This window comes from Ascaphus truei, chromosome 10, assembly GCF_040206685.1.
Source record: "Ascaphus truei isolate aAscTru1 chromosome 10, aAscTru1.hap1, whole genome shotgun sequence".
Lineage (NCBI taxonomy): Eukaryota > Metazoa > Chordata > Amphibia > Anura > Ascaphidae > Ascaphus > Ascaphus truei.
Genome location: NC_134492.1, coordinates 20,265,197 through 20,337,285, shown reverse-complemented (window position 1 = coordinate 20,337,285; position 72,089 = coordinate 20,265,197). Strand labels below are relative to the sequence as shown.

The following is a 72,089-nucleotide window of genomic DNA, read 5'->3' as shown; positions in this document are numbered from 1 at the left end:
GTAAGGTATATATTTTTGAATATTTTGTGTATTGTCATTAGTTTATCTTTCTGGGGGTGGATCCCAGAGTGTGAACCTGATCCCATGAGACATGGAATGAGTTGTGTTACTATATATAACTATGTCATAAGTTCCCTAACTTCTGAACATTCACCCGTGCGTGATTGACCTAACTGATATGAAAGCTGCAGGGCTAGTCTGTATATATTACCCTTTTGTAATGAAGTAAACCCTTATCTTTACATTAGACATTTCCGAGACACTGATACCGGATTTATGGTCACCGTCCTCACTGGGTCCTCAGCTGGCTACAGTATAACTACGCCAGGGGTGGCCAACTCCAGCCCTCAAGGGCCACAAACAGGTCAGGTTTTCAGGATATCCCTGCTTCAGCACAGGTGGCTCAATCAGTGGCTCAGAGACTGAGCCACTGATTGAGCCACCTGTGCTGAAGCAGGGATATCCTGAAAACCTGACCTGTTGGTGGCCTTTGAGGACTGGAGCTGGCCACCCCTGAATGACATCATGTTTTAAAGCCACGTTAAATTGGATTGTTTTCTTCACCCACATTACTTAGAAGTCATTAATATACGGCTCCGCAGACATAAAACTTCAGAAATATGTTGCTGTTAAATTTGTACCCCATTTTGCCAGCCAGAACCGCTTAAGATGAGGACAGCACTGCATTCGTTAACCCTATAGCTGCCAGGGTAGCGAGCAAAATATAGTTAACAGCCATTGCTGGCCCCTCATGCTGCAAAGGGGTTAAATGGCTGTCATTGTAAATGCATGCGACGGGATAAGGGGATTATGCGTGTTGGTGTAAATGTATCCGTCATACACCGAGAAGGGAGGAGTAATGTAAGCATTCAATAATATTTGGGCCACATTACTCAGAATGACAGAGCAGGTACCAAAATGCTAAGTAAGCATCAACTGGTTGGGTAATGCAGCAGTGCTGACTTCTGCCAGTAGGTGGCAGGACAAGGGTGCATTTTCCCAGAGTTCTTAAAAGTAACTGTATCAATTTCTGTTAGGCACTGTGAGTTTGTTTACTGGCTGTGCACTTTTTTTTGACCCAAGCTGTGCTGGAAAGCTGTGTAATGCAGCAGGCATAAATATATAGGGGTCCATGTTAAAATGGATAAGAAGCAAAAGGTGTGTGCTCATTTGCATATAATTTCCCAGAATCCCTAGCTGCAGTGAAAGCACTGTATGCTAGGCGATGATGGGGACAGGCAGCGTTGCAGACCTGTCTGAGACATGGGAGTGTGCTCACAAGTGCTATTTATGTTTGCTGCCTACCACGGCAAACCAGGATTTGTAAAAATCTCCTTACTGCAAGTGAGCAATCAGAGCCAGCTGGCAGCAGGTAAAAGAAGTTACAGAGGCCTTGTGCGCTCCCCCAGCATTTGGTTTAAATGCATTGGTGAAGAGCGCGGGGCCTCTGTAGCTACTGCGCCCCCCCTAGAAAATCCCGCACCCCCCAGTTTGCGCACCCCTGGCCTACAGTATGAATCTTACCATACAAAAATGTCTATTTAGTAGATACAGCAGGACTTACAAGACCCAAAACATGTAGTTTACCTGCTAAATAGGTACAGTTGAGGGATATGTAAAGGCAGAACACTTCAGGGAATGAGTATCTATGAGATTGTTGAGAAAGAAAAATTATAATATGTAGATCAGGGCTAGCCAACTGCAGTCCTCAAGATAAACCAACAGGTCAGGTTTTCAGGATATCCTTGCTTCAGCACAGGTGGATCAATCCGTGGCTCAGTCTTTGACTGAGCCATGGATTGATCCACCTGTGCTGAAGCAGGGAGCCACTGATTGAACCACCTGTGCATAAGCAGGGCTATCCTGAAAACCTGACCTGTTGGTCACCCTTGAGTACTGGAGTTGGCCACCCATGGTGTAGATACAGGAATGTGCTAAGGACACGTGCTAAGGACAAACTTCTGACAGAATAGAAGTAACATTTCTCTGTTACCAGCTTAGAACTAAATGCTTTTATCAGAGCTGGGATCAGATACTCGGCTCTGTTATTATAAGACCCGTCCCTTGAATTTCTCTAGTGACTGACACACAGTTGTGGTATTAAAGATACATTGCATCTGTTATAAAACCTCTTTGCTTTTTTTTTTTTTTAACTACTATTTGCCCATGGTGGTGCTTCTGAAGAAAAAAAGCAATGGAATAAATAACCGATTGCATAATATTTACAGTACGAATACTTTTACCAACTTGGCTTGTCCTTCTGTGAAGCATTGAACCCTTAACCCCTTTCAGTTAGAAATTAAATGCAGGGGCTCTTCTCCTCCTTGGCCAATACCCTCCATGGGATGGTGGTGGTATTTATTGGGAGTTAATTTGCGTCCCCGAAGTTGAAATAGTCTCTGATAATAAATACAGGCATACCCCGCATTAACGTACGCAATGGGATCGGAGCATGTATGTAAAGCGAAAATGTACTTAAAGTGAAGCACTACCTTTCCCCACTTATCGATGCATGTTCTGTACTGATATCGTCATATACGTGCATAACTGATGTAAATAACGCATGTGTAACAGGCTCTATAGTCTCCCCGCTTGCACACAGCTTCGGTACAGGTAGGGAGCCGGTATTGCTGTTCAGGACGTGCAGACAGGCGCATGCGTGAGCTGCCGTTTTCCTATTAAGCGATATGTACTTACTCGCGAGTGTACTTAAAGTGAGTGTCCTTAAACCGGGGTATGCCTGTATGTGGTTAAGTTCTTAATATTCGCCATATACTCATGTAAACACAGAGCTCTGCTGCTAAAGCCTTCCAGTCCCCTTTGCACCACTTAGCTATACAGTCCATAGGTTACAGAGAGGAAGAGAACAAGTTTGTGCTGTTCCAGAAGCAGAAGCTGCGCCCAAATACATAGTGTCTTCCTCTCAACCATTGATACAAAGCTGCCCTGTTCTGTGTCACTAAACAGAGGCCTGGACCTGTAGGGGGAGGGGCGGCGTGATTTAAGGGCCGAGGGGCCCCTCCCTTAAAGAACTGAACGGGGGGAAGGGGGGCGTCGGAAGGATATTTAAGGAGGGAGGATATTACTTCCCTTTTTCTGCAGATCCACCCCCAGTGAAGTTCCCATCCACATGCCTTGGATTTGTTGTTTGAAGGGGTGAGAGATGGAAAAGGGGACGGGGGAATTGCTCAGTATAATTGTTGCAGTTTAGGGGATTGTATGGCGGGAGAGGGAACGTCCTTTCCGTATGGTATGATTATGTGCCATGTGACCTGGGCAGCTAGTGGCGATGTGAGTCCAAGCCCAGGGTATCCTGGGTATATTGTTACATGATAACGGAGCAATCTGGCTGGGTCCCTAGTTTCTGTCAATTGTTGTGTTTAATGTGTTGATTTGCTATCAATAAAGCTGTGACCGGTTTGTGTTCCCAGAAAGTCACATGCAGTTGTTATTGGGACTCGGGGGAGGGGTCTGGCTCGAGGCATGGAAATCATGCAAAATCCCCCTAATGAATGCCCTTATTCTCTCCTGTCTTGACTATTGTAATATACTACTAACAGGTCTTCCGGCCTCACAGCTTCCTGTAAGGAATCCGCTCCTGGCTTTGATTATAGCTTTTGCAGACTTCTGCAGTTGCAAAAGCTTCCTCTGGCAATCAATGGCACATGTGCTGCCTCTTATTGCAGCTTCTGCCCTGTGCTCCATCATTGGAGGAATACTCACACACCCTCCTCCTGTGATTGGATCTCCGCCCTTTATATCCTGGGCTTTGGCACTGAAACAGTGCCGAGCATAAATTCCTACCCTGGACGTTACTGTCTCTGCCGCAAGCCACCCTGGCTTGTATCCTGGTGTACTAACCTTTCTGGTTCTTGCCCCTAGTTCCTGAGGCCTGCTGCTAGTTCCATGCGGGGGCCCGTTACTGACTTCTCTGCTGAAGCGTTGTTTCCTGAGGCCGCCTGCTAGTTCCATGCGGGGGCCCGTTCCTGATTTCTCTGCTGAAGCGTTGTTTCCTGAGGCTGCCTGCTAGTTCCATGCGGGGCCCGTTCCTGACTTCTACGCTGAAGCATTGTTCCTGAGGCCGCCTGCTAGTTCCATGCGGGGGCCCGTTCCTGACTTCTGTGCTGAAGCGTTGGTTTCCCGACGCTGCCCTGCGGTGTACTTCGGCCAGCCTGCTGTCTCCCCCTGCTGAGACCGGCGTCATGGGCCGAGGCCGTTCCTCACGAAGAGGCCACTCCCGCGCTCACGCTCCTAAGCTGAAGCAGGGAACTCCTGACTACCTGTTGCCGAACTCCTGCTTGAATAACGACGATGCTGCCTTCTCCAATCCTGACCCTGCTACGTACGACTACGAACTGCGCACTCCGGATCAGTCTGCGCGGACTAAGGTCGGTGATTATATAACCCCACCTCAGCCCCGTGGTCCGGTCCCGGTTTGTGGCGAGCACAATCGTAACACTTCCTCCCCCGTAATCTACACAGAAAGCTAAAGCTCCAATCATTTCTCTTTCTCACAGAAACGTGTCTGCTCAGCCTGGGCCGCCAACAAGGGGGGTAGCTCAGGGACACCTGTCCTGGGCCCGGCGGCAGGGAGAGGGAGGCAAGGACAATTGTCCCAGCGCTCCTTGCCTGTCTGCGGCCCAAGATAATGTCCAAGGAACACGTGAAACGCGCCCCGGGAAGTGGAGAGACCTCTCCTAACCGCGGTTAGCTGACGAGCTTGATTTTTATCATATGTCAGAGAGTGTAATACTTACTTCTTATCCATTCCCTGTACAATTAACTGCACTTCACTATTGGATCCCTTGCACGACTTGTGTTTTATATTTCCTATTCATTACATGGGATGTCGACTCTGGCAGGCGTGCAAAGTCGCGCACACAACGGAACGTAATTCTGGTTAAGCCGTAGGCAGCTGCACCCTCCCTCAGGTGTAGGTTCTAAGCAGAAAAGGACTCCGGCAGTTGGTGACTTGTCTTCCTGTCTTCGCACTTCATGGTACACCCACAGAGGCACCCACCAACCATCGTGGTTAGGCACTGCCATCCACTGTCTTCCCCTACTGTCTCCCAACATATCACTGAGATTGTAGGTTCGTTGGGGCAGGGATACTTTCCTATCTTGTTCTTGTATTTTTTTAATGCACTTATTGTATTTACTTCCCTGTATTCCTATGTCTATTTTGTAAAGCGCCGAGTACACTGTTGGAGCGGCCTAAATTTAAAAAATGAAGATGCATCACAAAACAAAAACGTCTCAACTGGCATGGAAGGGTGGCGGTAACCATGTCTGTAACCAAGCTACAGACCAAGCAATATCCTACGTGTGTTCCTACATTTGTTTAGTATTTACCTCAATGTGCATCAATGAACTGAGCTCCTTCTCCCCATGGTTATACCTGAGGTGGTGTGATGCACTTGGTCAGTGTAAGAACTGGATTCCCAAACAGGTCCTTCCAACTGCCCTGTGTTTTCCCCCCTTCAAACTGTCCGATGTCCAGAGACTAACCAGCTGCAGATCTGTGCTCTGCGTGTCATCTCTCTAACGGGAATTCTGGATCTGATGCTCATTCATATTCAAAACCTCTGCCAAAGATTGCTATCACAAGCATGTTCTGTATACAGGCATGGGCCACACAGAGCAGAACGAAATGGATCTGCATTTATTTACTAATAAAGAAAGCACATTTCTGGCACAAATTAGTTATGTTAATGAGCCATTGAGCATGACAGGAAACGTCAGTGTCCACGCTAAGTGACTTTTTATATTCGTACTCAGCTGCTATCAGCGTTATGTTTTTTTGGTTGCACACAAAGGTAAGTACAACGTTTATCTAGCGGGGGAACAGGCCAGAAGAAAGGGTTGTCACCCCGAAACCTTGCCCCCCTTTTTAACACCCTTTTCTTTCACGTATGTGTCATTTCCCTGTATGACAGTGTTCTTACAGACATTGTTTGACATGATGGTGACCCTGCATCACACAGATCATGCACTCGTGAGGGCGAACCGCTCACGGCCACGCCTCCACCACGCCTCCCTGTCTCCGCTTTGCAGTTTCCCTGGTATCATCAAGATGCTGCTCGGCGGCAGCGTGAGGGGGACATCACCGGATCACGCTGCCGCTCAGCGGCATCTGGTATAATCGAGCCCTCACAGAGTTTGTGTACATACGTTGTGTGTACAGTATATACTTAGTCCGTATTTATGTCTAACATGTGTTTTCGTTACGTCACTAAAAGATTATATTTTTCAGTAATTACTTTGTCTTTATTACTTTATAAGCATTAATGAAGCGAGTGCGGGGGACCCTTTAGTATATATAGGATTTCATTAAGGGTCTTGTGTTCCCATCACACCATCCTTGTATTTGTTCTCATGGACCCCCCACAGCGAGATGGCAGCAGGCACGGTCTCCAACAGGAGAATGAAGGATGGTGATGGATCGCACAGCCACGAAGATCCAATTCCCAATGGGACCGCCGGAGAGTATAAGACAAAAATGCACACTCCAATTATGCAATAGGTCTGGTTAATTGCAGGTGGGTACAGCAACAGGACAACACGAACGCACCTACGCGTTTCGTGCACAGGGCACTTTATCAAGGTGACAAAATAACACATTGCTGCTTAATTTATACTCACCTGAGTTGTCCTCCGCACTACCGGTAGTGTGGAGGACAACTCAGGTGAGTATAAATTAAGCTGTGCGATCCATCACCATCCTTCATTCTCCTGTTTACCTGCCTGGATGGGCTGCACGCCCTGGATGTCTGGATGTCCTGTCAAGCACCAAGGTAAAGGGCCGCAGTGCCCTACCATATATATATATGCATACCTGTGCTTTTGCATTGTAAAATAATTCATTTGGTTGGGTGTATACAGTGTTTAAGCTGTGGAGGTCAGTGGACCCCACTAGATACTTAGCCCTTCCTAGTATACGCTTACATTACTCAAGGACTCCCCACTGTCATCCTGATTATTAACATATCTTGTGGAGGAATTCTCTCTGATTTTGGATGCATCACATCTCTTCTACCTTACGGTCTCCAACAGGTTTGAGTCTGAATCTTGCTACATCTGTAGGCTGTGATAACATTTATGGTCTGTGACGATGGAGAGGATTTGGCCCGGGATTAAAGGGGTTACACCCCATTTGGCCACCCTCTAACCTCACCAGGGAGACAAGGGGTTAACTGGGCTGAGGCCCAGATATGTGATTTAACCCTTGTCATAACCTGAAAATGTATATTCCCTGTTCCCCCATGTTTTACTGTTAATCAGTGTCTGCAACACACACACACACACTGGGATCCATCCGGGAGCACAAGGGTTAATAGTGGTATAGTGATTATAGCCCTTTGTGTAATTTTCCCGCCTTTTCAGGCACCATTTTGCAGGTTCCCATAGGTCGCCATTAGGGCTCAATGCTTTTTAATGGTGAATCTGGCTGTGAAGTCCGGTTCCTGAGAAGACCAGCAGATGGCGTCCAAGAGGGAGAGCGGCGGTTTCCCATTGAAAGTCTATGGGCTCATTGACTTCAATGGAGAAACCCTCGAAAGAGCTTTCCAGGAACGAGTTGGCTGCCTTCCAAACCGCTTAACCGCAAAGCGGATACATTTTCAATAGGAGAGCTTTGATCACTTACAAGTCAAGTTCAACGACAAGTGGCGTGGGAATAAACTGTTCTGGGGGCCCTAGAAATAAAATTATTTCTGTCCCTAGTTCCTAGACCTCCCCCCACTCGACCACAACCGGGTCCCCGTATCCTGGACCCCCGATAAGGGTCGAACCGAGAAGAGCGGGTCGCGCCACAGGCTTCAATGGCGGCGGCAGAAACAACTCCGAAAAATGACTAAGTGTGAAATGCTGTAATTTAGGAATCCATATCTATGGTTCCGGAGGGACCAGAGGATCAAGGCTTGGGGTATCTGTAGTCACTGCTCCGGCATCACTGCAGAACCATCCTTGACCCTCTTGGACCAACCCAACGGAGTATGGACCCCCTTGAAAGTTCGGGACTTTTACCATTGATTCTAATGGGGGAAAAGCCGCATGGTGAAAAAATGACTAAGTGTAAAATGTTGAAATGTGTAAGTCCATATCTCCGGTTCTGGAATGCCCAGAGGGATGGGATTTAGGTGGCATGTAGCCAAGGTTCCGGCTTTAATGCATGCCCATTCCCAGCCCCCTCAGACCAACCAGATGGAGTATGGACGAAAGTAAAGATTTGTGGATTTTCTCATAGACTTCAATGGCGGCGGTTCCCCATTGAAAGTCTATGGTAGAAAACTCCATTGACTACATCGGCGGAGTTGCTCCATTGAAACCCATGGTGGCGGAGCCCATTGTTTTCAATGGGGATTTAGTGAAAAGCTGAGATTTCTTTTTAGCGGAGATTTTTGTATTAAAATTAAAAATGATTTAAGGTGCATTTGTGTAACTCCGGTTCCGAAGGTCGTAGCACGTCGCTTTTTGGACTATATGGTGTCCCCGTTCCGACATTGAGAACTGGGAAGTTTGGACCTGCTGGACCCAGCGGAACCGGATATTTTAATACGTTTATGTTTTAGGTTTAATACTGTGTTTCAAGGTATGGGTAAAACCCAGAGGAAATTCCAGGATAGCAGATGGCCCTAGAGGCGACCCAATGTTTAGAATGAACAAAACAAAGAAAATAACCCCTCCAAAAGCGCTAACCTACACTAAACTAAGTGCTAACAATATTGTGCTAAAACAATGATAAGTGCTGGTGCAACATCGAATTATTATCAAAGTGACTTACACAATGCTGTGAGAAAAAAAAAAAAAAAGCAGCTAGGTGACAATAATGACAGGTATTTCCAAACCTGATATACACAGTGAACAAACAAATATAAAGTCCCCAGCGCTAAAGTCCAAGATACCGTGATCTTTAAGGCAGTCTCTAGTCTTTAAGGTGGTAGTTGGGCTCTGATATAGATGCTCCAGATGGGATGATGTCCTTGATGTAGATGGATACACCGTCTGAAATAACAGATAAACAGACACACCTGATTGCGCAGTGTGTTACAGCAATCAGAGCCCTATCTGAGATGTGAAAGAATCCTACTCACATAATAAACGCCAATATATTCAGTGGAGAGGATCTGTGCTTGCTCCCCTTTTAATCCGCTCCTCACACGAACCCCACGTGGAGACAGCTTACTGGGGACAGCTTACAGGGTACACCCTCTATCCTCAATGGCGTCGGGGATGCGTCCGTTACGACACCTCCACCAATGTGAGACAGGAATACGTACAAGATAGTGTAGTATGAACAGACCTTTATTTCTAAAAACACTATAAAACGTGATAAAATACACTCACATGGTGCAATAACAGATGGTATTGCTCAATATGCCGTCCGCAGCTTGCATTTCCTGATACCACACCGGAGAGAATCACTGCACACAGACACGCTGTCGACTTGGCGTGTGACGTCAGTGCTATAGGAAGCTCTCCCTGCGGCAGGACTACAATGGCTGGGATGGTTCAAAAGACTAAGCTCCTCCTCCCTACGCGTTTCGTGACACGTGGTCACTTCGTCAGGGGATGGTGGAGCTTAGTGTGTGATGCCTTATATGCAAACCCAGATGGAGAGATACTCCTACTGGGGGTGGGGCTTAGCTGCAATGTCGGTCAAGGGGGATCAGCACTGTCACTAACAGCGCGATCGGGGTTAATGCTGTTGTTCCTGAAGATCCTGACACCTTTCTACCTGCTGTGTAGATCAATGCTTTTTACCTTTTGACCTGCTGTAAGTAGGCATTGCTATAGAGCCAAGACATACATGTTTTATCCAGATTGAAAAGAACTTATTACACTATTGTATGCATTTATTTTTTATTTTTCATGGTGTATCCCTGCTATCTTCGCTCCCTTCCCATCCCGGACAAGCTGCTTCAGCACAGACCAGAAAGACATTGTGATAAGCGTATCCCCGGTATATTCAGGGGTTAATGGGAGTCGTCCCCGTCCCCCCAGTATACGATCGACACTATGGTCTGCCTTTCTTTTGCATGTCTCTGATCCACTCACATCTACTGACGTCTGAGCTGAGGTGCTGATTTCTTATGCTGTAAACCTGGGCTGAGAATGGTCAGGCCAAGTTTCCATTTTTCATCACACAGTATAGTGGTATAGCTCCCATCATATCTAAGACGCTGATCAAACATTGGGGCATTCTCCAAAGAGATCCAATCCTTAAGAGCATCCTACCCAGTAAACCTAAAATAGTGTTTAAAAGAGCAAAGAATTTGAAATCCTCCTTATCACCTAGCTGTCCGTTAGATGGCCTGAGAGATCACCATGTTACATGGTTAAATGATCTTAAAGGCTACTATACATGCCAAAGTTGCATCGGTTGTAAACACAGTAAAAAAACAAAGACTTTTAAATCTAATGTGACAGGAAAAAACTTTAACATAAAAACCTTCATCAATTGTAAAACCAACTTCTGTGTCTATTTGCTGGAATGCCCATGCGGACTCCAATATGTGGGCCGCACTGGGAGACCCCTCAAACGAAGGTTCGCTGAACACGTTTACAACATTAAGAGGGGTCTCGAGACACATAGTGTCTCAAACCATTTCAGACTACATCATCATCAGAGTCCAGAAGGTTTAGTATGTATAGGGATTGATAATCCCAAAAGCAGTTGGCGTGGGGGGGACAGGCTCAATACAGTCTCCAAAAGAGAAAGTTATTGGATTTACACACTTAAGACCTTGACCCCCCTAGGCCTTAACATTGATTTTGACCTTGCAGCCTTTTTGAAGGACTCTTAATTTATCCTAGTTAAGTAGAGTGGGATATTTTATGTAAAACATTCAGGGATTGCATATTGAATTTATTAATTTTATTAATATGTGATTTATACCATGGTAATACATGGCTGTTTATATGTAAGTATGATTGTTTTATTATTTTTATTTGTTCTTAATTTATTCATTGTATTGTTCCCATTTATTGCACATTATGTGGGTATATATGTTTAATATTGGCAAGGCATTAACCCCGATCGCGCTGTTAGTGACAGAGCTGATCCCCCTTGACCGACATTGCAGCTAAGCCCCACCCCCAGTAGGAGTATCTCTCCATCTGGGTTTGCATATAAGGCATCACACACTAAGCTCCACCATCCCCTGACGAAGTGACCACGTGTCACGAAACGCGTAGGGAGGAGGAGCTTAGTCTTTTGAACCATCCCAGCCATTGTAGTCCTGCTGCAGGGAGAGCTTCCTATAGCACTGACGTCACACGCCAAGTCGACAACGTGTCTGTGTGCAGTGATTCTCTCCGGTGTGGTATCAGGAAATGCAAGCTGTGGACGGCATATTGAGCAATACCATCTGTTATTGCACCATGTGAGTGTATTTTATCACGTTTTATAGTGTTTTTAGAAATAAAGGTCTGTTCATACTACACTATCTTGTACGTATTTCTGTCTCACATTGGTGGAGGTGTCGTAACGGACGCATCCCCGACGCCATTGAGGATAGAGGGTGTACCCTGTAAGCTGTCCCCAGTAAGCTGTCTCCACGTGGGGTTCGTGTGAGGAGCGGATTAGAAGGGGAGCAAGCACAGATCCTCTCCACTGAATATATTGGCGTTTATTATGTGAGTAGGATTCTTTCACATCTCAGATAGGGCTCTGATTGCTGTAACACACTGCGCAATCAGGTGTGTCTGTTTATCTGTTATTTCAGACGGTGTATCCATCTACATCAAGGACATCATCCCATCTGGAGCATCTATATCAGAGCCCAACTACCACCTTAAAGACTAGAGACTGCCTTAAAGATCACGGTATCTTGGACTTTAGCGCTGACCCAATGTTTAGGACTTAAGTATTGTTCAAAGGGTTTTGTCACCCTCCCTGTTTACCTGAGGGCGGAAAAGGCTCAAACCAGAGCAGTCTTTAAGTGTCCCATTTCACACCTTTCAACAAAGGTTTTCCTGCCAGCACTCCAAATGGATAGACTGGCTGGCATTCCTGATGCAAATATGGGGCTTCAGAAATGAGACCCTGCGTTCTACTGCGCATGTGCTAACTAGCAGGGGGGCATGGGTCAGAATGCTTTCCCACGTTAGTGAGTGGCTGGAGGTAATTGAAAGCCAATCACCTGTGCTTAAGGTTAAGGATAGGGCCACAAAAGATATATAATCTGTGGTCAACCCCTTATCCAGTGTTGTTCATGTTCTTCAAGTGTTCAGTCTGTTCTATACCATCTTGATTGCTGAGAGAAACGCTATGCACTGTCTTCCTGCCAGAGGTCTTTTCATGTCTTTGGTGTCTTGATGACTATGAAGAGTGCTGTATGAACTGCCAGTCCAGATATGTCTGCTTCATCATTTCCATTTTAAGTAAGTGTCTATATTTTGCCTGTTATTTGTACATTATTGTGTGTTCACCTTTATCAAGGAATAAATTATATTTTATCATATCTAAGTCTCGTCCCAGTTCAGACCCAGTTATAAATATATATCATCTGTTATATATATTTATGTGTGACTTATACAGCCTGCCATAATCTCACCGTGACATGGTCCAACAGGAGTACTTCATAGATTAAATTACAGTGCACAGAGCTGCTATAACCTCATATGTTTCCTAACCCCAGTATATTATCATTTTATATAAAGCAGACATTAAAATGGTATAAAAAGCAAAGGAAAATAACGGTAAAAATAAACCAGTTATTCCCAACATACGCCTACATGGGACGGGTAAACTTTATAACAGCAACCATATTATTATTATTAACCATATTTACCAAGCAGTGCTATTCCATGAGACACCTTCTAGCACCGGAAAACCCCTTACAACCCATTCAAGCAACGTTTAGTAAGTATGGGCTATGTGTGTGTGTGTGTGTGTGTGTGTGTGTGTGTGTGTGTGTGTGTGTGTGTGTGTGTGTGTGTGTGTGTGTGTGTGTGTGTGTGTGTGTGTGTGTGTGTGTGTGTGTGTGTGTGTGTGTGTGTGTGTGTGTGTGTGTGTGTCATTTCCCAGAATCCCTTGCTGCAGTGGAAACACTGTATGCTGGGTGAAAGATGTTTCAAGAAAATTCATTGGAAACTAATAATGGAAAAAAAAATATTTTGAAACTACCAATGTTCACATTTGTTTATTTTCTTTGTGGCAAGTAAACCTATTTCCAGCTGGAGGATTATCTTTGCTACAATTTAACACATTGTTCCTGGATTTAGAGGGTACTGGGGCATTTTCAAAGCCCAAAGCGTGACTTCATTTTTCTTTCAATGTTGTTTCTGTTGCGAATAAGGCCTCGGCCAGGCTCCCTGCTGGCGTGCTGAGGCGCGCTGAGGCGCAGGGAAAGCGGGTGCTTTCCCTGGCCTTGCGGTTGCTTACCGCACGCGCTGTCCGCGGGCCGTCAGGGGGCGGACACGTCACTGGCTGGGGGCGGGCCAGTGACGTCACGGAGCTGGTTCGCCCTCATTGGGCGAACCGCTCACGTGACCGGCCTGTCGCGCCGGCAAGCGGGGGAATTTTAAATTCCCCTAAGACCCGCGCTTCCGCGCGCTTGCAGAAGCGTAGGTGAGCCCCTACTAAAACCGCTCTAATTGCGGCTGTAGGGGCTCAATGCTGAGCGGGAGCGCGCTTCCGCCAGCAAGCAAGGAACATGGCCGAGGCCTAAGGATGACTCTGTCTGATCTAAAATGTTATAAAAGCAATGTCATTTTTGCAAAAATCTGCAGACCCGTAGCAAACCTCACAGCCCACTCAAATTAGATGAAATTAACTGTTTGTCACAGTCTCCCAGCTGCAAAATAGGGGCAAAAAGGTTCATCAAAGAAAAACAAACATTCTCATTTAAACTCATTTTTGCCTTTGATAAACTGGGGTGTATAATTATTGCCCCGTTTTGCAGCCGGTTAGACTTGATAAATAACTTTACTGAGCCAGCATCATAAATAACTCAAATAGGGTGAGATCCTGTTCCATCTCAACTCCCAGAGACAAGAGTAGTGGGAGCAGGTCACGTGATTGGGCTACACCAAGACCGAACTTTCTTGTCTGTGGGTCTAATTTAGGACCGTATAGTATGGTGTATACCCAACAGCGGACACAGGTTGGCCACTTTAATCTCTTCATCGGCGGAGGGGACTGCAGCTTATTGCGTGACAATGTTTTGCTGTCCCCTCTGGTAACAAAGGGGTTAAGAACCTAAGAAAATGTTATTTTAAACTAGTAGTCAACACGAAAAAAAAAACCCCCAAAAAACAACACTGGAATCTTTCAGAGTTAAATGTGAGATCCAGACAATTATGAAACAGAAAAGCAATTTGTAAACGAGAAGTATTTCTGGCATTTGGGAAATGGGAAGACTGCACAATTTAATGCAGTCTGCTTGCTACAGATCTTCCTGTGTTTTTATTAGCACTTGTGAGAATTTACAGTGAGTTTATAAATGGGCGGAACTCTTTATTCCCAGTAAGGCTCAGCACAGGGGAGAACTTGGCAACGCCTGGATTCCCAGTTCTGAGAAAATCAAAATAAAACTCTTCCCTTCTAGAAATCTCTTACTGCCAAGAACAAGATGATATCAAGAATAGAAAAAAAGGGCTTGAAATAGTGTGCAGAAATGAGTTTTTTTATTCTGCCTATAAATAACTTAAGTAGAGTATGTTCCCTAAGCTGTAAATGTGGATAAGAGTAAAGTCGTGCTAAAGCTTAGGACCCTTTGGTGGATCTGGGCCCCAGAGTATTAATCACTGTCTCAGGAGGTGCACGGGTTTGAAACGCAGCTGACATTCTGTACAAACTCTGCTGGAAGGTGTATACAAATGATCTTGTTTGATTTAAGCCGGTGACTTGTGTATGGTGGAGCAGCCAGAAGTAGCGAGAGCAAATTGCTCAAATGCGTGTGCCTGCTCATAATGCTTGGGATAGATACAAGGTCCTTTAGGCCATACTCAATGGCTCTTATTTAACATGCTCTGAAGATATATTTCCCAGGCCGGAGAGGAGTTCAGCTCTATTCAAAGAAATGGCACTAGTCTTCTCCAGAGCAGGGAAGACGTCTTCAGACTCACTCATTCGGAGGTCACTCTCAACATCAGGAGCAGCTCTAAGTTTTTTGGGGCCCTAAGAAGACCAAGCACTCCAGCCATGGGCACTTGTTGAGCAAGGGGGGGCGGGCACCCAATATGTTAATTGAGATGGGGGATGGTCACAGTATTGGAAGGGTGCAGGCGTGTGGGGGTCCAAAGCAACCACTTAATCTGCTTATAGGGTAGAGCCACCATGCTCAACATACTTAGTATTAACGGTCTCAGAAAATCCTTCTCGATTGAAATATGGTTTACAAACCCACTGATCTCATTCAGTTGGGGCCTTAAACCATGGCAGCCATATACAAGCAGTACTTGTAACTTAACTCCAAGTCATCATGCTAGCCCAGTTCTCTAGGACTGTAGTCCCAAAGTGACAGTCACTCACTAAAGCACATTTGTCTGTGACAGCCAATGGTGAAAGTGTGATAATACTATGCACAGAACACTACTAGTTTTGTTTTCACAAACGTACAACTTTTAAAAAAAAGGAGTTGTTTAAAAAAAAATTTTTACAGACTAAATACTTCTTTCAAAATGTAGCCCAAGTAGGTCTGTGTTTAGTCAAAGTAGATTCCTTTTTCGATACAAAGAACTACTTTTGCGGAACCAATTCAACCACCGCTAAGAGTAAAAGACTTACAGAAGCCCCCGTACGGTTTTTATCAACATTGCCTTTTTTAAAACACAAACCCTCAGACATACTATTTTGATGGTGAATAGAAGCAAACATAGCAGTTTGTAACATCTGTAACAGACAGACCAGGGCACGCAGGCATCTTAAACAGACAGTACTAACTTGTGTTCATCCCAATCATTGTACTGGGCAACGATATTGGTGTTGGTTAACTTGCATATGATTACAAATCCCCAGTGCAGTGTCACATTAACACAAGATAGGTATTTCCTTGTGGATTGCATTAGACAAGCAAGCAACGATGCACACAAGTTCATAGACGTTTTTCCACCCGTTTTTCATGTATTTGTTCATGAGCCTAAGGGGCTAATACATCAAAACGTCTGTTTACAGCGGTGAGATAAACGATCCCTCGTCTCTAGATAACTGTTTGAACAAATAAAAAGACAAAAAATAAAAAAACCCACACAAATAATTATTTCAACTTTATTTCTACAGAAAAAAAGGCGGCTGTACAAAAATAGAGTTTTATTGCATAAAAAAACCAAACAGTAAATAAGGTTAAGATTACCAATAGGAACAATACAAAAAAAAAAAAATCATACTTGACAATATCTTTATTTGTTTTTAAAGACTGAAACATGTAGTGAGGTTTAACCACTTCAGTGCCAGAGAGGCCTTGAATGGGTTAAACCCAGGGGTGGGCAACGCTAGTCTTCCAGGGCCACCAACAGGTCCGGTTGGCTCAATCAGTGGCTCAGTCAAAGACGGAGCCACTGATTGAGCCACCAGTGCTGAAATAAGGACTGATTGAGCCACCTGTGCTGAAGCAGGGATATCCTGTAAACCTGACCTGTTGGTGGCCCTTGAGGACTGGCATCGCTCACCCCTGGTTTAACCCCTTTGCCTCGGTGGCATCAGAGGTGCTAAGGGAGACTGGCTCTTTGCCAGTATAGACTTTAAATTATCAATAATAATAAAAATAATAATAATAATATCACAATACATACAAGAGATTAAGAGAGAACACTAAGTAATAAATAGTTTTCTTTAAAGGCGGGGAGGGGGGGGAATTTAAAAAATCCATACAAAAAAAACCCCACAAATAAATAAATAAGTTAAATGTAATAAATAGGCTGATATGAATGTCGCAAAGAGCGAGGCATTGTGGCTATTACGGGGTTAAAGCAGCCATTCTCGGGAAGTGAAGAAGTCTGTGGTGGTGCGGTGTAGTGGTTAAAGTGAATGCACAAGTTTGGGGGGTTGGCGCCCATCCTCCGTCACCTATTCCGTCTCATTGTGTAAGTTAGGGCAAGTTACTTTGCCTCCCTATGCCTCAGCTGACTGTGCCATTGTCCAGTGGAATCTTCCGTGCAGGCCAGGAATGTTCTCCGGAGGTTCCGCTCACAGCATCAATACACGTTTATTTCTCTTTGTACCTGACTTGGATGATCCCTTATGGACCATTCACTTAAATGGGTCGGAAGATGTCTTCCTGCCCTGCATTGCACCCGCAACACCGCTAAGTAGTGGGGGCCCATAGGGGCGCGCGCCAGCAGCCGGTAAAGAGCTGCAATGCTATTGGGAGGTGACCATGGGTCAGCTACAGAGCATGAGTTAGGAACTGTAATTAAAACTACTAATGGGAGGGGGGAAAGCGGGGGAGGAAAGGGGAAGGGGGGAGAAAGGGGGGGGGAGAAAGGGGGGGGGGAAAGGGGGGGGGGAGAAAGGGGAAAGGGGGGGGGTGAGAGAGTGAGAGAAGGGGGGAGAGAGAGGAGGAGAAGGGGGGGAGAGGTGGGGGATAGAGAGGGGTAGAAAGGGGGGGGGGAGAAAGGGGTAAATTGCTGCTTTAAGGGAGGAGTGGCTCAGTGAGTAAAGACACTGACGGCAAACAACAACCACTGGCAGATTCCCCATTAGGCCTGGGGTCGGCAACATTTTGGGGGTCCGCCCCCATATACTTTTGCCTTGCTCTCGGGCCTCTCGGGACCTGCAACCCTCCTCCTTCTGAACCGCTGCGTCATTCATCACCACCGTGACGTCACACTGCCATGGCAATGCGATGCCGTGCGACGCCCGCGCGTCATTTGACACTGCGGTTCAGAAGGCAGGAGGGGTGGGGGGAGGGGGGGAACACGGAGGCGACCACAACAACTAAGTGCCTAGGGGCGGCGGAAAATCCGCCGCTGACAACAACACTGAGTTTAAAGCAGCGGAACCTGGTTCAATTCCCGGTGTTGGCTCCTTGTAACCTCGGGCCAGTCACTTTATCTCCAAAATCGTACATTGTAAACTCTATCGGGCAGGGCAGTCTCTGTAACATTCCTGTGTGCTGCACACCGCGCGCGCTGCACTGTAACATTCCTGTATGCTGCACACCGCGCGCTGCACTGTAACATTCCTGTGTGCTGCACACCGCGCGCTGCACTGTAACATTCCTGTGTGCTGCACACCGCGCGCTGCACTGTAACATTCCTGTGTGCTGCACACCGCGCGTACTGCATTGTAACATTCCTGTGTGCTGCACACCGCGCGCACCGCACTGTAACATTCCTGTGTGCTGCACACCGCGCGCACCGCACTGTAACATTCCTGTATGCTGCACACCGCGCGCTGCACTGTAACATTCCTGTGTGCTGCACACCGCGCGCGCTGCACTGTAACATTCCTGTGTGCTGCACACCGCGCGCGCTGCACTGTAACATTCCTGTGTGCTGCACACCGCGCGCGCTGCACTGTAACATTCCTGTGTGCTGCACACCGCGCGCGCTGCACTGTAACATTCCTGTGTGCTGCACACCGCGCGCGCTGCACTGTAACATTCCTGTGTGCTGCACACCGCGCGCGCTGCTCTGTAACATTCCTGTGTGCTGCACACCGCGCGCGCTGCACTGTAACATTCCTGTGTGCTGCACACCGCGCGCGCTGCACTGTAACATTCATGTGTGCTGCACACCGCGCGCGCTGCACTGTAACATTCCTGTGTGCTGCACACCGCGCGTGCTGCACTGTAACATTCCAGTGTGCTGCACACCGCGCGCGCTGCACTGTAACATTCCTGTGTGCTGCACACCGCGCGCGCTGCACTGTAACATTCCTGTGTGCTGCACACCGCGCGCGCTGCACTGTAACATTCCTGTGTGCTGCACACCGCGCGCGCTGCACTGTAACTGTAATATTAGCTCATGCGCATGTACGGGTTCCTCAAAACTGGATCTCCTTAGCGGTTCTCAGTCTATAGATCCATTTACTGAAGCACACCTAAAGATTTATCAATAATTAAATCAGTTAAGGTTCCTATTGAAGACTGTAACAAGCTGAAATAAAGCAATTGCTACTACATTTTACTACTTGCTATAATAAGAACAGCATCTGTAAATACACTTGATTTTTTTTCCGTTTTCCATGTAATGTAAAAGATTTAATTAATAGTAATAATAATAATCCCATCACACTTTGGAGGGGTCGCTAGGCTCAGATAAGAAGTATCAGAGCTCGATCCAGTGTTCACTACCATTCAATGGCAGTTATTGCTGGATCGAGCTCCGATACCAGAGCTAAGTGGATCCCCGCGTTTGTTTTCTCATATACAATGCTTTTGGTGAGCCCGAGGTACTTTTGTTGGTGTGCAACACATTTTGAGAGGCATTGTCATAAGGGAAAATAAAACCTTACTTTGCATGTCTTTACGTCTGCAATGTCCCAAACCCATTTCCCTAAAAGCCACAGCAACAACCAACAGTCAAAAGCTGTGAGTGTGGCGAAAGCCACTGATACTTTATCTGTTCCATGAGATAAACGTGCCAAGGGTTGACATTTTGCTAATGTGGTTTCCAATGCTGTTCCCTAATTTGTTATATGGGGGAAAAATGAAGTGGTTGGTATGGCTACTTTAACCCCTCCTCTGCCCGAGTGGACCGGAAAACATCCCAAGAATGCCATCTGTAACATGAAGAAAATAAATAAAGTAAAACAACCGATGGTAACTCAAACCCACTATTGTCTTTTTTTATAGCCTGTTGTGCTAAATAAGTGGAACATGAGGGAATAATTGAATTAAGTTATAGAATAACTTGTCCAGTGGTCTGTAGTGTTTTGTTCCATGTACTGTAGTTTATTCCATAGGCTGCATACTGTAGGTTAGTGTATTTCTCTCTGCTCTTTATGTCCTAGGTGATCTGCAGATATCTGAAGAGTCTTGTCAATTATTCAAGGGTCCAAGAAATGTATGGTAAAAAGTACAAGCACCATCATGTATTGTGTTCTTAACTGCATGCTCTCTGAGAGCTGCAATTCTACTGCTGCAACACTATGGGGCTGAAGGTTGTGTGTAAAGTGCTTACTGTAATTATCCAATATAGGTCACTTGCAGATCCTTGTCATTAAAATGAAGAAGCACAAGGTCCAAATGTCCAGCGTTTATCAGAGATGCTTCCTGCAGTATATTTCCTTAATATTATCGCAGAGTAGATATTGTTTCCTTGTGTGTACATTTATTAACTCCTCTTGCCTTTTTCTATAAAAGTCTTACGCCCTTACATATACTATACATCAGTTGTATTCAGGTCATCAGATACTGATTATTCTCTACGGAATTCTGTTCCCAATCATCAGATACTGATAAGCTGCAATGTGTCATCACAGCTAAGTTGGAGCCTCAAGCTGTGACATTAGAGTAATGTCACTGTACACTTTGGGGGGTGCTTCCACCATGTATCCGTGTGTCCTCCAAAACCTAGATACAGGTCCTACATAACCTGCCTTTCCACATAGCTAAACACCCACATTGCTTTCATTTCACATGCCAACTAGGCTCTTTGGAGAACAGTACTGGTGCAGGGAAAACTCTCCATATCCAATGACTGTCAAATATTGGGAGCAGGATGATGTCTAGCTTAGAATTGCTATAACAGTTGCATCACATCTAACAAGACACTAGCTAAGCCAGAGACACAGCATTCAAATCTAAAAGATCCACTCCCTCTGGTTCCTTCCTTATATAACCAGAGGGAGTCAAGATAATTATAAAGCCGGCACTTTCTCTAACAACAACGTAAACCACTGCAACTGTGTAAATGCCAAAATATGCTCCCAAGAGCTTGTGCGCACCACAATTGCAGCTCTCAAGTCTTCCCACTGCTGTGTATCTTATTTCAGATGGGAAAAGGTCAACCAGTTCACAATAAACCAACTTTTATTTTTTACACTGATCTTGGTGAAATAAGGAAGGCTCATTGATTGTGTAGCTAAGTTCTTCTGCAAAGGCTTGAACATCACTACAATTACTTTAAATGTCTCAAAACCAATTTTTCCCACATCTTTGGTAACTGGAGTAGATTACCTAAAAGTAGAGACCTTTAGATATCTCTTTCCCCCTTCCGTTATTACCGAAATGCAGCCTGCAATGTGGCAGCAGTTGAGGTTTTGTGAGCCAGGCACTTAGATTTTGCATATTATAGATTGTAACGCCAACGTCTCTTACCACATTGACTGACTCACTACCATGACCTCTGTTACTTAATGTGCTCTATCATGGCCCTAATTAATCATTCTAAAGTTAGCAAACAACTTCATTTGCGGGAAGGATAACTAGATCAGCTGTGAATCGAGCTACTGTATTGCAAACTGGTTTTTAAGTGGGGCGACTGTTCAGAAGTGACATGCCACTTGGTCATTGCAGCATGCTATATTGTAACAGTATTATCACATAGAAAGTCCGTGACATTATATTGCAATGTCTCACGTTACTATTTGGTCTCATAGCACTGGTCACATCTGTACAGCAAGTCTGCCAGAAAAAGTCCCCAATATCTGGTCCTTAATCTTACATGAATCTTTCAGTCCAGCCACCTGAACAAAGCTTCAGTGGACCAAGGAACAGAAGAATAAATAACAAGCACTGAGAATATAAAAAGTTAACCCCCTAAGAGTGGTACAGAAAATATTAGTAGAGCTCTCCTCACAAATCTTTTAGCATGCAACGTTTAATGACACATCGTTTCAGCGCCAAAAAGGACTTTCATCAGGTGATGACCGGAAACGTCTGATGTTTCATTAAAAGTTGCATGATGAAAGATTTGTGAGTAGAGCCCTACTAAGTTTTTCTATACCACCCCTAGGGGGGTTCACTTTTTACATTTTGATGACTATACATGAGTGTTGGCCACCCCAGTGTTTTACCCCAAGGTTGCTTGCATTGCTCCAGTCTATTTTTCTTTTGTGGCATTAACGCATATGCCTGATGCACTGACAACTGTGATATTTCTGATTCTGACGTGCACAGGAAATGAAACATATTTTTTTGTAAACTATGAACAGGAAGGGGAACATTTAATTGTCTGTGGTAAAAACAGCTCGACTCTTCCCAGCATCCCATACTCACTATAACCCTGCTCTGATGCTGCCTTGGTTGTGCTGTCCCTAGTAATAGTCTTAGATATGAATAGCTGCCACAATCAATGTGCAAGCTGCAGAGAAGGATATATGATGCTCCAGGAAAGGCCAGCTCCATGTAACCTTAACATGTTTCTTTACCTCCTGCGCCTCCGGTATAAAACAATACATTATGAGCTTTTTGACACAAGGATTCATTGTACCCATAATCTACTATGTGACAGCGCTGTGTACATTTGAAGCACTCTACGAAAATAACTCATTCATAATATAATTCCATATTTTGTTCTCCTTAGGAAATGTTCAATATTCTCTTTAACACAACAGGAGTCCCTATTTCCCTGATGTGGCAATTCCATGATGTGGTTGCATCTCTGTGCTATACAACGCAACGCCCGCATGTACTGTCTCCTTATAAGTATTAAAGCTCTCATTGAAAAATACCTACACGATCACAGTACAAAGCAGGCTCTGGGATCCAATGGGAGCGAAAGCTCTACTTTTTGACCCGTTTTACAACCTGCATTTGTGCCATGATCTTCAAATCCGTTTCAGTATTTCACAGGATGAAAGAGCAGTATTGCACCCTCAATGGCAAAAAAGATCCCAGAGAATCCTCATGCTCTGCCAAACATGACATTTTGTAGACTTGGCCTGGTATCAGTATGGTAATTTCAGTTGCGGTGAATCTTCAGAAGGACCATAGATCTGATCAGTCAATCGCTTCCACCCTCCTCCCCCCATCTATGTTTTGCCCTGCGCTCCAGGCACCTACTGCCCCCTTGAATAATGCCATGTACCACCTGTGGCATCCACCCATGGTCACCAGACTGCTGCACCTCCTCAGCCTTCATGCCTCTTGGTCTGTGCCAGCAGCCATAAGCCAGCATCACCTGCTTGTTTCTCTTGGCTGGGAGCAAGGATCAGCCCACACAGTCGCACTCAGCTGCAGACAACTTCTCTACTGTCCGCCAGATATTCTGTATGTCCAAAAAGGAGACAGACTCATATTGTGTAGGGCGGCAGCAGGGGTGACTGCTGACCTGTTCCCGAGGGCCAGGAGTGATAACCTTCTGTTTAAGCAGGGTGGAGAGGGTGACGTCGTAATTGTTGCGGGACCGCTGGCAGGCTCCACTGCAGTACTTAAATAGGACAATCTCGTTTGAGTTATATCCCAGCGCCAAGTCTCTGACTTTAACGGGCAGACTGCGCAGGCGGCAGCCGCTCACACCTCGACGGACTGAGGACTTCTTGTTTTTCTTGTTTTTCGCAGGGTCTACAGGAGAGCGCTCTGACCGAAGCAGAAGATCGTCTTCATCGCTGTGTCCATCAGCAGTTGTGTTCTCTGCTGTATAAAGTAACCATAATTTTTAATGAGCATTACATTGTGTTCTCTTTTATTCCTATGTATTACAGGGGTGCACAAAGTGGGGGGTGCGTTCTGTGGAGGGGGGGGGGGCACGGCAGTTAGAGGCTCTATGCTTCCCCGAAGGCATTTAAATGAAATGCCTTGGAACCGTGCCAGGCCTCTGTAAATTCCTTTACTTTGGTGTCGGGTGACGCGCGGGGTCATGCGGCATCGCGTTGTTATGGCAATGTGACATCACATGACCCCGCGGCGTCATTTGACGCTGGACCGGAGCCGGGGGATGGGGGGTGGGGGGGCGCGAGCAGGAGGAGAGAGCAGGCAGGGGGCGCTGGGGGAAGAGTTTGCACACCCCTGTATTAACATATAGGTAGGGAAGGAGAGAAGAATCCTTTTAAAGTGCACTCCTAAATATACAATCCTCTTATTATTGATAAGATCACACCCTAGTATACAGGAGGTGTGCAATGGTACATACAAAACACCAGACAATCACTTAAAATCATATACATAACATAGATACATATTAATTATACAGTATCAGTGAAGGGTACTGGTTACAGTGATTAAAAGGTGTTTTTTAATAGTAAATGAACAAATAAAACAAAAAAGATAACAATGGTGAGGTTACTGGTGTAGGCTATATTCGTTAGAGTTCGGTATCAAACAGGTAAAGAGTCAGAAGACAAATCTTGTGTAGTCCCTTCTGAAACCTTAAGTGAAGGGAGTAGCTACTATTTACGTAGTCTGACTAACTTAGTCAGGTATATAGCAAAATAGAAAACATTCTACACTGTAGCTTCCCTTTGAATTCACAGTCAATTGGTCCACTCACGATATATGGACATAGTACCAAGGAAAAAACTTATATAGGAAGTGTGAATCATTAGCAACACCAGTCCATAAATAGCGGAGTGTATAGAGGGGATTATAAATCCATCAAAGTAGCTTCATGCAAACTGCATAGCAGCAAGTGTCTTCAATTGCATGAGGAATACACATGAGTATATAAGTAAGCATAAATGCTAATAAGTGGATTGGGTAGTTCATTTGCACCCCTGAGGAAGTTCGGCATCCGAACGAAACGCGTAGGGTGGTCCCTGAATACTTTGGAGCATCGCAAGTGCTGCTGTGAGGCACCACCGTCTGCTGCCGTACAAACACAGGAGAACCTGCTGCCAGCTGATCACTGACCGGGAGCTGTTGCTGCTAGACCCATAGTGGTCAAAATTGCTTTTGCTCTATTTCCAGCATGGGTGTTGAATGGGCTCACTGCTCTTACTTATCTTTATCATTACATGGTTTTACACCATTATACCTTTTCCTCCTTCCATGTTCGGGAGAGTTCTTGTCTGAGCCAACTTTGATCCGGATATTATATACAACGCTTGAAAACCTTTTCCACCACGTGAGTGAGCACTCACTAATTCTAATATTTACATTTGACATTTGTTACTCACATCTGCACTATGTATGTTTTTTTCTGTTTTTATGCTTGAGGGGAGTTTGCGCTTTGGAGTGTTTTCTATTTTGATATATACCGGACTAAATTAGTCAGACCACCTAAATAGTAGCCACTCCCTTCACTTAAGGGTTCAGATGGGACTACACAAGATTTGTCTTCTGACTGTTTACCTGTAGCTATGTTATGTGTATGATTCTATGTGATTGTCTGGCGTTTTGTATTTACCATTGCATACCTCTGTATACCAGGGTGTGATCTTATCAATCATTAGAGGATTATATATTTAGGAGTGCACTTAAAAAGGATTCTTCTTCTCTTCTTCTCTACCTATATGTTATTATCAGCTTCTATGTAAACTCAATCCTTAGGTGGCACCCATTAGCCCCTTATCAGTTAGAGCGATTTTGTTCTTTATATTATCTTGATTTCCTACGTATTACTCTGGTCTCCTTTTTTTCCCGGGCTTTGCTTCCTCCGCTGTAACGTATACCTCACTCATCTCTTGTTTCTCCAAAGTCCTAAATTCTACCTAGCCTGCCTCCTTTCTGTTTCTTCACCGCACTCTTATTTCTTGTTTACCTGGTTTCAATGCTCTGTCGAGGTTTCCTCCCGCCGTTCACTAACAGTAAATCTCAGCTCTTGTTTCCCAGGCTCTTTGCTGTGCTCACACTGCCTCCTCGCTGTCCTACATCTCAGTATTTAACTTCATTTCAGTATGTTGGTGTATTTGTACTGCACTCCATCCCTACATCTTTGAATCTCAACATTTCGCACTCATATTTCCGCCCCAATCCCCCAGTCACCTCTTATAACCACCAAAGCTCTGCTTTCATCACCTGCTAAAATTTGAACTCACCATAATGAGATCTCCAAGTGGACCTGAGGGTTAAGTCTATGCTGTCCTCTGGTATCAGGTCCAGGCTACCTGTGCTAGCCGTCCCCATACTGTCAGACTCTGGCTCTGGGCTAGTTTGTCCCTCCATTCTCAAATCTGGAGCAGGGGACCCGGTTATCATCACTGACAGCAGCAGCAGTGACACGAGAACAGTCCAGAGTGTTACCTGAAGTAGAGAGTGGAAAATATAATGCATATTTACATCATTAATACAATACTGAGCTGCTTCTTCACACTACTGTAGATTATTTCAGCCTCTGGTAACAAGCCAATTGAATTTGAGTACAGGAGGTATAGGGAGATAAATTGACGTGCCCAAGGTCTTTTATTTCACAAGGCTACACCACACCAAACAACACTCTCAGAGCAGGTTGGAAGGAAGCTACTGGCTTTCACAATATACCCAGACCTTTGCTCTGTTGTAGTGGTAATTCTTCTAAAGTACAGGGCAATTAAGGTAACCCGTGACAAACATGTGAAGCTAATGCTGGACCTCAAACCGGAGTCCAGGATATCTGCCACTTGTCCACTAATGGCACCCATAAATTATATTTCTACACACACCTAAATAAGCAACAATATTATCCTAATGTATTTAATTTGCTTTATGTTGAAACGATCTGGTTGGTTTGTCTTGCTTTCTTAAAGAAACAGTAGTTTTGGTTTCCAGCATTGGCTTGTGTCTTGGGTGCTGGGTTAGCATTCTCTTTATCCTACCAACTCCAACCCTGTTGTACTGATTGGTTACATCAACTCTCTCGTCCCATCTCTATGCTTCTCTCTGCCTCATGAGCCTCCCCCCCCCCTTCTCTCTGCACGCACATTATGTGTGGGTCCTAAGACTTACCTTACAGCTCCGGCGCGGGGATGTCACAGGCTGGGATCCTCTTCCCATGAACGGCTCACTTCTGTCTGCAAGCACAAAGATACACGTCACATGCATGGTCACCATCATCGGGGCAACTCAAACTCATTGTAATAAAAAAAAAATGACAAGAGGATGGATGCAAGTATATACATTCAAATACACACCTAATGTTAAGTATATCCTGGGAATGTACAGAGGGATAAAGTGGTTTGCCCAAGATCACATAGACTGCAAGTGGCCTAAGAAAGGAATAGAACAAGCCAGTATAGTCAAAACCAACACGTTACCCAGTATGCTTCACCTATGTCTATTGTGTGGAAGGAATGTTGACAGGTATGTGTGTGTTGCTGATAATCGTAAGTAACATTGACTTTAACCTCCTTTGCATGGGGTGAGTGGTAACTCTATACATGTGCTGAAGATGGATTACCCGTGCAGTCCATGTAGTAATATGCATCTGAAGCCTCTGTTAGAGAGCTGTGAGGTTTCTGAGCTATTAATGTACTACAGATACTTTCTGTGTGCGGGCGGACCACGGATAAAAGACCTGTCACAGCAGAAGTAATTGGCAGAGGAGGAGTTAAAACAGTTATTGAAAGCTTCCTTGTGTGCTAAATACGGGTGGTTCACATGCAGCATTCCTGATAGTTACAGAGAGCGGGGAAAGTCTCTTATCACATAACAGGAAGGTGATCTGAACCTGTGTCTGATCAATTAATCAATTAGTGTGTTTGAAATGCAAATATACCATTTATAATTCCATGAATTGTGGAGACATGGAACGGGAAATGAGTACATGTGGGGCAGGATCACTGTGATAATGACCGGCCTAATGGTCTGAGTCAAGAGGATGTTATCAGTACAGTAACATATTACCTGAAATCTGGAAAATAGAGCAATCCCATTAGTTAGTGTCACTTAGATCAGGGGTGCGCAACTCCAATCCTCAAGCGCTCCCCCCCCAAACAGGTCAGGTTTTCACAGAATATCCCAGCTTCAGCACAATCAGAGACTCAGTCTAAGAGCCACCTGTGCTGAATCTGGGATATCCTGAAAACCTGACCTGTTGGGGGGGGGGGGGGGGGGGGGTTGAGGACAGGTGTTTATCACCCCTAACATAGATGAATAACCCATCTATATTTAAAAAGTAATAAAATAAAAGGCGCTCCCAGAAGATTGCTATATAGAAGTTCTTGATTTTCCCGTATCCATCTACACCAGTGATTTGCAACCGGGGTTCAGCAAGCACCACTCAGGGGTTCCACGGCCACCGGGGGGGGGGAGAGCCGGGACAACTCTCCTAGCTGTACCAGGCCCGGCGACGCGGCAGCACCCCATGCAGCAGTGACCCGGCAGCGCCTGAGCTCAATGGCAGCCGTCTGGTCACTGCGATCCTTCCTTTCCCTGCTCATGTCGGTGCCAGGAGGGAAAGGAAGGATCAGGTAAGAGCGCGCGCTCAGCGCCGGAAGCTCCCCTAAAGTGAGAGAGAGTGGGGGAGAGTAAGTGTGTGTGTAAGTGAGTGGTGGAGAGTGTGTGTGTGTGTGTAACTGAGTGCGGGAGCGTAAGTGTGTGTAAGTGAGTGGGGGAGAGTGTGTGTGTGTAAGTGAGTTGGGAACCGTAAGTGTGTGTAAAAAAAGAGTGGTTGAGAGTAAGTGTGTGTGTGTGAGAGTGGGAGAGTAAGTGTGTGTGTGTGTGTGTGTGTGTGTGTGAGAGTGGGAGAGTAAGTGTGTGTGTGTGTGTGTGTGTGTGTGTGTTTGTAAGTGAGACGGGGAGAGTATGTGTGTGTATAGAAGAGAGAGGGAGAAAGGGAGCGTAAGGGGGAGAGTGTGGGCGGAGAGAGGGGGACACGAGAGACGGAGGCAAAGGGGGTGCGGGGGAGGTCAGAGACTGGGGGTGGGTTGGGGTTCCCCAGAATGTTACAAACTCATTCTGGGGTTCCTTAACCAAAAAAAAAAAAGGTTGAAAACAACTGATCTACACAGCCAATGTCATAATCACCTTCCCAATCAGGGCCCTGTGATTTACTCATTGGATACTCTCCACTCTGTGACGGGATGATAGTGAGGGCAGGGAAGAGCCAAGTGCTGAGCGGGATACAGGGTTGCAAAAGTTTCCACAAGCAGCAGGTGTTAGCGGTCTGGGAAAATACCATCTGAGGCTGTGGGATGTGGCAGCTTTCCCAGGCAAAACCCGCTCTTGTGTGGGAGTAGTTTGGCCTCAGAATACCCCTGGAGATGCCTGCAGGGATGGGTATTAAACCTGCTCAGTCTCTGACTCATTGCGTCTCTCATGTCTAACTTCCCTTTTGCTGCAGTCACTGCGCTGTACACGTCACAGAAATAATAACAATGACAATAAATGCAGCGGACAATCCAGACCGAATAGAATCTGTAGTCACAACACTGGTCACAGAGCAGGAAATTGCATCACCAGATTCTCCATGTGAGAAGCACTTTGCAGCCAACACGCATGTGTGGGTAATAATGTTACAGGCAGTCATCGGTTATCCAACAGAAGTAGCGTTGGATAGTGAAACCGTTGTAAAGTGAGTCCCATGTTAATCAGTGGCGTTGAGCGTCGGATAACGCATTCCGGCGTTAAAAAACAGCGCATAGGGGTGCGTTGGATATGCCATTCGTTGTAAAGTGAAACGTAGGATAGCGAGGACTACCTGTGCAGATATGTCCATCCCATACGGCATATTACATACCACCAGGGCTGGAAGAGCCTTAGAAAAGTAACACTATAGTAACGATATCGTATCTACGTTTCAAAGCTATTAAACACTGGGGCAGACATCGTTGGATCTCATTTTAGAAAAGGTTATACAATATGTCTGCTAAAATAACAGCGAGGGAAAGGGGAGCTACAGGTTTGTAAATAATAAAGTAGCAGTACTATTAATGCTTTAGTACAGAACAGTATCACAAGAATAAAGAATGTTCAGACAAACAATAAAACACATACAGTGTAAACAATGCTTACACTATGGCAGTGTTTTTCAACAACTGTTCCTAGGAGCCCTTGGGTTCCCCGGGCATCCCTAAAGGGTTCCCTGCAATTTTCAGGTCATGTGAAAATTGTATAAATGCATCTGACAATGCATCTGATTTCAGACGCGCTATTAGAGAGGGTTGGGGTTCCTTACAATGCATCTGATCTCAGACGCGCTATTAGAGAGGGTTGAGGTTCCTTACAATGCATCTGATCTCAGAGGCGCTATTAGAGAGGGTTGGGGATCCTTAGAATGCATCTGATCTCAGACGCGCTATTAGAGAGGGTTGGGGTTCCTTACAATGCATCTGATCTCAGACACGCTATTAGAGAGGGTTGGGGTTCCTTACAATGCATCTGATCTCAGACACGCTATTAGAGAGGGTTGGGGTTCCTTACAATGCATCTGATCTCAGACACACTATTAGAGAGGGTTGGGGATCCTTACAATGTATCTTATCTCAGACTCACTATTAGAGAGGGTTGGGGTTCCTTACAATGCATCTGATCTCAGACACGCTATTAGAGAGGGTCGGGGATCCTTACAATACATCTGATCTCAGACACGCTATTAGAGAGGGTTGGGGTTCCTTACAATGCATCTGATCTCAGACGTGCTATTAGAGAGGGTTGGGGATCCTTACAATGTATCTTATCTCAGACTCACTATTAGAGAGGGTTGGGGTTCCTTACAATACATCTGATCTCAGACGCGCTATTAGAGAGGGTCGGGGATCCTTACAATGCATCTGATCTCAGACACGCTATTAGAGAGGGTTGGGGATCCTTACAATGCATCTGATCTCAGACGCGCTATTAGAGAGGGTTGGGGATCCTTACAATGCATCTGATCTCAGATGCGCTATTACAGAGGGTTGGGGATCCTTACAATGCATCTGATCTCAGACACGCTATTAGAGAGGGTTGGGGATCCTTACAATGCATCTGATCTCAGACACGCTATTAGAGAGGGTCGGGGATCCTTACAATGCATCTGATCTCAGACACGCTATTAGAGAGGGTTGGGGTTCCTTACAATGCATCTGATCTCAGACGCGCTATTAGAGAGGGTTGGAGCTCCTTACAATGCATCTGATCTCAGACACACTATTAGAGAGGGTTGGGGATCCTTACAATGTATCTTATCTCAGACTCACTATTAGAGAGGGTTGGGGATCCTTACAATGCATCTGATCTCAGACGCGCTATTAGAGAGGGTTGGGGTTCCTTACAATGCATCTGATCTCAGACGCGCTATTAGAGAGGGTTGGGGTTCCTTACAATGTATCTGATCTCAGACGCGCTATTAGAGAGGGTCGGGGATCCTTACAATGCATCTGATCTCAGACGCGCTATTAGAGACGGTTGGGGTTCCTTACAATGCATCTGATCTCAGACGCGCTATTAGAGAGGGTTGGGGTTCCTTACAATGCATCTGATCTCAGACGCGCTATTAGAGAGGGTTGGGGATCCTTACAATGCATCTGATCCCAGACGCGCTATTAGAGAGGGTTGGGGATCCTTACAATGCATCTGATCTCAGACGCGCTATTAGAGAGGGTTGGGGTTCCTTACAATGCATCTGATCTCAGACACGCTATTAGAGAGGGTTGGGGTTCCTTACAATGCATCTGATCTCAAACTCGCTATTAGAGAGGGGTGGGCTTCCTTACAATGCATCTAATCTCAGACGCGCTATGATCTGGGACACGCTATTAGAGAAGGTTGGGGTTCCGCAGCATATCACAAAAATTGTTAAAAAAAACAGTGCTCTATAGGTTATAAAACTAATCGTAGGCCATAAAGTCACTACTATGACTCAACTCTCCATTGCAAAGACACGCAGATCTCCTACATTGTGCAAATCTGGCTCTTGGTCTTAACACAGGTAAGGTAGCTTACCTGGTTACGGGACTCTATAATTAAATTGTGAAATTCCTGTGATCAAATACATTCTCAGTCTTTCCCACAAGGTGGCAGTAAAATGTAAAGTCTATAATTATCGCACAAAGTGAAGGCTGACATCAATAGTCCATGTCACCTGGCTATTAATATCTAGCCCAGCCTTTGCTGTCAGCACTGCTAGAACGCACCATGGAATCCTGATTCACACACTGCTTAGTTCCCATAAGAATCAAAATCCAAATTAGGTCAGGAGATCTGAAACCTTTACAAGGACACTATACAAATTAAGAATGTGTTGCAATTCCATTCAACTGCATTAAAACTGGAATTAGACGCACTGGAGCAAGATAAACAGAGCTGTCCCATTAAAAGATTAAATAACAAGAGGGCTGGTTCAAAAGAGTTTGGGTGAGTCTTTTACACCTTGTGACAAGGCAGTAACCTCACAGTAGAACAATACAAGCATGATTAAACCTTGCACTTTAACAGCTAATTTAACATACAGCACCTGGATAAAAAAAGAAAGTTTTTATACTGTTGGCAATATCACTCTACAACAGCCAGTTGCACAGTCTCCCACAGGCGTCCCTCTCTCTCAGCCTCCCACAGGCGTCCCTCTCTCTCAGCCTCCCACAGGCGTCCCTCTCTCTCAGCCTCCCACAGGCATCCCTCTCTCTCAGCCTCCCACAGGCGTCCCTCTCTCCCAGCCTCCCACAGGCGTCCCGCTCTCTCAGCCTCCCACAGGCGTCCCGCTCTCTCAGCCTCCCACAGGCATCGCGCTCTCAGCCTCCCACAGGAGTCCCTCGCTCTCAGCCTCCCACAGGCGTCCCTCGCTCTCAGCCTCCCACATGCGTCCCTCGCTCTCAGCCTCCCACAGGCGTCCCTCGCTCTCAGCCTCCCACAGGCGTCAACTCGCTCTCAGCCTCCCACAGGCGTCCCTCGCTCTCAGCCTCCCACAGGCGTCCCTCTCTCTCAGCCGCCCACAGGCGTCCCTCTCTTTCAGCCTCCCACAGGCGTCTCTCTCTCTTTCAGCCTCCCACAGGCGTCTCTCTCTTTCAGCCTCCCACAGGCGTCCCTCTCTCTCTGCCTCCCCCAGGCGCCCCTCTCTCTCAGCCTCCTACAGGCATCCCACTCTCTCAGCCTCCCACAGGCGTCTCTCTTACTCAGCCTCCCACAGGCGTCCCTCTCACTCGGCCTCCCACAGGCGTCCCTCTCACTCGGCCTCCCACAGGCGTCTCTCTCACTCGGCCTCCCACAGGCGTCCCTCTCACTCAGCCTCCCACAGACGTCTCTCTCACTCTGCCTCCCACAGGCGTCTCTCTTACTCAGCCTCCCACAGGCGTCTCTCTTACTCAGCCTCCCACAGGCATGTCTCTTACTCAGCCTCCCACAGTCTGCATTCTTACTTCACACCCCACAAACAGCAATGCACATTTTAATAAGTGTTGAAGTAGGGTAACAGATGACTCCTGCTGGTGGTCATTGTGGGTTTTAATTTGAGACTTTAAGAGTCTTCCAAAAGTGCTACCAGATAAGCTCCTGCTCAGAAGCTCAGCTGCTTTAATATCTGCCGGCGTGTTATCAAACAACACAGATCACGCAGCCCTACCTCCTCCCTTCAATAAACCTCTCCCCACTAAACCACCACCTCGTACCATGAGGACAGAGAAGACAGACAGGCAGAGAGGAGAGACAGAGGAGAGACAGAGGAGAGACAGAGGAGAGACAGAGGAGAGACAGAGGAGAGACAGAGGAGAGACAGAGGAGAGACAGAGGAGAGACAGAGGAGGTGGGGAGAGCAAGGCGCTCCATACCGAAGTGCTGTCATCAGGAGTTTGGCTGGAACTGCTTAAAGCACCTACTGCATTACACAAAGGGGAGGGGAGGTGTGTGTGTGTGTGTGTTTAACCACTTCAGTGCTACAGTGATTAGTCTGGAAACCATTCTTTACTGGTTTATCTATGATTAGGATAATCTGCACGCTATTGCAAAAAAAGACACAAAAATAATTTCTCTTAGGTCATCTTTTATTACTATTCTATTACAATAAAGAACTGTTTGCATATGTGGCTCCTTACTGAATAACATTCAATGTAAAAATATAAAGACAAAATCTGATACAGAGATAAGGGTACGGGGCTAGTGAGACGCCAGCACAGGAGGCGGTGGTCCTCCTTACCATAGAGACAAAGAGAAATTACACTGGGGTTGTCAAGCTCTGTTACGGGTTTACATACCTGTTACATAGGGTTGCCAGGAGCCCAGTATTGAACCGGACTGTCCTGTATTTGGACACACTGTCCAATAAAAAAATTAGCGGTAATACTGGACATGTATGTGTCCGGTATTACCTCTCTGAGCTTAGTGACCTGACCGGCTTAGTGGGACGCGGGACTTCCCCTGAGCAGGGCTGTTGCTAGGGGGCTGGACAGCTTCCTTCATCCTGATTGGCTATTGATGGGTAATGCAGCCAATCAGGAGGTGGTGTCAGGAGCCCTGTAGGTGGGGCCAAGGAGAGGAGGAGATTGCATGGAGCGGAGATGGGTGTGTGTATGTTTCGAGCGCGTCACACCTCCCACCATTGTGTCCAGTATTTTTGAAGAAGTCGCCTGGAAACCCTACACCTGAATGGGTGTTAAGTCCCATTCAAGTCAATGGCCCTTATTCTGTAAGGTGTGATAGCACAGATGTCGTGCTATCGCATGGTAAGTCCCATTGACTTTAATGGGGCTTTTTTTGCGATAGCACGTAACCTGCGATTACCACACCTTACAGAATAAGGGCCATTGTGTGTGTTAACGCCTAACATCTTGAGGAATCTTTGGGTCAGTGGTATATGTTAGGAGAAATGACAGATGGGGATCCCTCACTACTGCACGTGATAAAGTGATCCATCCATTTGTTTCTATTTTTCTTTTTGCTTTTACAAAATATCCCTTCTGAAAATAACGGATTTCACGTGGCAAAAATGAATTTAACCCTTTGCTGTTAAAAAGGAGCCAGCAACGCATTATAGCAGGGGTGCGCAGCTCCTGCCCTCAAGGGCTGGACATCCCTGCTTCAGCACAGGTGACTGAGTCTTCGGCTGAGCCACTGATTGAGCCACCTGTGCTGAAGCAAGCTCTTCGGCTGAGTCACCGATTGGGCCCCCTGTGCTGAAGCAGGCTCTTCGGCTGAGCCACTGATTGAGACACGTGTGCTGAAGCAGTCATATCCTTAAAGCCTGACCTGTTGGAGGACTGGAGTTGCCCACCCCTGCATTATAGGCTACGCTGAGAAAAAAAATGACTGCCCGTTCCCTTACATTTTCTGCCTGAAGGTAAAAACTGAGGATAACTGCGGTCTTAACAACTTTAACAACACGTTTCAAAACCCCTCCTTATTTACTATAGCTCCAATGTGATTCCTGCTCTGGGTGTGCAATACAACACGTATCCTTCTGTCATTTGCATACTGTACTTCAGGGATCCGTGAAAAATGACGGGAATGCTATTAGTGAGCCGTGTTTGACAAATGCAAGCAAAGACAAGATGCCCCTGAATATCCATCTCCCTGTCTCACACACCAATCCCATCAATCTTCCACTCTATCACATGAATCAAGTCTGTCACTTTCAGCTTCCTTCATTTTCCCGTATATTTCTTACATATCATCGCTTTTTCAACAAGACCATGTTAGTAATAATAATAATAATAATAATAATAATACTGCAGTTGTTTGTTCTTGTATAGCGCTGCTAGTTTTACATAGCACTTTACACCGACATTTTGCAGACACAGTCCCTGCCCTGTAGAGCTTACAATCTAACATTTTTGGTGCCTGAGGCACAGGGAGATAAAGTGACTTGCCCAAGTGCCAGGTCAGTGTCTTTATTCACTGAGAAGCTCCTTCTCTCAGCCCATGTATTGACATACTGTATGTTTGGGGCCCTTTCATCAATTCTGTTACTGTCACTAGCACTTTCCTTGTGAAAGAGATATGTTGGAACATGCCTCGGTAGCTAAGAGTTAGATGAATATTGCCTTGGGATTGTTTATGGGGGGATGAAACATTACATTTACACAACACATTTTCCATTTCAAAGAGTGGAAGTTCCTAAGCAAAAAGTCTCCTCTCTGCAAAGCTGGTGCTAAAAAGAATACCAGATTTGCCAATGGAGACATATCCTCCTGGTATACATTGGATTTTTCTTTTGAGTAATCAGGTGTTTTTTTCACCACTGTTTGCAGCTAATAGCATTGATAAACAATCAATGATAAACAGCTCCCTCTGCTTCTTAAGTAAACTTTCCAACCTTGAATTTCTGGCGAAAGCTTGTTAAATAAACCACAGACACCACCAACATGTCTCAATTGTGAATACACCCACCCATCAGCATCCCTTATATTGTGGATCACATGGGTGCATGGTCCGGTGTATCTAAAACAATCAGTACATTTTACACACTCAATTATAACTAATTAGAAAGCAGGTTTTATAAGTACAATATAATGTTACATTATATTTTGATTACACTTATTTACACTATTCCACCTATTCATGTCACACACACACACACACACACACACACACACACACACACACACACACACACACACACACACACACACACACACACACACACACACACACACACACACACACACGTATATATATATATATATATATATATATATATATATATATATATCCACAGAGAGGAAAAGACAGCACTAGGGCACTAACAATGACTCCATAGGAGTCAACAATATATAATGAAATGAATAACCAATAGCAAAAATGGTAGAAATATAGTGTCTGCTAGTGCACCATGCAGATCAAATCAATTAGGAAATACACCACATAAACAATTAAAAAATATATAAAAATCAAATATCCATGTAACAACAACAAACTTAGAGTTCAAAGTGAAGGGTATAAAAACCAAATGGTATCTTTAGGAGTCTTCAGGCAGCTTTCTTGGCGTGCGCTATATATATGTGTGTATATATATATATATACACATATATATATATATATATATATATATATATATATATATATATATATATATATATATATATAACGGAAATGGCTGTGTTAGTTCAGTTGCGATAGTGAGGAGAAAAACTCTCGAAAGCTTGTCCTATGACAAAAATTGGTAGTCAAAATAAAAAAGGTATCACCTAATACTGAACGCATTTATTCTGCACTATATATATAGATATAGATATATATATATATATATATATCTATATCTATACCTAATACTGAACGCATTTATTCTGCACTAGATATATATCGATACCTAATACAGAACGCATTTATTCTGCACTATATATATAGATATATATATATCTATCTTATACTATATTAGTGAAAGCACTGTATGCCTGCATGCATGCATGCCAGCCTGCCTGCTGGATGTCCGGTGTCCCTAGGGGAAATCTCATTGGTCCCTTGGGCCGCCCCCGCACACCTCTCATTGGCCTGAGGCGGAGTGACGGCCCAAAGGACACACAGGGACACAAACACACACACAGGGACACAAACACAGACACAGGGACACACACAGGGACACACACAGGGGGACACACAGGGACACACACACACACACACACACACACTCACACACTCACACACTCACACAGTAGGGGGGGGTGTGTACATTAGCAGCATTGTATAACCCGGGGGGGGGGGCTCACATACCCGCCTCCGCCTCCGCCTCTTCCTCCCCGAAATCAGCCTCCACACCCGCGCGCACGTCCTCCTCTCCCCGTGTCTCCCGCGCTTTCACACCCCCCCCCCCCCCGGCGCCGCTACAGTGAGCGGAGGAGCGAGTGCCCGGGACACAGCGGGGGAGCGGCAACAACAAGCTGCCTCCCGCCTCAGTTCCACGTGGGAGCGGCCGGACGGGTGAGTGAGCGGCCTTCACCCACCCCTCACCCCCCTTCAAATCACCTCCCCTCCACCCCCCCCCCCCCCCGGCGCCGCTACAGTGAGCAGACACAGCGGGGGAGCGGCAACAACAAGCTGCCTCCCGCCTCAGTTCCACGTGGGAGCGGCCGGACGGGTGAGTGAGCGGCCTTCACCCACCCCTCACCCCCCTTCAAATCACCTCCCCTCCACCCACCCCCCCCCCCGGCGCCGCTACAGTGAGCAGAGGAGCGAGTGCCCGGGACACAGCGGGGGAGCGGCAACAACAAGCTGCCTCCCGCCTCAGTTCCACGTGGGAGCGGCCGGACGGGTGAGTGAGCGGCCTTCACCCACCCCTCACCCCCCTTCAAATCACCTCCCCTCCACCCCCCCCCCCCCCCGGCGCCGCTACAGTCAGCGGAGCGAGCGAGCGCCCGGGACACAGCGGGGGAGCGGCCACAACAAGCTGCCTCCCGCCTCAGATCCACGTGGGAGCGGCCGGACGGGTGAGGGAGCTGCCGGACGGGTGAGTGAGCGGCCGGACGGGTGAGGGAGCGGCCTTCACCTCCCCTCACCCCCCTTCACCTCCCCTCACCCCCCTTCACCTCACCTCCCCTCACCCACCCCTCACCTCCCCTCACTCCACTTCCCTTCCCTTCCACCTCCCTCCACCCCCCCTTCACCTCACCTCCACCCCCCCTTCACCTCCACCCCCCTTCACCTCCCCTTCACCCCCCCCACCTCCCCTTCACCCCCCCCCCCACCTCCCCTTCACCCCCCACCTCCCCTTCATCCCCCCCACCCCCCCTTCACCTCCCCTCCACCCCCCCTTCACCTCCCCTCCACCCCCCCTTCACCTCCCCTCCACTCCCCCCCCTCACCTCCCCTCCACCCCCCCCCTTCACCTCCCCTCCACCCCCCCCTTCACCTCCCCTCCACCCCCCCCTTAACCTCCCCTCCACCCCCCCCTTAACCTCCCCTCCACCCCCACCCTTCACCTCCCCTCCACCCCCACCTTCACCCCCCCTTCACCTTCCCTTCACTCCCCCCTTACAACCTCCCACCACCTCCTCACCACCTCCACCCCCATTCCCACCTCCCCCACCCCCCTTCCCAACTCCCCACCACCTCCCCCCTTCCCACCACCTCCCCCCCCTTCCCCCCACCTCCCCCCCACCCCCTCCCCTTCCCACCACCTCCCCCCCCACCCCCCTCCTTCCCACCACCCCCCCCCCTTCCCTTCCCCCCCACCTCCCCCCCCTTCCCTTCCCCCCCACCCCCCTCCTTTCCCCCCACCCCCCTCCTTCCCACCACCCCCCCCCCCCTTCCCACCACCTCACCACCCACCCCCCCCCCTTCCCTGAGGCGGAGTCACGGGCCAAAGGACACACAGGGACACAGACACACACACACACACGTAGACACACACACACGTAGACACACACACACACACACAGACGTAGACACACACACACGTATACACACACACACACACGTATACACACACACACGTAGACACAAACACACACACGTAGACACAAACACACACACGTAGACACACACACACGTAGACACACACGTAGACACACACACACACGTACACACACACACACACGTACACACGCACGTAGACACACACACACGTACACGTAGACACACACACATGTACACGTAGACACACACACACATGTACACGTAGACACGTAGACACGTACACACACACACACACACACACACACACACACACACACACACGTACACGTACACACACATGTACACGTACACACGTACACACACACACATGTACACGTATACTCACACACATGTACACGTACACACACACATGGAGACATACACACACACACATGGAGACATACACACACACACACATGAGACATACACACACACACATGTACACATACACACAGACGTATACACTCACACACGTATACACACAGGTATACATACACATTATGTATACACACACACATGTATACACACACATGTATACACACACACACGTGTATACACACACACACACGTGTATACACACACACACGTGTATACACACACACACATGTATACACACACACGTGTATACACACACACACGTGTATACACACACACATGTGTATACACACACACACACATGTGTACACACACACGTGTGTACACACACATGTGTACACACACGTGTACACACACACATGTGTATACACACACACACACGTGTATACACACACACACATGTATATACACACACGTGTATACACACACACACACGTGTATACACACACACATGTGTATACACACACACACATGTGTACACACACACGTGTGTACACACACACGTGTGTACACACACATGTGTACACACACACATGTGTACACACACACACATGTGTACACACACACACATGTGTACACACACACATGTGTATACACACACATGTGTATACACACACATGTGTATACACACACATGTGTATACACACACATGTATATACACACACATGTATACACACACACACATGTATACACACACACACATGTATACACACACACACACACACATGTATACACACACACACACACACACACACTTATACACACACACACACATACAATGTATACACACAAACATGTATACACACACACAAACATGTATACACGTGTATACACACACATGTGTATACACACACACGTATACACACACACAATATATACATACACACAATGTATACACACACATGTGTATACACACACACACATGTGTATACACACACACGTGTATAGACACACACACGTGTATACACACACACGTGTATACACACACACACACGTGTATACACACACACGTGTATACACACACATACGTGTATACACACACACGTACACATACACACACACACACACGTATACACACACACACATGTATACACACACACACATACAATGTATACACACAAACATGTATACACACACACACCCCAGCACCACCACATCAGCACACCGGTATGCCCCCCCAGCACACTGGCATTCTCGCCTCCCCACCATTCCCAGCCCCCATCAACACCATCAGCACCCACACATCGCCACCTTTGCACCTCCCCCATCGGCACACCCACATCCGCACCCCCACATCAGCACCAAACCCTCCCAAATCAGCACACCAATACAATCACCATCAGTACAGCCACAGCAGCACTACCACCGCACATGGGCCGCGTGGACCACTCCCCACCCAAATGCCACACCCACACCACAAACATCCCGGGCAACGCCGGGGCTCTCAGCTAGTACCTAATACAGAACGCATTTATTCTGCACTATATATATATATATATATATATATATATATACATACACATACGCACACACATACTGTATATATTTACTCCTGAACGGAGTGGCAGAGTGAATGGTGCACGTGAATTTGAAGTGAGTAGATTATAAATGACAAGTGATACCACTGGGTTGCTGGTGTTTCCTGTCAATCACAGTCAGCCAATTAAGGTTGGACTAAAGGCAGCTGGGAGATGCCCAGGGGGCAGGAGGTGAAGTAGTATAGTGTCAGTGAGTGCATGGTGAGCCATTATTGTAAAGAAGGTTGGAGGAGAAACTTCTGTAAGGCATATGAGTATAAGAGGGTCATGGTGATCACCCAGTATGAGCAGTCACGGGGCAAGTATTAAGATTCCAAAATAATATTTAAACATGAGACTTGGGGAGGGAGGACTACGATCTTTATCTCTGTCGTGATGAGACTCTTTCCCCACGTGTATTATTCCCTGTTCTTCCCTCTCTTTTGCATGGGAAGTGATGATGTCGTCATTAGCAAACAGCTAATATGGTTAATTGGTAAGCGTTCAAACAAATAAAAGTTTGTGCTAGACATGCCAGTGTGCGAGTTTGTGTTAGACATGCCAGTGTGCGAGTTTGTGTTAGACATGCCAGTGTGCGAGTTTGTGTTAGACATGCCAGTGTGCGAGTTTGTGTTAGACATGCCAGTGTGCGAGTTTGTGCTAGACATGTCAGTGTGCGAGTTTGTGCTAGACATGCCAGTGTGCGAGTTTGTGCTAGACATGCTAGTGCGCTAGTTTGTGCTAGACATGCAAGTGTGCTAGTTTGTGCTAGGCATGCAAGTGTGCTAGTTTGTGCTAGGCATGCAAGTGTGCTAGTTTGTGCTAGACATGCCAGTGTGCTAGTTTGTGCTAGACATGCCAGTGTGTGAGTTTGTGCTAGACATGCCAGTGTGCTTGTTTGTGCTAGACATGCCAGTGTGCGAGTTTGTGCTAGACATGCCAGTGTGCGAGTTTGTGCTAGACATACCAGTGTGCGAGTTTGTGCTAGACATGCCAGTATGCTAGTTTGTGCTAGACATACCAGTGTGCTAGTTTGTGCTAGACATGCCAGTGTGCGAGTTTGTGCTAGACATGCCAGTGTGCGAGTTTGTGCTAGACATGCCAGTGTGCGAGTTTGTGCTAGACATACCAGTGTGCGAGTTTGTGCTAGACATGCCAGTATGCTAGTTTGTGCTAGACATACCAGTGTGCTAGTTTGTGCTAGACATGCCAGTGTGCTAGTTTGTGCTAGACATACCAGTGTGCGAGTTTGTGCTAGACATACCAGTGTGCGAGTTTGTGCTAGACATGCCAGTGTGCGAGTTTGTGCTAGACATACCAGTGTGCGAGTTTGTGCTAGACATGCCAGTGTGCTAGTTTGTGCTAGACATGCCAGTGTGCTAGTTTGTGCTAGACATGCCAGTGTGCGAGTTTGTGCTAGACATGCCAGTGTGCGAGTTTGTGCTAGACATACCAGTGTGCGAGTTTGTGCTAGACATGCCAGTGTGCGAGTTTGTGCTAGACATACCAGTGTGCTAGTTTGTGCTAGACATGCCAGTGTGCGAGTTTGTGCTAGACATGCCAGTGTGCTAGTTTGTGCTAGACATGCCAGTGTGCGAGTTTGTGCTAGACATGCCAGTGTGCGAGTTTGTACTAGACATAACAGTGTGCGAGTTTGTGCTAGACATGCCAGTGTGCTAGTTTGTGCTAGACATGCCAGTTTGCGAGTTTGTGCTAGACATGCCAGTGTGCGAGCTTGTGCTAGACATGTCAGTGTGCTAGTTTGTGCTAGACATGCCAGTGTGCGAGTTTGTGCTAGACATGCCAGTGTGCTAGTTTGTGCTAGACATGCCAGTGTGCGAGTTTGTGCTAGACATGCCAGTGTGCTAGTTTGTGCTAGACATGCCAGTGTGCGAGTTTGTGCTAGACATGCCAGTGTGCGAGCTTGTGCTAGACATGCTAGTGTGCTAGTTTGTGCTAGACATGCCAGTGTGCTAGTTTGTGCTAGACATGCCAGTTTGTGCTAGACATGCCAGGGTGCTAGTTTGTGCTAGACATGCCAGTGTGCGAGTTTGTGCTAGACATGCCAGTTTGCGAGTTTGTGCTAGACATGCCAGTGTGCTAGTCTGTGCTAGACATGCCAGTGTGCGAGTTTGTGCTAGACATGTCAGTGTGCGAGTTTGTGCTAGACATGCCAGTGTGCTAGACATGCCAGTGTGCTAGTTTGTGCTAGACATGCCAGTGTGCGAGTTTATGCTAGACATGCCAGTGTGCGAGTTTGTGCTAGACATGTCAGTCTGCTAGTTTGTGCTAGACATGTCAGTCTGCTAGTTTGTGCTAGACATGCCAGTGTGCTAGTTTGTGCTAGACATGTCAGTGTGCTAGTTTGTGCTAGGCATGCCAGTGTGCGAGTTTGTGTTAGAAATGCCAGTGTGCGAGTTTGTGCTAGACATGCCAGTGTGCTAGTTTGTGCTAGACATGCCAGTGTGCTAGTTTGTGCTAGACATGCCAGTGTGCTAGTTTGGGCTAGGCATGCCAGTGTGCGAGTTTGTGCTAGACATGCCAGTGTGCGAGTTTGTGCTAGACATGCCAGTGTGCTAGTTTGTGCAAGACATGCCATTGTGCGAGTTTGTGCTAGACATGTCAGTGTGCGAGTTTGTGTTAGAAATGCCAGTGTGCGAGTTTGTGCTAGACATGTCAGTGTGCGAGTTTGTGCTAGACATGCCAGTGTGCGAGTTTGTGCTAGACATGCCAGTGTGCGAGTTTGTGCTAGACATGCCAGTGTGCTAGACATGTCAGTGTGCGAGTTTGTGCTAGACATGCCAGTGTGCGAGTTTGTGCTAGACATGCCAGTGTGCTAGTTTGTGCTAGACATGCCAGTGTGCTAGTTTGTGCTAGACATGCCAGTGTGTGAGTTTGTGTTAGACATGCCAGTGTGCTAGTTTGTGCTAGACATGCCAGTGTGCTAGTTTGTGCTAGACATGCCAGTTTGCTAGTTTGTGCTAGACATGCCAGTGTCCGAGTTTGTGCTAGACATGCCAGTTTGCTAGTTTGTGCTAGACATGCCAGTGTGCTAGTTTGTGCTAGACATGCCAGTTTGTGCTAGACATGCCAGTGTGCGAGTTTGTGCTAGACATGCCAGTGTGCTAGTTTGTGCTAGACATGCCAGGGTGCGAGTTTGTGCTAGACATGCCAGTTTGTGGTAGACATGCCAGTGTGCTAGTTTGTGCTAGATAAGCCAGTTTGTGCTAGACATGCCAGTGTGCTAGTTTGTGCTAGACATGCCAGTGTGCGAGTTTGTGGTAGACATGCCAGTGTGCGAGTTTGTGTTAGACATGCCAGTGTGCGAGTTTGTGCTAGACATGCCAGTGTGCTAGTTTGTGCTAGACATGCCAGTGTGCTAGTTTGTGCTAGACATGCCAGTGTGCTAGTTTGTGCTAGACATGCCAGTGTGCTAGTTTGTGCTAGACATACCAGTTTTCGAGTTTGTGCTAGACATGCCAGTGTGCGAGTTTGTGCTAGACATGCCAGTGTGCGAGTTTGTGCTAGACATGCCAGTGTGCGAGTTTGTGTTAGACATGCCAGTGTGCGAGTTTGTGCTAAACATGCCAGTGTCCGAGTTTGTGCTAGACATGCCAGTGTGCTAGTTTGTGCTAGACATGCCAGTGTGCTAGTTTGTGCTAGACATGCCAGTTTGTGCTAGACATGCCAGTGTGCGAGTTTGTGCTAGACATGCCAGTGTGCTAGTTTGTGCTAGACATGCCAGTGTGCGAGTTTGTGCTAGACATGCCAGTTTGTGGTAGACATGCCAGTGTGCGAGTTTGTGCTAGACATGCCAGTGTGCTAGTTTGTGCTAGACATGCCAGTGTGCGAGTTTGTGCTAGACATGCCAGTTTGTGCTAGACATGCCAGTGTGCTAGTTTGTGCTAGACATGCCAGTTTGTGCTAGACATGCCAGTGTGCCAGTTTGTGCTAGACATGCCAGTGTGCAAGTTTGTGGTAGACATGCCAGTGTGTGAGTTTGTGCTAGACATGCCAGTGTGCGAGTTTGTGCTAGACATGCCAGTTTGTGCTAGACATGCCAGTGTGCTAGTTTGTGCTAGACATGCCAGTTTGTGGTAGACATGCCAGTGTGTGAGTTTGTGCTAGACATGCCAGTGTGCTAGTTTGTGCTAGACATGCCAGTTTGTGCTAGACATGCCAGTGTGCTAGTTTGTGCTAGACATGCCAGTTTGTGCTAGACATGCCAGTTTGTGCTAGACGTGCCAGTTTGTGCTAGACATGCCAGTTTGTGCTAGACATGCCAGTTTGTGCTAGACATGCCAGTTTGTGCTAGACATGCCAGTGTGCTAGTTTGTGCTAGACCACTTTGCTGTCAGAGAGGCCAACAATGCAGTGCAAATCAATGTGTCACTGGCCCCTGAGAAAGCAAATGGGTTAAGGAAGCTAAGAACACAGGTAAGATGTTTATAAGTAGGGTGACCAGATGTCCAGTTTACCTGGGACTGGCACAGTTTTTAGGGTTCTGTCCCGACTTTTCGGGTGCTGAGTTTTTTTGGATCCCCCTGGTGAGCACTGACTGCGGATGCGTGAAGAGCGCGTGCTGACTGCGCATGACGATCGGCACTTGCCGGCTGCTCGTGAGCATGCGCAATTGGCAAGTAGCCAATCGTGCATGCGTGGCCGGCAAGCGCAGTCAGCGCTTGTTGACTGCGCATGCATGACATTTGTCTCGTTTTTTTGCCGGGACAAATATGGTCACCCTGTTTATAAGGGGGACACACACACTATCTTGAATAAAGTCACTTGTATTGTGGCCCAGAAAGGATACCAATGTTTCAATCCGCTATGGGACCTTCATCAGAGTTATATATATATCTATATAGAATTCACACGTGTCTGTATGTCTGTCATGCTATGTCAACCTTTTTGCTACCAAGTCACCTTATACATAGACAGAATGCTCGTCACGAGTACGTTCTAGGAAAATTGCTGTATGTTTTCATTTCAAAAATGTTAACTCCCGAAAGTCCTCACTCTCCCATTACCGTTTGTCCTATACATTGCGTCAAAGCTTATGGTATAAAATATGTACGTAGCAGGGCCACCCCTGACTACTATTCTGCCCTAGGGCTGGCAGTAAATCCTGGTACTATCAGGTTTCCAGTAGTTGGTATGGAGTTTTCCCCTTCCCCTTGGTACTGCACTTGAGTGACAGCAGAGGATGGCACATCCTGTTGTAGCTGGGACAACGGGGTGCCCACCTTCTGGCTGTACTTAAGGGCAGGACCGCACTAAAGTTGGTAGGTTGTTCCTTCCCCTCTGCGGAAGGCAGGTCACACAACTGGGAACCTGAGATTGGGGCCTTCCCATGTGCTCTTCCCTCCGGGGGAGAGTGAGTGTGGACGATACCTCTGCCTCCGCTAGGGAGGTGGGGAAGAGCTAGGACGGCTGCGGGTGCCCTTGGCCTGTAGTGATGGTCCAGGGACCATCTTCAGTGATAGCTGACCTGACCGACTGTATCCGGCAGAAGACTGCCGTGTAACTGTTACTGCAGAGTGTAGTAATAAACCCGTTCCTGTTTTGCAATATACCTCCTGCCTGGTGCGTGACCTTACTGGGGGGAGAGGTAATAAGTTCTACCGTGGGAGATCACCTCCAGTTCGTGGAGTCCATGGCAGAAGAGGCGCTGCACTGCTAAAGAGATATGTGGGATATGAACCCCAGTAGTGTCCCCACTACCATCGGCGGATGACACAGCCCTCCTGTGTGCCAGCAGATATATGCACCATACACCCTGTAATGGCCCCTATCTGCAATTGGGTGGGGGAAACACCATTATATGTACATAATCACTATTATATTCTACAAACTGGTTGTACAGAATTTGTATCACTTGCGTTACATGTGTAAGCAGTGGTACTATGTATGTACTGTATGTGTGTGTGCATGTTTGTATGAATGTATGTATGTATGTGTGTGCATGTTTGTATGAATGTATGTATGTATGTGTGTGCATGTTTGTATGAATGTGTGCATGTTTGTATGAATGTATGTATGTATGTATGTGTGTGCATGTTTGTATGAATGTGTGCATATTTGTATGAATGTATGTATGTATGTATGTGTGTGTGTGTGCATGTTTGTATGAATGTATGTATGTATGTGTGTGTGCATGTTTGTATGAATGTATGTATGTATGTATGTATGTGTGTGTATGTTTGTATGAATGTATGTATGTATATATCTTTATTTATATAGCGCCCACATTGTACTCAGCGCTTTACAAAAGAAACAATACAATATGTGCAACAAAGTCAGACAATAGGAAAGGAAATCCCTGCCCCAGAGAGCATACAATCTAAGTATGTATATATTTCTGCTAAGTTGGGCTGCCTCTCTAACCCCTTTAGCAATTCATTGATAGGCAATGGCAGTGAAGGGAACGCACGACCAGCCCCCTGTACTCTATTGCATAATGCACACTGTTGGGGACTAAAGCTTTAAATTCTGAGACAATCTAGTATCTTCACTGCATTGCTGGCCCTCTGGCAGCAAAGGGGTTAATTTATAAATCTCCCCCTCTGAAGCCTTCTCTCCCTGGCACATTGATGTATGGTTGGATAGGGTTATAGGTCTCCCTCGTTTGTGTTCTCCTGGTGTTGGTAATAAAATGGGTGTCTGGAAACCTGTAGTGTTTTGTTGTTTTTCCAGTGACCCTTTTCTGTCTCTAATTACATTTCCCAGGCTTGCCTGAACTGGCGCACAAATATATAGTGTATGGTTATAAAACCTCGGAGCACAGGCATGGCACTGGGAATTTTACTTGGTCCACAGCGGGGTTTGCACTGAGCCAATAGGTGTTCAAACCTCCTCGGTTAAAGCTGCAGTCCAAGCAACATCCTACATGTGTTTAAAAATAAATAAACCAGTTCTGTACTATGAGAAAATACTGGTAGCATTTTTAATGTATTCTAATGTAACAAGCATTTTTGTTTTTATAGCAACCATTTACAAAGTCGTATCCCCTCCCTCTTCTGAAACAGGCTCTGGAACACCCCTTTTGCCCTCTCTCTAGCAGTGCTCCAATTGTATCTAGTGCCTGCCTGGTCACATGATCTTCCACACGGAACTTTGCATCTTGGGTACTCTTCTGCAGCACTGACAGTGATTTAGTGAACCCCCCCCCCCAGCCAAATCTTCACCGATCGATTACAGGAAAACGGATCGATTGGCAACTTAGCTAATCACTTATCAGTGTGCAGATTGTATTGATGCACATATTGAATGGAAAAAATAAATAAACATTTAAAAAAAACGACGGCTTTAAAGACCAGCTCCGATGCACAAACACGGAGACTGCAGCGTGTCCTCTGAAAAACCTATTTGGTTGTAGAGTTTTTGCACCAGCTATTGAATATTTAACACAAAACCTGCTATTAGGCCATAGGCATTTATTCCATATGATCTTACTAATAAAGGCATGCCCCCCCCCCAAGTGTCACAGTTTCAGCAGGACTGCCCCCAATTTCTCCCCTCAACCCGAAGTCCAGGGTAAGGGTAGTTTGTCTGCCCCTGGATCACCCCAATATCCTGCTGCCAGTCACTGCCAAATGCTTGTATTTGCCACCTCCCTTTCAGCTGACTTCAGTGGAAGGAGGAGGGTGGCCGCCTCTGGGAGCACGTTGGCTGCCTGTGCAGAAACAAGTGCCAGCTCCTATGCTGCAGACGTCTCCTTGTCCTCCATCCTTCATCTAAGGAAGCTTGTTAAATCCCGCTGATTCCACCATCAGCCCGGTAGGGATATGTCAGCCTTACAATACCTCTCCCCTCCTCCATACATTGCAGCCTGGGGGGGCTTGGAACCCTTCTGTCTCCCTTGATGCCAGAGCTGTCAACAGGTAAAGGGCTGGCCTCACAAAGTGGGTGAGTCCTTACTAAGACCCTTCAACTGAGAATCCATCAACCCCTTTCCTACCGGAAGAGCAGTTATTCATAATAAATTCCCCAGCAACGATTAACCCCGTCCCTACCGGAGACTGCAAAATTGATTAACTCCTTCCCGAGACCCCCAGAGCATTGATTAACCCCTTTCCTATCAGAAACTTCAGAGCTATAACTCCTTCCCAAGACCCCCGGAGCAATGATTAACCCCTTCCATAATGGAAAGTAACTGCAAAGCTATGATTAACTCCTTCCTTAGACCCGCAGAGCAATGATCATCCATTCTCAACAAGAGAAAAACCCGCATTGATTTCCTCCCATCTTATCAGATCCATGCAGAGCCATATTTAATCTTCCTAACCTGCCATAGACCCCAGGACAACAATTAACCCCTCCCCTAAACCTCAGAGTAATAATTAACCCCTTCTGTCAGCGACCTTCAGATCAGTAGTCAACCCTTACATGGGGTAATGTATGACTGAATATAAAGCAGTGTTTTTTCTGTCACCGCCTTGATATTTTTAGAGATATATCCTTGCGCCACCATGCTGTACACCCACAATAAATAATATGTTTAGTTCATTTGCCTTGCCCCGGATTGTTATTTCCTGGACCGGCTGTGCTTCGCTTCCCCCACGTGGATTTTCGCCTTGATATTTTGACATTTTGGGGGACATGCTAAAGGTTCCCTTGCCCTTCTCCTAGAGAGGATGTTCCCTGCAGTAGCCTTTATAACAATGCATTCCCACGTCCCCCCAATCTCTCCTACCTTCGACTTCACACCACGTCCGTTCATACTGATATGTCTTTTACACTGAAATATTCTTTCCACCTATGCCTTAGTTATACCCTGGGGACGTTTGAGCATTTTTTTGCATGCACTCAAGGCTGCTATCGCTGTACTTGCCAAACTGGAAACCAACATGCTAAATACCTGAAAACTCCCTAAGATTGTTTCTCTAGCAGAAAGGTGTTTGTCTGCACTGGACACTGTTGCTCTAGGAGTTACCTACAATGCGAATTGGTGCATTGCAAAAACACCCAAGTCTGAAAGGGGCTAAATTGTCACTAAACAATATTGCTCAATTGGCTACAGAACCGGTATTATTTGCAGAACATGTATTCAATATTTTAACATTGCCTATCTTTTTCTGTGTTTGTTTGATAATCATTTTCTATGATGTTATGCAAATTTAGATATAGCAAGTACCAAACCGTTACCAAGACTATGTCATTGTTGTAAAGGAACAGACTTTTTGGGGAACACTGGCTGGATTTATAACACAAATCATGTGCCCAGTAATGTACAGCACATCACTTTTCTCCCCTTGTAAAATATTGTGCCGTCTGCCCTCCTAATGTCAGCTACCAAACTCTTCCAATCAAGAACCCACTATCTGTCCACATGAGAAGAAAATGAAATCGAATTAATGTCAATCCGTCGCACACGGGCGCGCAGCGGACCCGAGCTTATGCATAATCACCTCTTTTATTCAGCAGATGTGACAACACAACGTTTCTGGGGTCGCAGCCACTGCGTCAGGTGCACATAGTCAGGAAGGGTCTGCGACCCCCAAAACATTGTGCGATCTGCTCAATAAAATTGTGATTATGCATAAATTCGAGTAGGAGGTGGGTCTGTGTGCGAAGGACTATCATTAATTACACTGTCTATCTTGGTGTAGTAAGGATCGCTTCACAGACCCTGTCTGTCTGAACCACCCACAACTACTACAATTCAATGTACCCCCAAAAGGAAACTGCACAGGCACTCACAATCCTATATGTGAAAAGAACATTTAAATTGGCATACATCCTAATCCACTGTATTTGTTTTGCATCTCTGCTAATAAGGAGTAGCTGCGCCATGAATCCATTTGCTATTAGAGAGGCAGTCGGTGTACTGGAAAGGTGCTGGTAACACAGGAGAAACAGGAACCGTGTGAGACCCAGGTTACATTTGCTTGTGATCGTTGGCAAGTCACTTTATCTTCCTCCCCTGCCTGAAGGGTTTGCAACACACGCATCATTTAGGCATGTGAACTCTCACTTATTGATCGCTACGCTCACTCATTGTTTGCTATGAAAGGGTTTGTAGGTTGTCACAAATGTATTCCATTCATATTTGTTTGTACTGTAAATCTCCCTCATTTTATTCCTGTGACAATAATGCCTTACAAAGCCTAACTCGTATTAAAACACTACTTGAGATCACTAAACATCTACGGATTAAAGTTCTGGTCTCAATTTAACCTCTTCACTGCCAGAGGTGCACCCAATGCCAAGGTGGCAAACACATCCCGAAACTTGCGGGGAAAATATTTTGTTTAGTCTATAATCCGGTATCCCTGAAAGTTGCACTCACCGTAAATTCTCCCTTTGTTGCTCCTCTGCTCTCCTAAATATTTCCTTCTTCTTCTTCTTTGCTCTGGGTACCAAACTTTGGAAAGCTTTGCTGTGCTCTTGGCTCTGGGCTCTGCAGCCTCTGATGGGTCTCTGCTCCACTCAAGACACTGCTCCTCTGATGCATTCAGTGTGTTTTCCCAGTACACCTGTCCATACTCTACTATGCTCCTGTGCAGCTCCCCGCAATTCTGGGTTTGGTTCCTCCACCAGTGGCGCAATGTGACAGTGAGGTCCCCTTGCCCAAAACTGAGCATCTCCAGGGGATGAGCCCTGTTTAAATCCAGTTCCACTGCACCATAATCTGTCCTTGGACAGAGTCTGTCCAATACTCCAGCCAGGAAATCCTCTAATGCAGAGTGTAGGGACCACCGCAGCCTCTGAGCACAGAGCACACTGTGTGCCTGCAGAGAGAGAGGGGGCAGAGAAAACAGAGAGAGGAAGGGAGAGGAGGAGGAGGAGGAGGAGGAGAGAGGAGTGAAGAGCAAATGTAATTAATCCAGAAACTCCCAAAAGCTGCTGCCAATCATTTTATCACACTTCACATTACATCATTTTATCCAACACATTATATACAGTGGCATAAAGTGTTGCAGAGAAAAGATAAGGACGGAGCTATACACAGAGATATGGCTATAAGAACAGAGCTATGTAGAGCAAGAGCAATACAGAGATACAAGAATGCAGAGACCAAAGGATATAGATACGGATGGTTAGATAAAGGGAAATGGCTATACAGAGTACCCTGAACATGAATACAGAGACAGATGTACAGCAACCAAGTGACACAAATACTGTATAAAGATAAAGTAAGAAACAGTTGCATACATGAAATAACTGCAGTATACAGTGATGGATATAGAGCAAAATGAACATAGCCATAGAGGTCTATAGAGCAAATAAGGGATCCAGTGTGACAGGGTTACATCCAGAGACACAGGGAACACAGACATACAGAGACATTCAGGAGAAGACCTCACATTGGGATACAGACAGAGACTTGGGGGATGCAGATATAAAGGCACAGGGAATTACCTCATTAATGTCTCTAGGGTCAACTGTCAAGGTCATTAGAATGACGCAAGAGCTTGGCTTATGTAAGTATCTTTCATCAGATCTAGGCAACATGTTAGATTACATGACTATAGATGCAAATTTCTTTCATTTGAAGGAAGTTTCATGATTACACACAAGGAAAACTTCTGGAGAACGTGAGTTGGTGACTTACCTTCCCAGAAACATGTGGATGCCGACAGACCGGAAATACAAAAAGCACAGACACAGAAAAAGAGGCGCCATGTAGAAAGGGGTGCAAATACCCATGGGTGCAGAGGAGCGAGATGTAGTAGGATACAGTGGGGATACAGATGTGCAGAAACACAAAGGTGACAGACATACGGAAGTACAGTACAGTGGTAATATAGATACTGACTCAGGGATTCACAGAGAGAGATGGGAGACTACGAGAAAGTATAGAGAAAGAGGGAGACTGCAGATACACACAGAGACATAGAGGGAGACGAGAGAGAGAGAGAGAGAGAGAGAGAGAGAGAGAGAGAGAGAGAGAGAGAGAGAGAGAGAGAGAGAGAGAGAGAGAGAGACTGCCGATACACAGAGAAAGAGACAGCAGATACACAGACAGTGGCAGGAGACAGCAGATGAGAGGGGCAGGAGACAGCAGATACACAGAGAGGGGCAGGAGACAGCAGATACACGGAGAGGGGCAGGAGACAGCAGATACACGGAGAGGGGCAGGAGACAGCAGATACACAGAGAGGGGCAGGAGACAGCAGATACACAGAGAGGGGCAGGAGACAGCAGATACACAGAGAGGGGCAGGAGACAGCAGATACACAGAGAGGGGCAGGAGACAGCAGATACACAGAGAGGGGCAGGAGACAGCAGATACACAGACAGTGGCAGGAGACAGCAGATGAGAGGGGCAGGAGACAGCATATACACAGATAGGGGCAGGAGACAGCAGATAGAGTAAAACACACAGAGCTAGAAAAGCAGAGGAAATTGATATTACCCAGAGATAAAGGGCATGGGGGGGGGGGGGGGGAGGAACAGTTATAGGCCGACAAATCAGATACCAATATAGAGACACTTTAGAATATAGGTACATGCAGACATAATAAACACATACAGAGACGTCAACTTCCAAAAAATGAAATCAATTACATTTACGGGCTCTGAATGAAAAAAATGGCATTTTAATGGAAAAGTGCTGATTTTATAATTGACATTCCATTGAAGTCCATGAGGCTCTGAAGGTAGAAATCAGTGAGTCTGACCCCAAATCAGTGAGACTCAGACAATCAGTGAGTGTTGACATTCCAGATCAAGCAGTAGGGGGTACAAACATACAGATGTGCAGGGGATATACAGAAGAGTGGGAGAGGGAGGGTGATATGCATTTTTGCGGAGTGAAAACAGCTAAACAGAGACAGAGGAAACACAGATAATCAGATACATATGCAGAGAGACATCATACATAGGGGCAGATTCACTAAGCTCTGATGCTTGGTATATCCCACCCGATCCAGTGTTATCTGCCATTGACTTGAGTAGCAGTTAATGCCAGATTGTGGGTGCGATACCCCGTATCAGAGCCCGATGAATCTGCCCAATAGATTGGGATATTCAGTCATTCTGCGGAGGCGGCGATAATACAGAGTGCCGTTTATACTGAAACACAGAGATAAAAGGGAAAATGATTGTACAAAAATGCAGACAAGTTAACGTTCATTTTGGGAGCCCGGAAGAAAGATGACCTGTTTTCTAGAACATTTAGGATTCTGTTAACCCTTTCTTCACAAAACCCAGAGATGACTGGTTGTGTAACCCCTTCAGTACCAACACAGCACATCCACGCTGATATTGTGTAAACTTGTTCAAACTTCTTGCTCTATTAACCCCCTCACAGACCTTCGTTGTGTTAACCCCTTCACTACATGCTGTGTAGATTATTTCTCTATAAACCTCTTCATCAATTTTTTTTACAGATCCTTGCTTTGTGAGCCACTTGCAGATTAACCAGCGATGGGCACATTTTTGGGGGCGGCTTTAGATCCGCCACGGATCGGCAGATCAATCTCAAAAAGGACGATTTGCCTTTTCGGGATTTTTTTAAATTATTGACAATCCAATCCATGGATTACCCAATTTGTTGGTGCATTTTAAGAATCCAACCCACGGATTGTTGATCCAATCCACGGATTACACAATCCACGGATTGTTGAATCCACGGATTGGATTCTTAAAATCCGCTAGCGGATTGCAGAATCCGCAGATTGGTAAAATCCCCCAGCGGATTGTATCTAATGGCGTTTGTTTTTAAATTAATCCGCACGGATTGAAACGGGCACCATCCGGCAACGGATTTTACACCGCGGAAGGGATTTTGAATGGAAAGCTCGGGAAATCCCGCAAAACGGAATATGACAGCTTCACCCATCTCTACCTGCAGATTACCGCTTTCTAAATCTCTCGCATCTACTGTGAGATCAATGTTCCAGCAGCATTATTAAACCTGCCCTTTTCCAACCTCTGATCTCCATATTAAGAAGAGACCCCGTTGAGTAGGGAAGGCGATCGCCATGTCACATTTGAAGGTTCTCTGTAACCATTAATTCCATGTTTGCGAGGCAGAAACAGCACACCGTTTTGGGTAGAATGAGAGCAACCCAAGAAGAGAAAATCGCGTCACAACCATGATTACTTTGGGCTCGAAGTAGCCCGAGGTGCGAAGTACTTCCATGTAATCAAACTGGTAAAGACGTGTGAAAATGAGGATCTCGTGTATTGGGCGTCAAGGATCTCTTGTGATCATTCTGAAGATCTCAGACTTCGCATCCTGCATGTTGCCAAGCTGAGAAATTCATCTGCTCAAAGTCCTGTGTGTGACCTGGGATCTCGTGTTGTTAGACCGAGCATTTGCATAGAATCACATCCTGGATTACCAGCCCTGTGATCCCATGGGATCAGATGTAGATCCTGTGGAGTTGGGATTCTTTGCTATCACAGTGAGGATATGATGCATTATTTCATATATCATTTAGTACCACCACGTTTGTATTACATCACAACAGTGCTTTGCTTCTGTTTTTTTTTTTTTTTTTAAAGAAATGGCTCACGTGGTAAGGTGGCCTCTTTGAAGTGGTTTGATAGCCAACTCTTGTGCTGTCGAAAAAAAATTGATTGTAAGCTCTTCAGTTAAGAATATTGGAGTCGGTGCTATGAATAAGGAGATGATAATAGAAACAGGATCTGGATTAGGATGCCACCCTCCTCCTCATATACAGTACCATTGCATTTTTAATGGTCGGTAAAAGGATGTGTAACCCTTTCACCACCAGAGGCACCAGCAATGACTTGCTCTGCAGTATGTTGCAGCTGCCCCACGGCCCCACAGCACAGGCATTAATAGGATGATGCCCTTCTGCATCAAGCACAATACTAGTTTACCAATGCGATGACCCTGTAATTATATTGTGAAATTCTGAAGAACCCCAACCCTCTCTAATAGCGCGTCTGAGAACAGATGCATTGTAAGGAACCCCAACCCTCTCTAAGGCCTCGGGCATGGTCAGCGCTTAGTCACTGACCTGTGCTGAGGCACGCTGATGCTTACCAGTGAGCCCCTGCAGCCGCAATGAGAGCGGCTTCAGCAGGGGCTTCTGCAAGCGTGCGGAAGCGTGGCTCTTATAAGAATTTTAGGGCCAAGCGCTCAAGGGAGCGCAGGGCCGGTCACGTGAGCGGTTCGCCCAATGAGGGCGAACCAGCTCCGTGACGTCACTGGCCCGCCCCCGACATGCCCACGGACGGCGCGCTAACCAAGGCCAGGGAAAGCACCCGCTTTCCCTCAGCCTCAGCGCGCCTCCGTACGGCTGCTGCAACCCTGGACGCAGCCTAATAGCGCGTCTTAGATCAGATGCATTGTAAGGAACCCCAACCCTCTCTAATAGTGCGTCTGAGATCAGATGTATTGTAAGGAACCCCAACCCTCTCTAATAGTGCGTCTGAGATCAGATGCATTGTAAGGTACCCCAACCCTCTCTAATAGTGCGTCTGAGATCAGATGCATTGTAAGGAACCCCAACCCTCTCTAATAGCGCGTCTGAGGTCAGATGGATTGTAAGGAACCCCAACCCTCTCTAATAGTGCGTCTGAGATCAGATGTATTGTAAGGAACCCCAACCCTCTCTAATAGTGCGTCTGAGATCAGATGCATTGTAAGGAACCCCAACCCTCTCTAATAGTGCGTCTGAGATCAGATGTATTGTAAGGAACCCCAACCCTCTCTAATAGTGCGTCTGAGATCAAATGCATTGTAAGGAACCCCAACCCTCTCTAATAGCGCGTCTGAGGTCAGATGGATTGTAAGGAGCCCCAACCCTCTTTTATAGCGTGTCTGAGATTAGATGCGCATTGTAAGGAACCCCAACCCTCTCTAATAGCGCGTCTGAGATCAGATGCATTGTAAGGAACCCAACTCTCTCTAATAGCGCGTCTGAGATCAGATGCATTGTAAGGAACCCCAACCCTCTCTAATAGCGCGTCTGAGATCAGGTGCATTGTAAGGAACCCCAACCCTCTCTAATAGCGCGTCTGAGATCAGATGCATTGTAAGGAACCCCAACCCTCTCTAATAGCGCTTCTGAGATCAGATGCATTGTAAATGCTTCGGTATTTGGTGCAATTTTCAAATGACCTGAAAATTGCAGGGAACCCTTTAGGGATGCCCGGGGAACCCAAGGGCTCCTAGGAACCCCTGTTGGAAAATGCTGGCTTAGATGAATAAGGGAACTTAATATATCAATAGGTCAAAATATATATATATTTTTTAAATAAAGATTTGCAGAAATTCTAAATCATTTATCCTCACCCCATTTTTTTAAATACACCGCCTTAACTCCTTAACTACCAGAGGGGATGAGCAAAGCATTGCTGGCCCCTCTGGCGGCGAAGGGGTTACCAGAGTATGTCAGTCTGCAGAGCCTGATTTAGAGCAGTTCTGTGCTACAAGACCAGTTACCTTCACTGTTTACCCAAGTCTCTCCCTCCCTGGCACACACACATAAACACACTGCAGCTTCCTACTTGTATACTTTGTGTATGCCGATACGTCCCTTCATCGTACCGTTTACTCAAAGTCATCCAAACCTCAACAACGCGCAAAGCGCCGGACACTGCGTACGCAAGGACTGCGAAGAGTACGATGGAGAGGTAAAAGCAAGACCTTGCAGGTAGGTTGCGGGGATAGACAAGGATGGCTGCTTTGGCATGTAGGGGTATGGGGGTTAGGGAGGGTGGTATGAGGGGTGGGGGGGATATGGGGGTGGGGGGGGCAGGTAGGGTGCTGCCTGTTTGGTTTTTAAAGGTAACAATAAAGTCACCTATACTTATTGATAAATTAAAGCCATGGGGTGATTCCCACACAGGCACAGTCAGCTTATGAATCTCAACTCTCCAGCTCCTGACTCAAAGTATCACATACACTATGCTTCCCTCTTCTTTCACTACAGCCCCAAACTTGTACTTGTGTTTTTATCTCTATGTTATCTCCTTGTCCCCTCTTCCATTCCCAGCGCCTGTCGAAGTGGTTGTAATGACACCTACCTTGCTTGCTTGCCTTCTCTTGCACACAGGCTGCTGCTGCTTCTCTGATCCACCCCATGGCATGCTCTGTAATAGAAAGGCTTGTGCTGATCCTATCCTATGCTGAGCTGTTAGGAATTGCTCCCACCTCCCAGGGGGATCCCTCCCTGCTGCCTGCTTTCTAGCCTCGCAGCTTCCCCTACCTCTCAAACTCAACTGTATTTATGATGCAGTTTAAAAAAAAAAAAAAGGAATACAAACGGCAAGTCCAACAGTTTAAGGTTTCCAGATGAAAGCAAAAAGCTTGAAGTGTGTCCAGCAATTGTGGATTTTCCATATTAAAGTCTTGTTCCATTTAACAGGTTTTTTTTTTCTAATTTACATGAAAAGATTCCACATTCTATAAATGTGTCCACTATTACTAAGTATTTCTGTTGTATGCTGCCTTGCATTATATGATGCAATATGAAGGAATAAATGGGTCTTATTATATTCAGTTCACCGCCTGATCTTATGTTGTTATATATGAAGTAAAAAAAAAAACAGAAAAAAGTGTACTTTTTTTCCCCCTGTATCTTTTCCAAATGTATCAATAACAATAAAAAATTCCCAGTATCATACATTATTTACTTGGGGGGTTTGAGGGGAATATATATATATATGTATGTATGTATGTATGTATGTATGTATGTATGTATGTATGTATGTATGTATGTATGTATATATATATATATATATATATATATATATATATATATATAATCGTACAAGCAAGAGGACTAGAAGATGAATTATATATCTGTGAATCATAACATACATAGCACATACTGTATGAAGAAAATACCTTTGTTAGAAAAAACAAAAGGAAGAGAGACTCTTTCTAAAATAAAACAAGTACAGTATTAGGTGATGGCTTCTTTATTTGGACTAACAATTGATATTTTAAGACAAGCTTGTGACAGCTATACTCTCTTCCTCAGGTCAGCAATTCTGATTTACAAGAATTCCATGAGTTGCAAATCAGAATTGCTTGTCCTGATGGATTACCTCCAGCTTATGTTTCGTTATGCTCCTTCACAAACCTCAACCTCTCCAACACTAACTCCTGCTTCACCCCACATGGTAATAAACATTCCTATACCATTCTCAATAAACCAGACCCTCACTCCCCAACCATACAAATCCCCAGATAACTGAACTCTTTGACTGCACACTTCACCTGACCCCATGGCCCTAACCTCATTACCTAACCCCATATATCATCTTAAAACCGAAAGATGAGAACAGTCCACCCACCCACAACAGTAGATGATGATATACTGTACACGGAATCTATCTGCATTGTTGTGCAGTTACTGTACTGTATTTCTATATAAGAATAGCAAATAGAAATATCACTTGTGAGCACATTCACATGTCACAAACATGTATGAATACAACCAGACACCCCAAAAAGTTATCGTGGGTAAAAAAAAGTGAGAAAAACCCTCCCTTATACAGTGTACAATAAATATAAATACCCCTTGTGCGCACCTTCACATGTCTCAGACAGGTCCACCAACCTGCCTTCCCCATTATCTCTTAGCATACAATGCTTCAACTGTAGCCAAGGATTCTAGGTAATAACATGCAAATGGGCTCTCATTTGAATTGAAAGAGATTCCTATAAAATGTGAGCCGGGGTTGAAATGTCATGATATTCAAGTCAATGGAGCATCTCTTCCTTGTTCCTCACTTGCATTCAGGCACAGTACAACTAATTTTTTGTGCCAAATGAACCTTGACCAGGTGCATGACAACAGAGCACATCTCCTACCTCTTAAAAAAGATACTCACTGACAGAATGACAAGGTAGATCCCTTAAAGAAGTTTATTGAATATTCAATTGGATGTGTGACCAACCCAGATGGCATAAAAGATGGTCCCAAGTGACCATCCCAGATGGCATGAAGGACGGTCCCAAGGGACCCACTTAGACAGCATGAAGGACAATCCCAAAAGACCAACCCAGACGGTATAAAGATCATACTGCTTGTAGAGGGAGAAAGGGGGTGGCCCGGTATTAAAGGGGTTGCACCCCATATGGCCATCCCCTGACCTCACCAGAGAGACAAGGGGTTAACTGGACTGCGGTCCAGGGATGAGATTTGCACCTTGTTATACCTTGAAAATGTATGTTCCCCTGTTCCCATGTTTCATTATAAGCATGTATTTTAATGTTTTAAAGTGCATTTCTGTATCTCCAGTTCTGGAGGTCGCAGAGAGTTCATATTTGACCAATATGTGGAGTCACTGTAGGCATTAAAAACTGGCAAAGGTTGACCCACTGAGCCTACCAGAATGGAACTTATTAATATGTGTAGATATTAAAGTGAATATGTATTTTATTTTGGATCTGTTCTGAAAATGCAGACGCCATTTGCTAGGCTAATAGGTCATGAAGGGCAGACGGCTGAGTAGCCTAAGCACGGTGATCAAAAAGTAACTGCCTTGATTGTTACCCAATGTCTAGGGATTAAGTATTAGTCAATCAACAAACTCTGCCAGTCTAATTGTTACCTGAGGGCATGGGTTAGTCTGTTAGTCTGTGTCTCCACATTAGAGAGTGGATACAAATAATTGTTCACCAATAGGCTGTGTTCAATGTTAAGAATAGGGTTGCACAGGTATATAAACTGTGTCAAACCTACAGTTTTTAGTTGTGCTTCTGATTCCATCTTGAATGTCACTGGACTGCTGGAGAATTGCTAGAGGATACTTCTCCATTCCCCAACCCTAAGTAAGTGTTACCTTCTTGTCTGTTAATTGTACTATATTGATGTGTTCACCTTTTTCAAGGAATAAATTATATTTTATTATATCTAAGCCTCGTTCAGTTCAACCCAGATATTTGGTGTTCATTATATCTTGTCATAAGCTACCGTGAAAACAAAAATATGGGATAGAGGACCCCAATCAGCCAGTGCTGCAGAGCTTTGTATTTAACCTACAATGATTTGAAAATGAGTATATCTGACTGCATTTAAACCGGATCACTTGGTGTGATAATGCATGCTTGAGGCTGTATGCATAAAACCCCTAGATGGCACAAGGTATAGCAGAGATATGCAGAGTTGTGAGGGGGGAGTCTTTAAACCCCCCCTGACCTCTCCAGTCTCTCTGAACTGAATTAACCTATATGCCTGGGGCAGCTCTCATGGGGCAGCAATTGTACTCACATATATATGAACGCCGGTTCTGTGTGCTCCATGGCTGATATAATGTGCAGAAGGAGTGTACCTGTTCCGGTGAGGAGAGGCAATTCAGCGGGCACCACGAGGCAGGAGAAAAAAGTTGCTGAAGCTGGACTGAACCATGCTACAATAAAGGAATTGTTATACAGCACAGTCCAGCTTTAGCAACTTTTTTCTCCTGCCTCATGGTGCCCGCTGAATTGCCTCTCCTCACCGGAACAGGTACACTCCATAAGCTACCGTGACACTGCTCCCGGAAAAAAGATAATGCAATCATTTTTCGAGGAGATAGTAGATGAGCGTGTGTATCATTCAGTGCCAACAGATTTGCATTTCCTCCTCTGTTTTCCCAGACAGAGAAACATGAGAGCCAAAATCTGCCATAGACAAAGGAGAAGAGAGGCTCTGCAAGAACAAGGACAGTGGATTGGGTGATGTTCGCACATTGAAGACCCATTGCCAGCATCATGTATTAGCAGCGATAATGGTGTAGATAAACAAGGTGCTGGAAACTCAAAACAAGAAAAGGTTTTGGAACTCTGTTTCTGGTGAAAATTAAAGCAAATAGAACCATACTTTTGAAAGAAAAGGATACCCATTGAGATCCCCCAATGAGATTGTTTTCCTCATAAATCTAGTGCAGTCTTGTAGCCAGGAGATAAATATTATTACTTATTATTGAAGTGCTTGGAGGATACAGCCTGCTTGTATTAGTCAGCAGAGAATGTAGGAAATTCAGCGCTCGTGCTGCAGGTATACAGTTTGCTGGAAGCATTAATCCCCTTGCAGCATGTCTGTAGAGCATCTCCCCAATGAGCTCCTAAAATCAAGGTGACCCCCAAGATGGGGGGCACCTTGAGATGAAAAAAAGAAAGAAAAATGCACACAATGCGCACCACTGAAGTCCAAAGCGGGTTCTGCAGGTGAACGTATGAGGGTCCGGACCACGCCACCGCAGAGATGTTGCCACCGCCAGAGCTCCCTGCAAACACCGTCTCAGCCTATCATCATACGCGTAGAGTAACCTGTCGTGACCTCTACGCGTTTCGCACAACGTGCTTCGTCAGTGCTTGTATTACTCGCAGCTTTTGATACTGTGGATAACCTCTTCTCATTCTCCATACTCTTGGTATCCGGAAGTGAGCTCTATCCTGGATCTACTCTTACCTCTCTCATAGTATTTTCAGTGTATCGTTTGCCAACACCTCATTCTCCTCCGCGGTCTATCTCAAATCAAATCAGCTTCAGAGTATTTTGTGCAGCACAGTAGGAAATATGTTTAATCTTATACCTCTCCTTGCTCACATCGCTGGCACAGTCTCATTTCCCGGGGCTTCAAGTTCTGTCTGTCTGCCTGTTGATATTTCCAGGCCATGGGCGCTGATTCTTACTGGCACAAGGTTTGTCTCTGCTTTGGGTTCCTAACCGTCAGTACTGTAGGTAGGGTGCGTATTCTCTCTGTAGGCTGTGATAGGTCTCCAGCTTCTTTGAGCGCTGGATATCATTTTCCCACATCGTTGCATACTATGCCTTCATTTCGCTGGTGATTGAGTTGATTTGTTTTTTTGGCATGTGTTGTTGATCTGTGTGTGGTTTTGTTCTGGCAGTGAGATGACAAGTTCTTTGATGGCACAGGGTTTAGTGAGGAGCTCATGGTTTTTCATTGCTCTGTAGCCAGGCATGCACTGTTTGATACTGTTTAATACTCCTGTGTACTTGGAGAAGATGTTTGCAGAATTCCAGATGCAGTATTTTGGTTGGGCGGTTATCCCATTTTGTAAAGTCTGGGTATATCACAGGACTCCACACCTCACTGCCATACAGAAGGATGGGCATGATGCTCTGTTGAAGATTTTAATCCAGACTCTTATTGGTGGTTTGAGGTGGTATAGCTGTTTCCTTGTTGCATAGTACGCTTTGCGGGTCTTCTCCTTGAGTGTATTTATGGCTAGGTTCAATCTCCCTGATAAGCTGATTGTTACACCGAGGTATGTGTAGCTCGTTGTCTGTTCCAGTGTATTATCATTCAGTGTGAATTGTGATTTGGTTGCATGTTTTTTAAGATTTTTTCTAGAATACCATTATTTGGGGCTTGTGCCCAGGTCTGGCTGAATTTTTCTATTATCGCTAGATTGTTGGAGACCCTGTTCAGTTGGTGACAGCAAGAGAAGATTGTTTGTGTAGAGACTTAATCTCTGGGCCACCTAAGCGGACCCCAGGTGCTGAGGAGGATTCTGGGGCTGCTGCCAGCTCATTGATGTATATGTTACAAAGTGTGGGACTCAGGTTGCAGCCCTGTCTAACTCCACACCTTGACGGAAGAAGTCTGTCCCTTTGTTATTTATTTTCCCAAAGCATTTGTTTTCAGAGTGCATACTTTTGATGGTGCCATAAGTTCTCCCCGTATAGCTCTTTGTCGGTGTACCCTAAGGGTCTGTCCTGGGACCTCTTCTCCTTTCTTTCTACACACTCCCTATAGGTGACCTTATCACATCTTTCGGGTTAAAATATCACCTCTATGCTGATGACGCACAAATTTACCTTTCAACCCGTGATCTTACACCTGCTGCTGACTAAAGTCTCTGAATGTCTGTCTGTTATCATCCTGGATGGTCCTCCACTGAGTCAAACTTAACATGTCAAAGACAGAGCTCCTCATACTTCCTCCCAAGCCTGTCCCTAAAGCACCCATCTCCATTACTGTTGGCAGCACTATCATATACCCAGTATCACAAGCACCCTGCCTAGGTGTCACGTTTGACTCCTTCCTCACATTCACAATGTAGCTAAAACTTGTTTATTTTTCCTCTGTAACATTGCAAAGATACGCCCTGTCCTCTGTCACTCTACTGCTAAAACTCTAACACATGCCCTCATTCTATCCCATCTCGACTATTGTAACCTTCTACTGTCCGGCCTTCTTGCCTCTCACCTGTCTCCCCTACAATCTATGCTAAACACTGCTGCTAGAATCACTTTATTCTCTCCTAAATCTGTCTTAGCATCTCTCCTGCTGAAATCCTTCCCCTGGCTTCCTATTAAATCCCGTAATACTTAGAACATTTTCCTCTCCTCTGCCCCTCTACATCTCAGCCCTAATTTCTCGCTATACTGTACACCTGCCTGACTTTTGCATTCTTCTCAAGGATGTATTGTGTCTACCCCATTTGTATCTTAAGCCATCTCCCACCTAAAACCTCTCACTCACTGCCACACACCTCTGGCTCTGGAATGCCCTCCCCCTCAATATCCAACTAGCACTCTCTCCACCGTTATCTTGAAAGTCACCTCTTTAATGAAGCATTTGGGTAGCTCCGCTGGCTGATATTATGCACCTCATATGCACTGACCTTGGCACTGACCCCTGCAAACGCACTTACCAGAACACTCTCCTACTGTCTCTGTAAATTGTCCCTACTTACCACGTCGATTATAAGCTCTTCGGGGCAGGGACTCCTTTTCCTAATGTTTATTTGTAATCTATTACGCGCTTCTTCCTCTTATGTCTCCTATTATCTCATGTGTATTACTGCTGTAAAGGGCTATATACAAGGATGGCGCTATACAAATAAACATATACATACACAGCATGTTATAAATGCCTCCTTTCCAAAACTCGCCTTTCCCCCAACTCCATGACATGGTTGCACCCCTGTCACTAGTGTCTTACTAGTATAAATCAATTCCACTCTGCTAGGTTTTATGGAGTGGGGAACTAACTCTCGCTCTCAGCCAGGGAGGAAACAAACTTTGTATGCTTACTCATAGCACCCCAGGGCACTCTCTTTGGTAGGACGGCAGGTTTATCTAGCATGGATTAGTCACTACCGATCAAGACCCAACCGTAGCAAAACTTCAGGAGTTGGCACTTTTGGTCCTTTTAGAGGCTTATACAACACTTTCCCCATTGGATTGTATGTTTTTTGTGAGCCTGGGAGTTACATAAAATAATTAATAAGATCTTATGCCGGTGTATATGTGTGTTTCTCCATAGAGCTAAGTAGCTTTTATACAAACCTTCACTTTAGCCTTCCACCGTGGCCATAAACCATAATAAATTAGAGGAAGCATCATTTTGATGGTGTCTTTTGATACAAAGAGGACATTGGGGTGGTGAGTGCTCTGATACTTACATTTGTGGTTCTTTCCCTTAGGGATAAAAAGCTTCACAAGGCTGAAATGTTACTGTCAGAGCTGTTTTATACTGCATCATATAACCTTCAGTAGCTGGTGGGTGGGATTAAACATGATCTGATGCTTTAAGGTGCAATGAGATATTAGGACATTTGTTAATCCTCCCCCCCCCCCCAAAAAAAAAGATTTAAAATACCACCACTTATGCATCATTATGAATTATGGTGCTAATAAGAGCTCAAAGGGTTGGATTACATGTTGGCTCCCTAAATACCTTTGTGAATTAATGTGAGATTTCAAAAGTTTACGGGAGCACAATTTAATTCCCAGAGTGTGCATAACTTTCACGTACAGATGTGATCTTTACCATCGGACTGAATAGTATAAGGTGATATTGTATAATATATCACAGCGTATTCTACCTTTTCCATAGGATCAAATGCCAAATCTTGCATAGTACATGACAACATAAACAATGATGTGGCCTTTGAAATGAGGGGTTAAGTTATCAGCTGTTAATGCCATTTCCAGGACAATGAATAGAATTGAGCTGCTTGGTGGTTTAACGTTCTGTTTGACTGATGAGGATACACGTGGCATGAAGATCATTGCTGCATAACCCGGCAATGAGAAATGAATCTGGCTGGTGACACAGAGCAGGAGGAGGCATGGTCTTCCCATGTTGGGAGAGAAAAATAACACTGGAAAGTGTAAACCAGGTGAAAGAGAAAAATATAACACATATTATGACCTTAATGGGAGACTAACTGAGAATGGGAACTGACACTGGGGAACATCTCCTTGTGTTTCCATTCCTCAGAGCCTCATAAGACAAAATTCTTGTAAAGATTTGCATTCCAATGCTGTTGCCTCAGAAAGAGCAGCGATGCCAGTGTTTTCTTCCACATTATAAAGAGAACCCCTTCCCACAGACCCATGACCAGCTATAAACATTGCTTGTTGTGATCTGCAGAACATCTGGGGAGTGCTTTTAGCCCTTATTTTTGGCCATAAATCCAAGGCATGTTGACAATTGCAACATTTATTTTGAATCTAGGGCAGGGGTTCTCAACTTCAGTCCTCAAGACTCCCCAAAAGGTCAGGTTTTCAGGATATCACTGCTTCAGCACAGGTGGCTCAGTCGAAGTGGACTGGAGTTGAGAAACCCTGATCTAATGATCTTATAAAACCGGTGTCCATACTCTTGGGTTTTTCTTGTCACACCCCCTAGGAGAGAGAAGTATGATGGCCCTGTAATCACACTGAATGTTACAGTTTCTCTTGTATTTAAATATTGTACATATTATATTCATCTTTCCAAATTCAGAGATGGCAAAGGGGCCCTTGTTTTACCTGGTATTATCGGAGGACGCTTCCTGATTATTTTCTGAAGGAAGGATTAACCCATTCAGTACAGTACTCATTCATTCATTTTTTTTCTGCCTGGAGCTTAATTGATTACATATCCGTGCAGCTGTCTGCCCTGATCCCTCTTTTTTTAATTTGTTACTTAGAGATCTCTTCTAGCCCGTCCCAACGATTTTTTTTCTTTTATTAAAATCAATACTGCTATTCAAAAATATTAACTGTGCAGGAGATCAAAACATAGCTCTCACCTACGCCCAGTGTAGTAACTTCAGACACTAGAGATTAAGAAAATCATGATTTTAACAATAAAAAAAAATTAAGAGCAGGTCATGCTCAGGGGGAAATATACAAACATATTAGTTAATCTCATATAAGCTTTAAGAGGGGTTGTTGCTTTAAATATCCTTCACCCAGTCCCCTATCAACATCAAAGCCTGAATTATACCATTTAAATGCTCACTTATCGGTTCAAAACGGTCTCACTTATCGGTTCAAATGTAAAGAACAGACTGTGATGGTAGGGGCAACCTGGCCAGCGTATTAAAAGTTAAGCCCGGCAGTTGCCCCAACCAATCAAGATGGATACCAGAATCCTGGCATTTTACTGTGGCCAAAATGGCCGACTTGTATATTACTGTGTGCCCCTGTAACCATTTATTCTGTCAATGTGATATGCAATGTAAATGTATGTCTGTCTCCTTTGTGTGCTGTGCTGGTAATTCACTTAGCCAGCCAGCAGACAAAGGAATCTGGGTGTGTTATCTAAATGTGGGTTGAGTGAAGTGCTTGAGACACTGTAGTAGTGGGGAAGGGTGTATACTCACGTCTGGGGAACATGGACTTCAAAAGCAGAGCCACTGTTAATCCCAGACACTGAGGCGCAGATCTCTGTGGGAGGTATCAAGCTGGCCCTGGGAGTCATTGCTGGGTCCTAGCCCCGTCAGCATGATTCCTATTGGTTGGTTAAAATTTCCAACTACTCTTAAACCAGCCTCTGTAGCCTGGCTTGGTCCATCACTGGCAAGCCCTCGCTCTATGATTGGCCGGCGCATAGCATCCGTGCTTTGATTGTTTGGCACCCCGTCTTTCATGCTTGATAGAGATGGGGAAACTATGTAAAGTGATTTCAGATTTCAGTTCCACAGCCTTTGTTGGATTCAGTCAGTTGGTGTTACTCTGAGGTTTTTGCTGGAGACACCCAAATCAAGGCTCGGTCGTACAGACGAGCGGGACTTTCAAACTTGCTAGGATGCAAATAGCATCTCTACGGTACTGTGGTACCCAGAGACTCTCAGTGTGTGGACAACATCCTGGGTAAGCCTACTGAAGTGGTGCCCAGCTCCTAGCGAGCTGGGATTCCTCCAGTAAACTCTGTTTGGTGAGTGTAATCCTGAATCTGTGTATTGTTTTGCTCCTGTTGGCTACAGCCGAAATAAACTTGTTTTATTTAACTCCTCCGTTCTGTGTGTTTCCTGCGATCTCGTGTATTTATCCTGCTCTCCCATGAAACAGACTTTCAAAGTCTCCAAAGCTCATGAACAAACTACCTGCTGTTCTATTAAAAAGTATCACTGCCTACAAAGAAATCATTTGGTTAATTTAACCTTTGGAGCATTCATTTGCAGCAATGTTTACTGAAGCCCAGAGTTCATCCTGGACTTCTATTCATGTAGGTACAGTATGAGCTTTAATGCTGCCATAGAATGTTCACTCCTGTACATGAAAGGGTGCTGTTGTTATAACAGAACTCACGGCATAGAAAGGGACAGGGTGGGGCGTTGGGGAGATGTTCTGGAATGGATAATGTTCTTTGCCGAAGAACAAGTCTTTCAGGTCACTTGATACTTCCCCTTTCACCAGAAAACATTGTGTGATCATTGCCACCACCAGAGTCCTTTGCAATTACTCTTAACATTGTGAGGCATTAACATCCTTAACATTTGAAAACAAAACATTGCAAACTTTATCATCCACTTGTACCGCAAGGGTTATAACAACAGCTACTAATTCTGAGCAAGTGAGTAACCCTTTATGCCCAGGTTTGGCTCTCCTACTGTAGTATATAATCCTACTTACCCCATGTCGACAATAGGCCTCCAATTAGTGGTAGGCCATAGTTTTGATAAGATAATATGGAGACAGAGATGGCAAGTCCATATCGAGACGACCACAGTTTAGTTCCTTTCATTGAAAGGATAACAAGTTTAGGAAAATCTGCAATATATTGAAGAGGGTTAAAAAAAATACTAACGAATGTGGAGGGATAATGATCAGTAGCCACAAGGTTCTTAAAGAGTCTATACCTGGCCTTGCTGTAATATTTTATTTATATAGCTTTAGTCCGGTCCCTAATAGCTCCCCGGTCCTCCGTTTCCCCCTTACCTCCTCGGACTGTGGGGGGATGTTGCGGGTGGCGACGGGCTTGTTGGCGGCTCCCTCTGCAGGGCGCTGCCATGTTCGTTGTACTCACGCATGCGCGGAGGCATGCGCAGAAGGATCGCGTATGGGCAGATGTGGCGCTCCATAGCCCAGGGCTACCTCAGGTTCGCGCGTGCGCAGAAGGTATAGCGGCGGCCATTACAGTGTTGCGCATGCGCAGCATGCTAGGCACACGCGACACCAATAGAGGCTCCGCGGGGACTACAACACCCAGCATCCACTGGAACTGCCAACCATGCGATGACCCAGCAGCCAATAGGGCTTACAGATTCCCTGCAGACAGAGATACACTTTGGCGCGCCCAGGGTTTTACAGGTCAGTCGGAGCTGGGACACAGACAAGGAGGGTGTAGGTGTGCAGGGGTCTGTGACCCTCTGCACTAGACCTGACACCCACCTACGCCCCGAGTCCCCTGGTGAGAGTGAAGCAGCGACAGGGACAGGCCCTTAGGTAGGGACAGGCCCCATTAGCTGTGTATACCAGGGATACAGTTGTGACGTTGCGCAGCACTGGAGAGCTGTGGTCTGGGACCAGATCACCTGAGCAAGAGAGAGAGAGAGAGAGACTATCTGCGTGTGGGACCATTCTGCGGGATATCACACCACGCGAGGCCGGACATCATGTTGGAGGACATCGCTGGATCGGCGGATCCCAGTGTTTACTTAGTCGGCACGCCCGGTTGCTGGAGCACCCGGCAGATACCTATATCTTAAGTGCACCAACAGAGTACATACACCATAGTGGCAGCGCTGACCACATATAAAGGGTGGGGGCTGTTATGCTTGTGGACACCAGGGTGGTTGGGTGCCCAAGGGCCCCTCAGGTACGGTGGACACGGTGTGGTTTACACGGTGGTGGGATCAGGCCCTGCGAGGCGAATGGGTAGCTGTAACTCTAGTAAGTAGAGTTATTACCCGGTTATCACTGTTTATTATATGTTCATCAGTAAAAGGTTATTCTTTTCACATACTGTGTGTGTACATCAGTGTTATGTTTCCTGTGAGGGGCTCCTCCCACTACGTTGGGATCCCTCCCAGGTGGAGGCTCTGTACTAAGTTATATTATTGTATCACCCCGGGCTCCCCGTGGCGGAGGTTTGTGGTCTCTGCGAGCCAACAGGTAAAGCCAGCACCCGTAGACTCCTTACCCTAGGGCGAAAGAGGGCTACATAGCAATGAAAGTCTACGCAGCACTGTACATACAATTTTTCAGGCACAATATCCCTGTCTCGAAGAGCTTGCAATCTAATTGTGGTGCCTAAAATCACAAGAAGAGCCGACAATGTTTCAAAGGCGGTCTTCTTATCATTCCGGTACTACTTCAGCCCAGAACAAACCCACAACACTGAGAATTGGGCCAAAGTATATTTTTAATAATTTGAAGCCCTCCTGTTCAGAGTGGAATTCAAACTACAGCATGAGATAGTTATCCGAGTGCCTATTCCCTGAGCTACACACTGTGTTGATTCGGAAGGATGAGCAGGGAGGGGGTTGGCTGAAGAAGCCAAGAGGACAGCATGAATGCTTTTAGGAGATGGAACTGTGTTATGACTCCTCCCTCCAGCGATCTGGCAGGAGCTCCGAGAGATATTATTATTCCATAAATATTTGTCTTTGCAGTTTAAGAAGGAGGGGAGTGACTCAGTCTTGGCTGCATGTATTCATTCAGAAAAAGGGGAGTCTGCTCTGATCTTTGCACGCGAGGGAGTGTTCCCTATGGTGATTTACCCTCTGACAAGAATGCTCACTTTTTCTTCAGGTGTAGGCCAAATTCCAGTAACACCCTCCTCTCCACTCCCTGCTGAATACAGCCCCAGGTCTTACATTTTCTGCCAGTGCAAAGCAGTTCCATTGGGCGTGGATATACCATCCTAGATTGGGATCATACAAGCGAACTTATAACCTCTAGGCACAATCGGCATAAAAATAAACCCCTGCGCTTGCGGACCCATTGTAGCACAACCCTGTCTGTGTTGCAGTACTCAAACTGCAATACTTGATGGCTCTTTGCAATCTTTGGCAACTCTGTCAGGAGCTGGTTCATGTAGAAGAGACCCCTGGTTTAATGGGAAACATTTGCAAAAGGTAATGCATACTTTTCTTATCTGTGTCCTGCAGATGATCAGTTTTATTTGTTTACAAATTCAACTACAGTATTTTGGAAGAATTCTGCAAAATGACCTTACCTTTTCCATCTTCAGGGAAATGTTCTATAGGATGTGTGAAACTAGACAAGAAAAGAGTACATTGCAGTTTCCCATATAATACAATTACATTTTATGTAATAGGAGTATTTATAGAGCCCTTGTGATTTATACATGTTGTGATTTTGGTCACCATAATGTATTCATATAACTAGCTGTGTCTTTTCCTTTAGCCACTTAAAAGCGGCAAACCAAGAAGTTTTAATATATGCATCCTTTGATTACCTTTATTGAAGACCAACTACCTAAGTTGCTGATCAATTAGTTCTCCCATGATCGATAAGCAAAGATCCTGCTGTCCAGGGTTCACTAAATGGCTTCCTTTTTGGTTTCAATCAATCCTTCATTTAGTGTAACTCAGCAGCTACAATGTATCCTTATATTAACCAGGGTAACATCTATTGTTACAGTTTGCAGCTTAAACTGCTGGGAACATTTGCAACAAATGATCACAAACAGAAAAGTGTTGCAAGGGTCTTGCAATGCTGGGAAGTGTGCTAAAACCTGCTATAGAAATCAAAGGATGCTCAATATATTAAAACGCATGAGAAATGGCATTAAGAATTGAATTTTTTTTTAATGTAGTAAGTATTATCTAATACTACAGAAGTGATTTATTAAAAACCAACATGTAGAATATTGCATGGATTGTCTCTTTAGAGCAGGAGGCAGACAGTGGAACTCTCAGGTCTGAACATTCGAATTGACAAACAGCTCACAAAATCATCTCAAACAGCAAAACAGAACGGAGGCAAACCATAGCAAAAAGTAACGGCATAAATGCAATATATGATGAAGGGGAACACTGAACAACAATTTTAATTATCACAGATCCATGCTGCCAACTGGTCACCATTTTTGGTTCCAGTTAGACAGTGGTGCGCAAACTGGGGACAAGACTTTATTGGGG

General features: G+C 45.7%; 1 protein-coding gene across 1 annotated transcript; it reads right to left on the bottom strand.

Annotated features, from left to right (window-relative positions):
* Positions 1-17,453: 17,453 nt before the first annotated feature.
* Positions 17,454-58,020, bottom strand: ARTN (artemin). Its single transcript, XM_075616105.1, has 5 exons — positions 57,824-58,020; positions 51,162-51,603; positions 26,694-26,758; positions 25,808-26,012; positions 17,454-23,468 (listed from the first exon to the last, which is right to left on the bottom strand). Exons 1-5 carry the CDS (start codon positions 57,884-57,886, stop codon positions 23,044-23,046), a joined length of 1,200 nt encoding a protein of 399 aa, XP_075472220.1. The 5' UTR covers positions 57,887-58,020; the 3' UTR covers positions 17,454-23,043.
* Between the last annotated feature and the right edge of the window lie 14,069 nt (positions 58,021-72,089).

What these genes read in the sequence shown, in the direction of transcription:
- ARTN (XM_075616105.1), bottom strand. Translation starts at nt 57,886, where the DNA reads ATGCCATGGGGTGGATCAGAGAAGCAGCAGCAGCCTGTGTGCAAGAGA. An exon ending in CAACAAAGGGAGAATTTACG is followed by an intron (nt 26,759 to 51,161) that starts GTGAGTGCAACT and finishes TTGTGCTTGCAG; the next exon opens with ACAGAAGTGAGCCGTTCATG. An exon ending in CCCCGCGCCGGAGCTGTAAG is followed by an intron (nt 26,013 to 26,693) that starts GTAAGTCTTAGG and finishes TCTCTACTTCAG; the next exon opens with GTAACACTCTGGACTGTTCT.